This window comes from Miscanthus floridulus, chromosome 15 (genome assembly GCF_019320115.1).
Source record: "Miscanthus floridulus cultivar M001 chromosome 15, ASM1932011v1, whole genome shotgun sequence".
Taxonomy (NCBI): Eukaryota; Viridiplantae; Streptophyta; class Magnoliopsida; order Poales; family Poaceae; genus Miscanthus; species Miscanthus floridulus.
In genome coordinates this window covers 73743036-73815124 of record NC_089594.1, presented here as the reverse complement: position 1 = coordinate 73815124, position 72089 = coordinate 73743036, and the positions used below count along the sequence as shown (strand labels likewise).

At 44.3% G+C, this 72089-nt stretch overlaps 2 protein-coding genes and 1 pseudogene across 2 annotated transcripts; 2 read left to right on the top strand and 1 right to left on the bottom strand.

Moving 5' to 3' along the window:
• Window positions 1-23782: 23782 nt before the first annotated feature.
• LOC136506735 (putative disease resistance protein At5g47280) lies at window positions 23783-27811 on the bottom strand. Its single transcript, XM_066501626.1, has 4 exons — window positions 26845-27811; window positions 25263-26013; window positions 24956-25167; window positions 23783-24741 (listed from the first exon to the last, which is right to left on the bottom strand). The coding sequence occupies exons 1-4, from the start codon at window positions 27656-27658 to the stop codon at window positions 23909-23911; spliced, it is 2610 nt and encodes an 869-aa protein (XP_066357723.1). The 5' UTR covers window positions 27659-27811; the 3' UTR covers window positions 23783-23908.
• Window positions 27812-53278: 25467 nt separating this feature from the next.
• Window positions 53279-54551, top strand: LOC136506646 (uncharacterized; annotated as a pseudogene).
• Window positions 54552-54678: 127 nt separating this feature from the next.
• LOC136507900 (uncharacterized) lies at window positions 54679-56792 on the top strand. The gene is made up of 3 exons (XM_066502493.1): window positions 54679-55081; window positions 55166-55238; window positions 56272-56792. The coding sequence occupies exons 1-3, from the start codon at window positions 54767-54769 to the stop codon at window positions 56790-56792; spliced, it is 909 nt and encodes a 302-aa protein (XP_066358590.1). The 5' UTR covers window positions 54679-54766.
• The last annotated feature ends 15297 nt before the right edge of the window (window positions 56793-72089 follow it).

Here is a 72089-nt window from a genome sequence, read left to right as displayed (position 1 = left end):
TTTCTGTTTAGCATGCATCAAGAACAAAATCTATGCTTTTTTTGGGGTGAAGTTTACACATACTTATATTTGAGACCCGAACTCACCAATCATGCAGGAGTTGCTTTGCAGTTTTCTTTAATGCTAGAAAAAAGCAAAGATGTGAAGAATAGGAATGAGGCGGCTGGTAGAGTGTAGGAGTAGTACTACAAAAAACAAAAACAAAAAAAGAATCAATTTGTGTGGCGAACTAATAAAGCTCCAAATTATGCCGTCCTTGAAGATCCTGCAGGACTGATAAATTTGTATGGTTCCCCTCGGAAAAAGGCGACGAGAACAGAGGAATTGGAAGTCGGAATCTTGCGTGGCGGGAGTGGCACGCTGCTGGAGTGCTGGTGTCGGTCTCCCTCCGGCACGCTGACGTGGCCAACTGTCAGTGAGACAGAGGCATCGATTCGCCGCATAGCGGGGCCCACCACGTCGTCGGTGCCTGCCAGATGGGCCTCGCAGAATGAATAGTCCTAGCTAGCTTGCAAAAAGAAGCAGGCGTGCCCGTGCGTACATCAAGATTCCACTGAAATTTACCGAAAGATGCTCCGTATACTTGGCAGCAGCTGTGCTTTTCCTAATTGCCTTTGCATGACCAACAAACACATTCAGAGTATTCAGCTGAAACTTCAGTGTGTACGAGCATCTTCAAAAAGAGTGTCTCGACTGAATTAGTTCCAGAGCGAATTTGTCAATTCTCAGTACTATATATGTTTTTGCCAGTGGGGAGGTGACTTTGTACCAGTGTCTAGACTAGCAACTAGCATAATGACGTACTGGTATTAACGTTAGAATGCGAAGAGTTGGGCATGTTGGGACAATGACAAGAGCTGATCAACATTCAGAAAGAAAGAAGTAGAACTTGATGCGTTTCCTGCTTTGCAATCCAGTGGGTCGAGGAGAATATATATTCGAGTCGACAAAGTTGATGGGCATGGACCATCCGTCTCTTATTCTCTATAGTGGTAGTTTTCCGGAGGAGCAGGTGGTGAAATTCAGAGGAGAATCAGAGCCAGGGAATTCAGATTTCAGAATGACCAAGCCAAGCTAGCTACGATGCCGTTTCTCCACAAACTGTACCTGTACCGTAGGCTGCTGCTATCTTTACAGTCTGTGGTTGCCGTTGCTAGCACTCTCTCTCTCTCTCTCTCTCTCTCTCTCTCTCTCTCACACACACACACACACACACACACACACACACACACTACTCGATCTGTCTGCAAGTTGCATGGACCAGACTTGAGATTCCACGGTAGCAGGGCAGACTCGAGATGCATGTGGTAGGGCAGTAGCAGTGCGACCATTTCTCTGCAAACAAACGAACGAAAAGGCCGGTGGACGCATGCACTGTGTGGAATGGAGCGATGGAGCACAAAGAGGAATCTTGTGAAGTTTCATTCTCTGTTTCCTTTCCGAGGAAAACGACCCGAAAGAAGCAAAAGATATCATGTTGGGCATGCAATACGTGAGATCAGATCAGATCCGGTGGTGAGGTGAGGTGAGGTGAGAAGTGAGATCTACATTGGAGGCCACTACTACCGCTGCCGGTCCACCAGTCCACCACACCAGCTAGAGCTGATGCACCTAACAGCTTTATCTCCACATCTCTTGCACCCTAGTGGACTGTTTGAATGGAAACGTGAAAAAACTTGTCTGGTCCTGCTGGAGTGCTGGTAGCGTTCTCACAGAATCTGCAAGGGGCCGATTGTGTCGTGTGAATAGGGAATTAATACAAAGAGAATTGCAACTGCAAATATCTATATATATAGGAAGATGCAACCAACCAAATACAAGTAGTGACGGAACTAGAACTTTTGATTAAGGGGGCCAAACAATACAACGGCACCTTATAAACATAATAAATATATATGCAAAAAGTGTATGTCTAAATAGCTTTTCAATATTTTTACATATATATTTAGTATTCATTACCCAAAGAGAACACAATGTTACCATAAAAATAGGGTGAAATAATATTTTTTGTGCTATGTAATTGATTTTTTTATAGGGTATTAAAAATTTTCATTGTGTTTGGAGGGGGGGGGGGGGGGGGGGGGGGGGCACGGCCCTGCTGGCCCTTGGTTCCGCTAGTGAATACGAGTGAAGTGGCAACAAATAGCTTCCTACTGCTACATATATCAATGGTACTCAAGCAAGTATATCAATGGTACTCAAGCAAGAAGGGTAGTGATGGTTACCGACTGATCGATTTCGATTTTGTTAGAGAGTGATTGACGGCTTCGAGGACCTTGAACAGCACGGTAGCAGTGTTATAGGCTTTCATAAACCGAGTGCTGGGATTGATGGATCAATTGAATGGTTAGTTTTATATGATACATTCAAATGTGATGATGGATGGATGAATGGAGTTGACATACCGAGGACAGGAACAGGACTGAGACCCGTCTGCTGCGTTCAGAATGTCTTGAATATAATGTGTATGGTATCTTTTACAGGAGTTTATTTCTTCAACGTCACTTCTATTGAGGCTCACCATATTGTTGTCCTCAAGCTTTTGCAGCAACGCAGTTTTAAACTACACGACGCCAAAGACAGCTGGAGAAAGGGTCAAAGTCATTCGCCTCCTGGAGAGCGTGGAATTCCACAGCCTAGAGGGAATTATTTTTATTACAATATGCAGATGATGAGAATATGCAGTTATGTGATTATTTTTTTGATGTGAATATGCAAAAAGAACTTTATAAAAAATTCTCTCTACTTATGAATGAATGCTCTTAATAGATCATCCAAAAAATAAACCAGCCCACCACAGGACAACCCCGCCAAGCTTAGCTCCCAGGAAGGCAGAAAATTTACCCTTAGAGGCACATGCCCCCACGCGCACAACCGTTGAATGAGCTGCCTAGGCCAGGCAAGATTCTCATTCTCACGACATGCCCCTAATCTAGCTATACTCATGGAAGAACAAATAGTCCTAGGTAGCATGCCTCTAATTCCTTTGTATCTATCGCCGTGTCCATGGATTGATTCTGGAGATTTTTATTTTATCAGGCAGAAGAGTTGCATATCTAATTTAAAAAGGAAAGCCTAGAGAAATAAGCTATGCTGAATAAAAGGTAGTAGAAGAGGACATCCATGGAAGAAGGCGGGGATTTACTTGGCAAGCGAGATAGTCACGTCTCCAACAGTATCTTAAGAGCTAGACAACAAACTCATAGAACATTTTATTCAATAAGAAGGAGAGAGAAGCTAACACTTCATGAAGAACTATGCTCATACATGTTTTCTAGAATTTATATATTTGTGCTTATACATTTTTCTATAGTAATATACTAGGTTCCTCCATTTTAACTTTTTTTTTGAAAAAAAATCACGTAAACTGCAAGTTAGCTCCATTGTTGAGGGTATCCCTAGTGTGATGACTCCTTTCTTGTTGGCGTATAGTGGTGTCCTGTCCTTTGTATTTTATAACTATTGTTTACTTCTTTTTAATTGATAGGTATTGCACTTTTTTTCAAAAAAAATAGTTTTACACTATGGAAGAAATTTCACTTGTGCAGGGGTACGGATATTATTGTGCCTCTCAGACGGAGCATGTTTTAATAAATAACGAACACATGATAATACAGCATACTTTTGCCCAAATAGAAATTCTGGGAAGATCAATTTATAAACGAGACCTTTAATTTTGATGTAGAAACATTTCTCTGCAGTTTATGTGCGTTTGTTTTCCTCGCTGTTCTTTTCTTTAAGCAAAAAGAAGGAAAAAAACTAGAAGAAGATAATATATTCACAGGCCAGCCAGTTAGGCCCAAACTTGACCTGCTACGAGGATAGCATATAGTTTAGGCCCATTCAAAAGATATCAGGGAGGAAATAGTCCACATTACCTCCCTCAACTTTCATAAAAGTCCGTTTTTCTCTCTGAACTTCAAAACCGGACAAAACACCCCCTCAACTTTTAAAACTGTTCATCTTACCTCCCTGGCCCTGTTATAAGTGGTTTTGAAGACAGTTTTGTCTTTTTCTTTTTTATTTATTTTGGCTAAATCTTTGAAAAATCATAGTAAATCACAAAAAAATCATAAAATAGAAAATTCAATTTTGTTGGACTCCAAATGAGTAGATCTACACAGTGAATATATAATATGGTATGCTTTAGTACAAAGTTTTTGTTGTATCTTTAGATCTATGCTTTTATGTAATTATATAGAATAATTCATAGCTGCAGTTTCTATGGTCCAATTGTGGTGAACTTTTTATGGTGGGTCAAATTAATGTATGCTTAAACTGTAGTGAAAATTTCATACTCATTGAATCATGTATAACTTAGTTATAGATTTTATTTAGGTTTATGCTTGTTAAATAAATAAATCTATAACTAAGCTATACATGATCCAATGAGTATAAAATTTTTACTACAATTCAATCATACAATAAGAGTGAAATACACTGGTGGCTCTTTAATTTATTGGCCTGTGCCAGTTCAGTCCACGAACTTGCAAACGCGGAAAATGGGCCCCTGAACTTGTCAAGTTGTTCACCGTAGGCCCATTTCCCATCTAGGTGACAATATGCATCTAGGACCCTCCACCTCGTCAAATCTCCAAAATCATGTCTTCTCCTCTTCAAGTTCATCATGCTGGGGGCGAGGCGGATTGCGACGGAGGCAAAAGTCGATGACTTTGCAAGATTCTACGGAAGAGCAATGATGAGAAGTACCTAGGGAGCACCATGCCTACGACTGGAAGGGGAACCATCGCCGAACTACGGTTAGTCAATCGAAGCTCAAAACCTTCTTATTAGTGCCTTTAGGATGTGGTGGTGTGCATGTACTTGTTCCTGGTGTAGGCCAATTTCGTTTGTTTTGGTGGCTAGGGTTTAGTGTTCCTGGTGTAGCCTAAATAAATTAAGTAGTAATGAGCATCATTTGGTTCAATGTAGGCGATCTGAGAACAAGTTCACTGTTGAGGTGCACCGCTGTGGTTTCTTTGTTGGTCAGGATTCGAATAAGGCTGACATTGATGGAAAAGTGAATTGGTTTGACCATTGCGAGGCACATACCAGGTCTTCATTGTGGTTCTTGGATTTTGTTGATGAGTTGAAGTGTCCTAAAATAGATACTCTAAAGATATACTAGTTGCTTCCTAGAATGGATCTTGCTCGTGGACTTAGCGTGATTGAGTCAGATTTAGAGACATTGGTGATGACTGGCATTGTTGACAGGGTGAAGAACCTTACTGTCTATTTTGATCTTGATAACAGTATGCCTGGCATAAACTAGGATGACATAGTGGCAAACCCAATTGCTTCACTGCCTGAAGTAATCAGCCCAACCAAGGGAGGATTTGTTGGGAAGGAAGAAGGAGAAGAACTTCCACCATTTGAAATGGAGCAGGATTCAGTGCAGCAAGATTCAATGCAGCATGATGTGCATGGAGATGATTGTGACAGTGAAGATGACTCTGATTTCAATGATAGTGATTATGATTTAGAGGGAGATGATGATGATATTTTTGTGGACTATGTTGATGAAGATGTCACATAGGAGACTGGCAGCAAAGGGCAGCAGAAAGGTAAGGGCAAGAAGGCTGTTGGTAGCAAACTGAAGGGGAAAAATATTTCATCTTTGGCTATTTATGGAGAGGAGTCAATAGATGAATCTGAGCTAGAATTGCTAGAATCTGATAAAGAAGGACAAGATCTAAGGTTTAAGTCATTCAAAAGTGAAGACATAGACAATCCTATCTTCAAAGTTGGCATGATATTTGAATCAGTTGAGATGCTCAGGAAGGCTATCACACAATATAGCATGAAGCAGAGGGTAGAGATCAAGATTCCCAGGAATGAGAAAAAAAGGTTGAAGGCTCATTGTGCAGATGGGTGTCTTTGGAATTTATATGCTTCAAGTGATAGCAGGACTCAGGGGTTGATGATCAAGACTCATCATGGGCAGCACACTTGCCAAAGGAAGTGGACATTGAAGAGATGTACCTCAAAGTGGCTTGCTAATACATACTTAGAGTACTTTCGGGCTGACCAGAAGATGACACTAACTAACTTTGCAAGGACAGTTCGGAAGGAATGGAATCTGACACCCCCAAGAACTACACTTGGTAGGGCCAGAAGACTTGCTTTGAAGGTGATACTTGGTGATGAAGAAGAGCAGTACAATAAGTTGTGTGTGGGGGGGTACGACCCTGGATACCCACGGTAGACCACATGGGCTACGCCCCCAGGGGCAGCCCAGCCCACAAGACGAAGCCTTGCAGAGCACGGCGCTGCTCGGTGCATCCCACAAGACACTGGGAACATATCCTAAAGATACTATGAGAATTGTTAGGATACATATGATCCCATGATTCCTGTAATCTGTTATTACTTTCTGATTATCTCCTAGATCTAACCGACTTGTAACCCTGCCTCCCGGATTATATAAGGCGGGCAGGGACCCCCTCCAAACACACACAATATCATACGATAGCTAATATAATCCAACAGACCATAGGAGTAGAGTATTACGTCACACCGATGGCCCAAACCTGTCTAACTCTTGTCTCTCTGTTGCCTTCTTGTTCTCTATTACACGCATCTCTGCCAATCAATCTACCTTCGTGGGATACCTCTTAGAGGACTGCCAATGATATTCTATCGATAGTTGGTGCGCCAGGTAGGGGTGTGCATGTTGTTTCCATGTCGAACAAGATGGTATTTTTTGCAGGCTCTTTGTCCCTCCCATAGCTTGGCTAGATCTTCATGATCGAATTGATCTCGTGGATCATCAACGCTGATGGAGTCAGAGAGCTCATTGAGCTAGTGCAGATTAATACCACGCCGGTCACCCCAACACCTGCGACTGCAGATCCAATCTCAAAACCACCACCGAGGTCGCTTTCACTGATAATTCACCGCCCGCTCCCCTGCTAGTGTTTTCCTAAACGCTAAACGGTAAATAGTCGATCACCTACCGTTTAGCCATTATTCGGGTAAAATATCCCATTAAACGGGCTAAACGGCCAATTAAACGGGGGTAAACGGGTGATTAAACAGAAACGGTGCACCACCGTGTAGCGTTTACACGATGTTTAAACAGGCTAAACAACCGTTTAGGCGAACAGTGCCTGCTACCCAAGGAGGCAAATCAACAACAACGATCTGATCGCATCCATCGATCAGGTTAGCTAGAAGCTCGCTGATTGCCTCACCAAAGCAGAATTGGCTTTGACCACTCTGGTCCAGCGCCGACCACCCTCTGATTCAGATCTATCGGAGGCGGATCAGGAAACTCTAGGGGTTATGGCCCTATCCTTCGGGCTCACCAGCGTCGCCGCCACCTATCAAGATGCCCTAAGCGGCAAATTTGCCGACCAGGTTGGAGATATCTATCCTCTCGCCGACCAGATCACGCCGGCTGTCAACATGCTACACATCGGCTGATGCCCTAGAGCATCCCTCCAAACCATCCTAGAGGAGAATCCAGACTTTGAGTCCCAGGGCTCTACGGAGACTATCACCAAAACCACTACCGAACAACCTCCTTTCCCTCCCTTCCGTGGAGGCACGATCTTCAACGGTAGCATCGATAGCCCCCTGCGGCAAGGGGAAACCGAAGAGGACCGTGCCACCCACGTCAACAGGAACGTCAACCGTGCGTAGCGCTGAACAAACAAAGCTACCCATGTGCTAGCCGAGGCTGCTCACAACGATCAGCTCAACTCACAAGGAAGGCCACACCAACTTCAACGCAACCTCAATGATGAATTTGTCCATGTTGACGGCCATGACGTCTACAAGACCTCAAACGCCAACTTGGTCGTGGCCGCCAATGAGCTCACCTAGCTCCCACAGACATCAGAGGTTGCCAAGGTCGCCGCCATGCTTAAAACAGCGCATTGCTAGGTCAACAAGATCTGCCAGGATCAGAGACCTTCCTACTCAATGAGCTCAATTCGCCGATCAGCCGCGCCAATATCTAATCGCCACCCTAGCCAAAGTCATTTCACCGACCAACACCACAATGATGGACAAGCTCTTTAGGGGGAGCCAGGGCCAACCGCATCGACCACCCTCGCCAGCACAACCAGGAAGTCAACCAGGACGTCCGAGCACACCTCAACAATCTCCGAGATGCGCGACGATGTATCGACGAGCATTGTTTTTCTTGCCATGAAGAAGAAGTACACCGCCGTCAAGAGTACGAGCAAGAGTTTGGTAATCTAGACTCAGCCCTCTAGCCACTCAACGTCGGCAACACTGCAGATCACGACGGCGATGATCCCGAAAGGCCCAAAGCATGCACAAGGGCACTCCGAACACTCCAGTGGCCCTATGGTTACAAAATCACTAGGGTTGAGCCCTATGAAGGATGGATGAACCCCATACAGTGGCTACAAGCTTATGCCACTACTGTGCGTGCCACCAGGGGAGATACTAGCGTCATGGTGAACTATCTTCCCATCATGCTCATGCCAACTGCGATGAACTAGTTCACAAGCCTCACCCCAGACTCCATCAAATCCTAGGAAGAGCTAAAAAAGGTCTTCACTGACAACTATAGGGCCATGTGTACTCGGCCGGGCACCAAGCACGATCTGAACCGCATTTACTAGAAGCCACCCAAGCTCCTCCGTAGCTACATCAGACATTTTTCCGAGATGAGGAATTCTATTCCCAATATCATGGAAGTAGAGATCATCACTGCCTTCGTCTGAGGACTACATCACCATGACCTTCGCTCCAAGTTTAGTCACAAGCCGCCTAAGGGGATCGGTGAGATGATAACAACCGCCGATCAGTACGCCGATGCCAAAGAGGCCAAAGTGCGCTTCAACGAGGATGCGGGCATTCATCGCCCAACTCGCCACAGTGACGAGCAACCCGATGACTGGCGCCACAGTGACCACTGCTACAACAACCACAGTCATCATCGGGACAGTGGCCGTGATCGGCCAGAAGGATCCAAATCTGGTCAATATCGCCGCCGCCGACCAGACCACATCATCGATGTCATTGATGAACCTCATGCCAAGCGCAACTATGACGAGTAGTACAAGAAGATCCTCGAAGGCCTGTGCCCTCTCCACAAAAATAGCAAGCAGAAGATGAAGGACTGCCTCGGCTTGGCTAAGGAGTTCCAAGCTAAAAAGCCGGACGACGACAACAACGATAGAGCCGGAGGTCGTCGACCACCTAGGGGCAACAACGACACCTTCCAAGATCATGACAAAGTGGTCACCACCATCTTTGGGGGCCTCGCCACCACTGAGAGTAGAAGAGATCGGAAGCTCACCACCCGCCGGGTGCTCACTGTCAATGCAGAAGACGCCATCGCCAACCCTAGCTATCGCCCCTGGTCCGAGGTCCCCATCACTTTCAGTAGGGCTAACTAGTGGGTGGACATCCCTTACACAAGGCGTTTCCCCCTTGTCCTTGATGCAACCGTCCAGAAAGTGCTTTTCAGAAAAGTGCTCGTCGACGATGGGAGCGCTCTGAACCTCCTCTTCGCTGGAGCCCTAAAGGAGCTAGGGCTTAGGATAGGAGATCTCACACCCTCTGACTCCTCCTTCTAGGGTGTGGTACCTAGTAGGGCATCCAAACCGCTTGGAGAGATCACCCTACCAGTATAGTTCGACACGACTAGAAACTATCGCGTCGAGCACATCAACTTCTATGTCGCCAACTTCAACACTGCCTACCATGCCATACTTGGTCGGCTAGCTCTAGCCAAGTTCATGGCCATACCACACTATGCCTATCTGGTGCTGAGGATGCCTTCGCCTATAGGAGTCCTAGCCCTACAGGCCAACCTCTCCATCGCCTACGCCTACAAGATAGAAAGTCTCACCCTCGCCGAAGCCATCGACCTCTCCATCTAGATGGCTAGCGTGGTTACTGACGCCAAGACGGTGCTCACCGACAACCTAGAGATCCCAGCGCTGGAGCCTCTACATGCCTCTGCCAAGTCCAAGGAAACAAAGGAGGTCAGCCTCGGCCTCGACGACCCCTCCAAGACCGTGAAGATTGGGGCTCACCTTAACCCCAAATAGGAAAGCATGCTCATCTCCTTCCTTTGTGCCAACACCGACGTGTTTGCTTAGAAACCTATAGACATGCTAGGGGTACTATGGGAGAAGATCGAGCACTCATTGAATGTCTCACTGACCGCCAAACCGATCAAGCAGAAACTTCGACGATTCACGCCAGACAAGAAGGAGGCTATTAGGGTAGAAATAAAATGGCTCCTAGCTGCCGGATTTATAAAAAAGTGTATCATCCTGAGTGGTTAGCAAACCCTATTCTTGTTCAAAAAAAGAATAAAGAATGGAGAATGTGTGTTGATTACACTGATCTCAATAAACACTGCCCTAAAGACCCCTTCGGTCTGCCTCGAATAGACGAGATTGTAGACTCCATCGTCGGCTGTGAACTACTCTCCTTCCTTGACTATTACTCTGGCTACCATAGATATCCCTGAAAGAAGACGACCAGATTAAGACATCGTTCATCACACCTTTTGGTGCATATTGTTATACCACCATGTCCTTCAGACTTAAGAACACCGGGGCGACCTACCAGAGGGCCATCCAGATGTGCCTCGATCAACAAATAGGCTACAACGTCGAAGGATACATCAATGATATGGTCGTCAAGTCCAAGACCGCCGATAATCTCATCACCGACCTCGAAGAAACTTTCACCAACCTGAAAAGGTATAGATGGAAGTTGAACCCTTCAAAGTGCATCTTTGGAGTTCCATCCGGCATACTCCTAGGCTACATTGTCAGCGCCCATGGCATTGAGCCCAACCTCGACAAGGTCTCCGCCATTACCAACATGAAACGGCCAACCTATGTAGAGGACATACAGAAGCTTATAGGTTGCATGGCTACTCTTAGCCGCTTTATATCACGCCTCGGTGAAAAGGGACTACCGTTCTTCAAACTCCTCAAGGCCTCTAAGCGCTTCTCCTAGTCGAAGGAGGCAGATATAGCTTTCGAGCAGCTTAAGTTGTTTCTAACGAAGCCTCCGATCATGACGGTGCCTCGACTAGACAAAACCCTACTGATCTACATCGCTACCACTTCTCGCGTCGTTAGCATAGCTATTGTCGTCGAACGTGAGGAGGCCAGGCACGCCTATAAGGTGCAACGTCCAGTCTACTTCATCAATGAGGTCCTTAATGAGCCCAAAACTCGTTATCTTCAAGTTTAGAAACTGCTATATGCTATTCTAATCACATCACACAAGCTTCGCCATTACTTCGAGTATTACAAGATCACCGTGGTCACCGAGTTCCCTCTAGGGGACATTCTCCGCAACAAAGAGGCCAATGGCCGCATCATCAAGTGGGCTATTAAGCTCAGCAGTTACTCTGTTGAATTCAGAAGCAGGCCTACCATCAAGTCACAGGCGCTCGCTGACTTCGTTGCTGAGTGGACCGAGATCCAAGAGCCCATCCCTGCTACTTGCCCTGATGAAAGGTCCTTGTGTGGTTTTGGTAATTGAGTGACAACCTAGGTGGACTAATTATGTTTATGTGAGATACACAGGTGACTAGTCCACAGGTACATATGTGTGAGCAACATATGCCATAAAGGTGAAAATGGCTTGAAGATGTTGCAAAGCTCACACATGTGATGATGAAGGAGCTTATTGCAAATGAGACATGACATTGAGTCATGTGATCAAGGTGGAGAAGATCAAGACAAGACTTGGCTTGATGGACCGGTTGCAAGCGTGAAGGGCAAGTTGGAGGCTTAGGAGTGATGGACCATGTGGCGGATGAAGCTTAAGCAAGACTTGGCGCCGATAGACGAAGGCAACGGTGAAAAGCAAGTGAAGTCAAGATCGATGAACCAATATGATCATGTGATGATATGAAGTGGATCATATCATTGTTGATTGTGTTGGTGCCTGTGTTGCATCGGAGGAGATGGAATGGAATGCGCAAGGCAAAGGTATAACCTAGGGTATTTCATTTCACCGGTCATAGGTGTGTAGAGAAGTTTATGACCGGGTTTAGGATAGATGGCCGTACTATCAATAGGGGCAAACTTGTTTGCATATCGGTCATCTAGTGCCACTTGAGTGATCTAACTTTGCATCGTTGCTAGGATTGAGTGGCGTGGTAAGTTGAGTGGCTAATCCTTTGGAAAATGATTGTGAAAATGCTAACACACATACACATGGTGGTGTACACTTGGTGGTGTTGGCACATTTATAAAGGGGATGAAGTTGGAGTTGATGTGTATCAACTCGGTGAAGGAATGGAGGCAAGGGTTCGTAACTCCACCGGTGGAGTGTCCACCCGTAGAGTGCGGCCAGTCCAACGGTGCCACCGGTGCCCTACTGAAAAGATAGGGTCTCACAGAGTGGACCGGACGCTAGTCACATGGTGACCGGACGCTGGGGTCCTATGTCCGATCAATGGCGGCAGAGAGCGTGCAAGCGTCGGTCTTCGATCGAACGCTGGCGTTGGAAGTGACCGGACGCTGGCAGGGTGTCAGTCAGGCTGACGTATGGTGATAGGCGACACAGAAAACTTGGTGAAGGACTGGACACTATGCTACGTCTGATCATGACCGACCGGATGTCCAGTCGTGACTGGTACCTTACTAGAAATGGGACGTTGGGGTTGCTGCGTCCGGTCAGTTTGCAGCTGCTCTGGTCATCACTTGACCGTTGAGATCAAGTGACTGAGGTTGAATGGAGGCGACACATGGCGAGCATCTGTGACCGGATGCTGAGGTCCTACATCCGGTCAATATGACCGGAGCGTCTGGTCGTCCCGAGTTTTGCCTAGTGAAGGGGTAACGGCTAGTTTAGCCCATGGGGCTATAAATAGAAGGTGGCCTCGGCCATGGCTGGCTGAGCACCTCGAGGGACTTTGTGTCCATGCTTGAGAGTGCTTGGGAGCCCTCCATCTCACATATGCTTGATAGTGATCATCCGATTGTGTGAGAGAGCGATTCTAGTGCGATTGCATTGTGAGGTTGCATCGAGTGGCACTAGGTGATCGAGTTGCAAGCCAGTGGTGCTTGTTACTCTTGGAGGTTGCCACCTCCTAGACGGCTTGGTGGTGTTCTCCGTTGAAGCCCGCAAGAAGCTTGTGCGGTGCTCTGGAGAAGAGCTTTGTGAGGAGCATTGTGCTTGCCCTGCAGGAGCCATGAAGAGCAACTTTAGTAAAGCATGTCATTGAGCTACCCTCACTTTTGGGGTAGGTTCTTGCGGTGCCCGACATGTGGGCTTAGCGGGTGATGCCAATTAGTCGCCGAACCACCAAGTGAGCGGTCAACACAACGGGGACTAGCGTGTTGGCAAGCACGTGAACCTCGGAAGAAAAATCACCATGTCAACCTTGTTCTTCCCGTTGGTTTGCATCCTCGTTACAGAAGCTTAAAATTACTTTCATACACATTGTGCTTGTGTAGTTGCTCTTGTATTTAGTTAAGCTTGTGTAGCTCACTAGTTACCTTCTTGCTTGTGTAGCATAGAAGTGGCTCCCTTGCGTGGCTAATTTGGTTTGTGTAACCTTGTTAGTCATATTGCTTAGTTTGTGTAGCTAAGTATTTGCGCTCTCTAATTTGGCATTGGTTGCCTTGTTATTGAGCATTGCTAGTGAGCTTAGGTGGCCTTTGTGCTTTTGCTTACTAGCATGTGTAGGAGCTCCCTTTTTGCTTAAAGTACTAGTGGCATAGGTTTATGTGACCTTGCTTCTAGAATTAGTTAGGTGAGCATCTAGCTAGCCCAGCACCTTTGTTGCTTAATTAGTATCTTTGGAAGGTGCTAGAGAACATAGATAGATGGGGTGTAGTCTTGGCTAGACCGATAGTCTTAATTCCTGCACTTATTTTGGTTAATTTGAGAAAGGACTATTCACCCCCCTCTAGTCCAGCCATCTCGACCTTATAGGTGGTATCAGAGCTAGGTCTCTCATTTGTGGTCTTCACCGACCTAAGAGGATGGCGTCTAGTGGGCTAGATGTTTGTGAGACACATATTTTTGATGGCTCAAACTTTGCACTTTGGAAAAATCACATGCTTGATCATTTTCGTGCAAAGGGACCTAAGTTTTGGTGGATTGTCACTAGTGGTCTCACTCATGTCTTGGACCATAGAAATCTCACCAAAGCTCAAAGAATTCTCTATAAACTTGATGCACATGCTTGTTGTTTTCTAATGGATGCATTGAGTTTTGATTTGATAAACAAGTAAACTACATGGGAACCGCTCGTGAGATATGGGAGTCCATCAAGCGCACCTTCGGTGATTCCTCCACATGGGATGATGGCAAGTTCAAGAAGGAGGAGCCCAAGAAGGAGGCACATGAGGATGTTGAGCATGACCACAACTCCATGATTGTGGAAGATTGCTCCACCTCATGGTCAAGTGATGATGATGATCAATCCATCACAAGTTCACTTAGCAAGATTGATGATGCCACAAGTGTTGCAAATGATGATGCTACCCCATGCACACTTGATGGTTATGATGATGGATCATGCCCTGGATGACATTGCTACTACAAGCTCTCCTACTTCACCACATTGCTTCATGTCACAAGGTGACACCAAGGTATCAAATGATAATGTGGTTGATCATGTTGATTCATATGATGAGCTTGTTAGTAGACTTGCTAGCATGACCATGTCTTTAGAAAATGAGAAAGCTAAAACATTAAAATTGGAAAACAAAAACTCATTTCTAAAGAACTCTTGTGAAGAACATAAGAAACTACTTGATGCTTTCAAATCTTCACATGATGAGCTAAAATTGAATCATGAGACACTACTTGCATCTCATGATGAATTATTAGAATAACATGCTTCTCTAATTAAATTGTTTACAAAGAAACTTAAAAATAATGAGAGCTCATCACATGGGTCAATTGATCAATCACATATTGTTGCTAACCCTTGTGATGTAGGCAAGAAGCATGTATCCACCTCTTGTGATGATTTATTAGATATGCCATGCTCTTCACATATAGATGCTTGTTCTACTTCTATGTCTTGTGAGACTAACCTTTTGAAGGAGAACAATGAGCTAAATGAACAAGTGAAGAAATTGAGCAACAAGTTAGAGAGGTGCTACAACTCTCAAGTCACCTTTGAGCATATGTTGAAGACTCAAAGAAACTTTGGTGACAAGAGTGGAGTTGGCTTCAAGACTAGCAAAGTCAATCATCAAGAAAGCCGCAATGACATAAGTGGCATTGGCTTCAACAAGAGCAAGATCAAGGGCAAAAGATGGGGTAAGAGAAGATATGAAAGAGAGATGAAGAAGCAAGAACAAGAGAAGCTATCTCATTTCATGTGCTTCAAGTGCCATGAAGTGGGACATCTTGCAAATGGTTGCCCCAATGAAGAAAAGCTCAAGTTGAAGAAAGAAGAAGAGAGGCTAAGGCATGTGAAGTGCTTCAAGTGCCGCACTTGGGGTCATCTTACCTCAATGTGCCCAACCAAGCAACTGGTGAAGCAACTAAGTGAAGCCCCAACCAAAGCCACAAGTTGAGCAAGAGAAGACACCCCAAGAGCAAATCAAGATCAACCATGAAGATGGTGGTGATTTGATGATAAAGAAGAAGAAAACAAGAAGGGGTGGAAAGGCAAGGCATCCAATGCAAACTCAAGATGCCAAGATGATGAGCAAGAATGAAGATGAGAAGAAAGATTATGCTCACATCAAGTGCTTCAAGTGTGGAAGTATGGGACACTTTGCCTCTAAGTGTCCTACCAAGCTTGAGAAGAAGGCTCAAGCAATCCATGAGAGGCAAGGCAATGAGAAGCACCATATGAGCAAGGAAGAGAAGGCTCAATCAAAGAGAAAGTGCTACTCATGCCGGGAAAGGGGACACATGGCACATTCATGTCCCCTAGGTGACATTTCTAAGCCTATTTCAATTGATTGATAATAATGTGCTTAGAAAGGATGGTAATGGTACCTCTATGGTTGCTATTGCAAAACACTCCGCTACTCATACTAAGGCGTTGCCTAAGTATGTTGCTCCTAACTTGAGAGGACCCAAACTTGTTTGGGTACCATCAAAAAGTGGATGATTGATTGTAGGTACCATCGGCATTGGAGACTTGATTCAATTGATTTCATATTGATCATCATATGTTGAGTCAAGATATGAAGCCTAGTGCACATCCAAACCCAATGCCAAGTGAAAATTGAGTGAAGTCCAAGTGCTATCAACATACAAGTGCTATAATTCAAGTTGTTGGTGATTTATTGGATATATTTGATGACTTACAAATAATTGAGTTGAAGCTTGCTAGTTGGATGATCATGAGCTAACCAAGGTATATCTCTTGTTGATCATTTCATTTGGGTGCATATGAGTTGATTGAATTGGATAAATATGCAATGTTGCTTGCTATGAGATGATTGAATGGATAATTGATTAGTAGTCAAGTTTGGATTAATTTGTGCTGGATAAGTTCATAAGATGACATTTAGTAAGTGGATTGAATAGATTTATGTCTTGTGAAAGTATTCAAATGAGTTAGTTTCAAGTTTGATTCATATTTGATGAAGTATAGCTCAAGTGATTGAAATCTGTCCTATATTGAAAATCTAAGTGAGCTATGATCTTAGCCATGTTTGAGTAATCAAAACTTATTGGATTGGCATAAAAATTGGTGTACATGCTCTAGACTTATGGTATGAGATTCTGTAGAAATTTCATGAAAATTGGATAAGAAATGCTTCAGTTTTGGAGTGGTTCTTGTCAGCTATAGTGCAGCAGTTTTCAGCATGTAGCAGTGGTGGAAGAATTGAAATCTGGTAGCAATCTAGAAGTCAAATAAAGCTCAAATTTTTACAGCTGCTAGATAACTTAGTGAAGCACACCTCCACCAAATTTCGTGGTATTTGGATTTGTACTTTGGGAAATATGCTTATTCCTTTGAAGGGTACAAAATCCATTAGAAAAGTGACAAATATTGGATTGATCTAGAGTCACTTTGATTGAAAGGTCCTCAAGTTGGAAACATGGTTACAAGTGTTTGAGGTACCTAAGTTTGGTTTTGAGATGATCTAGAAGCATGACAAGCAAAGAGTACAAGGCTATTTGATTGTGGAGTGTACTTTGCACACTTTTGGTACTCAAGATGAAGATCAAGATCAAACTCAAGTTGAAGATGAAGTTTAAGTTCTAGATATGATTAGAGATCATTTGGTAGAAAGAAAAAGACTTAAAGAAGGAATCAATGTTACTCATCAAGTTAAGTCCATCACCTGGATCAATCAATCAAGCTATTTCAAGTGATTATTAAGAATGGTTCTTTGGAAAGAGGTCACTTCTCCCTAGTGTAGGGGCTTGCCGCCTATGTATAGAAAAACCAAGTATGGTATTTGGAAGGCTAACATGTAAGTGGTGATCCGAGGGACATTTGAGATACTTAGTTGAAGCAATCAAAAGGGTTGATCAAGAAAAGCAAGCAACACCCAAAAGAAAGCTAGTCATGATATTTCAAGTGGTATTCCAAATAGTTCTCTCATGCAAGCAAAGATCAAAAGATGAAGCAAGCCAACCACAACAAGAAAGTGCACTTGATCATAAGTGGTATTCATTTCATATGGGTGAAGAGTAGAATTCAAAATGGTATCTATTGGTCTTCACCAAGCTTATAATTGGACTTCACATTGCTATTGGAGTAATGAATTGGAATCTATGTGACTATCCTCTACTCCAACATAGCAAAGGTATCATTGTAATGTGCATGATCATTTCATCCCTTACTAGTATGTGGTTAGTGCATATAGTACATGCTTCATAGGATCATGCATAACAAATGAAATGTTTAAATTCATAGCCTACCACTATTGCTTGAATGATTACTTGATCTAGTGGTTAGTATATGAATTTGTTCATGAGCTAGTGATCCTAAGTACTTGATCTAATTTGGATTGCTAACAAGTGACAAGTACAACATTGGCAAGATAACCCTTGCAAGAGGTGTGAAGAAGCTTGTCATTGGTTCAAACCGGACTTGAAAGCTTAGGCAAATCAATTTAGTTCAAGTTAACCATAGAAGCTCATGATAGTGATAAGAGTACAAGCACAAGACAACAATGCAAATGGATATCTAGTTTGTTTGTTACAAGTGGTATCTAGACTCAAGTATTTCATCAAGAATCTACAAGTAATGTCTAGATCAACTCACAAGTGATATCCTATAAGTGGTACTCATGAAGATAGCAAATGTTCAAGAAATAGTTTTTATTGATAAATCCAACAAGTGGTTCCATACTAGAAAATTCTTTCAAGTGATATCATATCTACACATGGTATCAATCATGCAAGACTGATGGTTCCACAAGTGATCCTCAACTTTAAGTGATCATCAAATGAAGAATGCATCCTTCACCTACAAGAGCTCAAGTGTATCAAATGGATGACCCATGCTATCACATAGGGGGAGGTGTCCCACAAATTGATCTCAAGATAAAAAATCTTATGTGTGGTATCTCAAGAAGCCCTACACAAGATACAAGTGGTACAAGTTACAAGTGGTATTTACAAATGGTGTCATTCCAACAATCAAGTGATGTCCATAAAAAATGCAAGATTCAAGCCTCAACCATCTACCCCAAATGCATACCTTTGCATCAATGAGAAGCACACCTTTTATGGAAATTGATGACAAAGGGGGAGAGATTGTACAAAGATATGAAAGCTTTGAGAATTGAAGATTGTACAAGGGGGAGAGATAAGATATAAAAGCTCAAAGAAGTAGAGGTTGGACATGGACATGGACAAAGAGGGAGCAACATTGAAGAAAAGAGATGGATCAAAATTCTTGGACAAGAGAAGCACACAAGTAGGGGGAGCAAGCTCATGAACTTTGATTGATTGCATTTGATATGTGCATATTCATGTGCTTGCTTGCATTGCATAAGCTTCTCAAATTCAATATGCATGCTTGTGTGGTGTATGCTAGTTGTAGAATTTGATTGATGAAATAAAACTAGCATGCATAGGATGATAGCTAGACACTTGGTATGCTTTTCAAGTAATGATAGTACCTTGCTTTTAATGTTGATCTCACAAGGTATCTAGTGCTTTTATTTCCAAGTGATATCTAGCTAACCATGGTGCTAAGGATGAACTTAAAGGTGCAACTCCGATTGGTACACGCTTCAAAGGTTTATTCTATACACCTTAGCATCATTTAGTAGTAATTACTCTCCCACAATTTTAATCTATGCATATGTGCGAGCTTCAAAACAAACACTCTAGCACATATGTAGGGGGAGCTAATACTACCATTTAGGGTTTGTGGTACTTGTCCAAAATCATTTTCACATGGTAAAATTGCTTGGGCAAGCAACATGAATCCAAAAGAGCTTAATTTCCATATCTTTGTAGAGTTGTCATCAATTACCAAAAAGGGGGAGATTGAAAGGTCCTTGTGTGGTTTTGGTAATTGAGTGACAACCTAGGTGGACTAATTGTGTTTATGTGAGATACACAGGTGATTAGTCCACAGGTACATATGTGTGAGCAACATATGCCATGAAGGTGAAAATGGCTTGAAGATGTTGCAAAGCTCACACATGTGATGATGAAGGAGCTCATTACAAATGAGACATGACATTGAGTCATGTGATCAAGGTGGAGAAGATCAAGACAAGACTTGGCTTGATGGACCGGTTGCAAGCGTGAAGGGCAAGTTAGAGGCTTTGGAGCGATAGGACCGCGTGGCGGTGAAGCTTAAGCAAGACTTGGCGCCGATGGATGAAGGCAACGGTGAAAAGCAAGTGAAGTCAAGATCGATGAACCAATATGATCATGTGATGATATGAAGTGGATCATATCATTGTTGATTGTGTTGGTGCATGTGTTGCATCGACATTAGAGGAGATGGAATGGAATGCGCAAGGCAAAGGTATAACCTAGGGCATTTCATTTCACCGGTCATAGGTGTGTAGAGAAGTTTATGACCGGATTTAGGATAGATGGCCGTACTATCAAGAGGGGCAAACTTGTTTGCATATCGGTCATCTAGTGCCACTTGAGTGATCTAACTTTGAATCGTCGCTAGGATTGAGTGGCGTGGCAAGTTGAGTGGCTAATCCTTTGGAAAATGATTGTGAAAATGCTAACACACATACACATGGTGGTGTACACTTGGTGGTGTTAGCACGTTTATAAAGGAGATGAAGTTGGAGTTGATGTGGATCAACTCGGTGAAGGAACAGAGGCAAGGGTCCGTAACTCCACTGGCGGAGTGTCCACCCGTAGAGTGCGGCTAGTCCAACGGTGCCACCGACGCCCTACTAAAAAGACAGGGTCTCACAGAGTGGACCGGACGCTCGTCACGTGGTGACCGGACGCTGGGGTCCTACGTCCGGTCAGTGGCGACACAGAGTGTGCAAGCGTCGGTCTTCGATCGGACGCTGGCGCTGGAAGTGACCAGACGCTGGTAGGGTGCGTCCGGTTAGGCTGACGTACGGTGACATAGGCGACACAGAAAAGTTGGTGAAGGACCGGACGCTGACTCTGCGTCCGATCGTGACCGACCGGACGCGTTCGGTCGCGACTGGTACCTTACTGGAAATGACCGGATGCTGGGGTTGCTGCGTCCGGTCAGTTTGTGCAGCTGCGTCCGGTCATCACTTGACTGTTGAGATCAAGTGACTGAGGTTGAATGGAGGTGACACGTGGCGAGCATCCATTGACTGGATGCTAAGGTCCTGCGTCCGGTCAATATGACTGGAGCGTCCGGTCGTCCCGAGTTTTGCCCAGTGAAGAGGTAACGGCTAGTTTAGCTCGTGGGGCTATAAATAGAAGGTGGCCTCAGCCATGGCTGGCGCTGAGCACCTCGGGGGACTTTGTGTCCATGCTTGAGAGTGCTTGGGAGCCCTCCATCTCACATATGCTTGATAGTGATCATCCGATTGTGTGAGAGAGCGATTCTAGTGCGATTGCATCATGAGGTTGCATCGAGTGGCACTAGATGATCGAGTTGTAAGCCGGTGGTGCTTGTTACTCTTGGAGGTTGCCACCTCCTAGATAGCTTAGTGGTGGTCTCCGTTGAAGCCCGTAAGAAGCTTGTGCGGTACTCCGGAGAAGAGCTTTGTGAGGGGCATTGTGCTCGCCCCGCGGGAGCCGCGAAGAGCAACTTTAGTAAAGCGTGTCATTGAGCTACCCTCACTTTTGGGGTAGGTTCTTGCGGTACCCGATGTGAGGGCTTGGCGGGTGATGCCAATTAGCCGCCGAACCACCAAGTGAGCGGTCGACACAATGGGGACTAGCGTGTTGGCAAGCACGTGAACCTCGGGAGAAAAATCACCATGTCAACCTTGTTCTTCCCGTTGGTTTGCATCCTTATTATACAAGATTGAAATTACTTTCATATACTTTGTGCTTGTGTAGTTGCTCTTGTATTTAGTTAAGCTTGTGTAGCTCACTAGTTACCTTCTTGCTTGTGTAGCATAGAAGTGGCTCCCTTGCGTGGCTAATTTGGTTTGTGTAACCTTGTTAGTCACATTGCTTAGTTTGTGTAGCTAAGTATTTACGCTCTCTAATTTGGCATTGGTTGCCTTGTTATTGAGCATTGCTAGTGAGCTTAGGTGGCTTTGTGCTTTTGCTTAATAGCATGTGTAGGAGCTCCATTTTTGCTTAAAGTAATAGTGGCATAGGTTTGTGTGACCTTACTTCTAAAATTGGTTAGGTGAGCTCTAGGTAGTCCGACACCTTTGTTGCTTAATTAGTATCTTTGGAAGGTGCTAGAGAACATAGATAGATGGGTGGTCTTGGCTAGACTGATAGTCTTAATTCCGCACTTGTTTCGGTTAATTTTAGAAAGGACTATTCACCCCCCTCTAGTCCGCCATCTCGACCTTACACCTGAGCACTGGGTGATGTACTTCAACGACACCCTCAACATCAACGGTGCTAGTGCTAGCATTTTATTCATTGCGTAGACCAAGGACAAGCTCCTATACGTTCTCCAAATACAATTGCTAGCCTCCAACAACGCCGTCGAATACGAAGCATGTCTCCATGGACTTCGTATAACCCTCGAGCTCGGCGTGAAACGTCTCATGGTATATGGAGACTCCGCGCTGGTCATCAACCAGCTCAACAAAGACTGGTCCTGCTCCAGTGAGAAGATGGACGCATATTGCGCCAAAATCAGAAAACTCGAAGGGAAGTTCTACGGTATCGAGTACCACCATGTGGTACGAGATCAAAATCAGCTCGCTGACCACCTATCTAAGATAGGCTCTTCTTGCGCCGCGATTCCACCTAGGATTTTTGTTCAAGACCTCTTTACGTCGTCTATTAAGGAAGAGAAGTAAGTTCAAGAAATTCTCCCAGCCGAGCAGCTGGTGCTTACAGTACCTTCGTCGGCCGCCGATTGGAGGGAGCAGTTCATCAAGTACCTTATCAGCGCCGATGTACTCATCGACAAGACTGAAACCGAACACCTAATCCGTCAAAGCAAGCATTATGTGCTGGGGGACGGGAACTTGATGAGGAAAAGTGCAAAGGAAGAGATACTACATAAATGCATCATCCAAGAAGAGAGAGTGAAAGTACTTCTCAAAATTTACTCTGGTTCCTACGGCAACCACGCGGCCTCGAGAAACTTAGTTAGCAAAGCTTTCTGAGCTGGTTTTTACGTGCCCACGGCCATCGCTAATAATTTGTCACTGGATGGAGATTGCCGATGTCTGGTCATGCGGCGCGACCCTCTACGTGATGCTGGTTGGCGGGTATCCTTCTTAGGATCCTGACGACCCTAAGAATTTCAAAAGGACAATTCAGGTCCCTCTCCCCCCCCCCCCCCCCCCCCCCCCCCCCCCGCCTTTTTTTCCCCTAGCTGCAGTCATATCCATCCATACATACATTTAAACCCTGATACCAATTTGCAGAAAATACTGGGTGTTCAGTACGCGGTTCCTGACTACGTCATGTATCTCCAGAATGCCGAGACCTGATATCAAGGATTTTTGTTGCCAACCCAGCAGATGTGAGCGGCCAAATACTTATCCCCTTTGCAGCGTCAGTCACTTGATTGTTCAGAAATTCAGATCGATGTGGCATGACATATGTTGCATGGTCTTTGCAGAGGATCACGATGCCTGCGATAAAGAGCCATCCTTGGTTCGTCAGGAACCTCCCAGCTGACCTCGTGGGCGATGGCACGGTGAGCTACGAGGAGCCGGACCAGCCGATGCAGAACATGAACGACATCATGCAGATACTGGCGGAGGCAACAGTACTAGCCGATGGCGCCCGCGGAACGACCCAGTTGTTGTGCGACGACCTTGATGACTTTGACGACGACATGGACCTGGACTCGGACCTGGACCTCGACATCGAGAGTGTATGCCATGTAATCATGCCAATGATTGCTGGCCGTCCTCATTGTAAATCAGTCTGTCGAGAGTTGCTGATGCTCTGGTTGGAACTTGGAAGAGCTCCAGCTTAAGAAGCGATCACTGTTCTGTGGCATGGTGATCGTTTGACGCCCTGAATCTAACCGTTGATCCATACTGTACCGCTGTCTATTGTGTAGCATACTAGCATGCAGAACTTTATCATGTACATTTTGAGAACCGCTGCTTGGTCTCGCTTTGCTGAAACTGAAAAATGGAAATGCTGTTTATGTTGTTAAATCTTTAGCCCATTTATATAGTTGTGTTTTGTGCGAAGAGAATAGAATACTACAGTACTGTTTTCTGCGGTTATTTTGTTAGTGCATTTGTATTTTGGAACGAGGAGTTGAAGCTTTGCCACCGAAGAGTGAAGAGTGGATGCATGAACACTTGACTGAACATGTCAAAATTGGCCGGTGGATTGATGACTCTCCCTGCACTACACAGGGGGAAGCAACATATAAACATCATCATATATGTACACGGTCAGTTTGGAAGCCACAGCATCCAGAGACGTGACATCAGTCCGCTAGCCAGTCCAGGTTGTAGCACTCTTCGGCCACCTGCACCCGGAGGTCAGGGATGACCTGCTCGGCCTCCCTCCACAGCAACGCCGTCTCCTCGTCGCACACGACGTGGCCGAGGGACTTGAGCGACGACGACGATCGCGGGAGGCTCCTCAGGCGCGAGCACTCCCGCATGTCGATCTTCTCCAGGCTCGTCAGGTGGCCGAGCTCCTCCGGGAGGTCGGTCAGGTTGATGCACTGCGATATGTCGAGGTACTTCAGCCTCTTCAGGCTGCACACCGACGCTGGGAGCCGCCACAGCGCCGGGCAGGCGTACACCCGGAGGATGCTCAGGCAGTGCAGCTTGCCCAGCTCGTAGGGAAGCTCGGTGAGGTCGTGGCAGTTCGAGATGGAGATGGTCTCGAGCGAGCTGATCTCGCAGATACTTGATGGCAGCTCCTTCAGGTCTATGCAGTGGTCGATTGTGAGGTTGGAGAGGCGCGGAAAAGTCATCGACAGGTCCATCGTCGATCCTGTTAGGCTGCTGTTCAGCTCGCAGAGGACGAGGGAGATCTTGTGCAGGTTCTTCAGCGGGATGGTGGTCTTTGGCAGCGGCGGGAGCCTGATCTTCTCCAGCCAGAGACTCCTCAGGCCGTTGAGCGTGGTGAAGGCCGTTAGGTTGTCAAGGGCTGCACTGCTGGTGCCGTAGTTGATCAGCACCAGGGCTTTCAGGTTCTGCATCGTCGCGATGAACGGTGGGAGGTAGTACAAGCTCGAGGCGAAGTTGAGGATCAGCACTTCTGCCTTGGGGAAGCTCATCTGGAACCAGTCAGATTCTTTCATTTCACCTGGAGTTTTGGAAATAGTTTGTCAGATCATTCTGTCCCAAGGAAGAAAGCACATGCATGAAATAAACTACGAGTACTGTATGAAGGAAACGTTTCAGAACAAAGCTACAAAATCACGTTCCTCTAATACTGGTGTTAAACAGGAATTTTTGGCACTGAATATGCTGGATGACAATTTTTTGGCACTGAATATGTTGGATGACTAATTCTGTACCTGTATGAATGGAAACTATCTGAGCTTCAAACGGAGTATCCTTATTCCTCTGCCAATCCCTCGGAAGTGTTTCTTCCCTTCTTGGCATCACCAACCGCCTCCGCTTGTTCAGAGGGTCACGCCCACTCATGTGAAGAGCAAGATCTCTCAACACATCATGTTGTGTCACCGAGTAGTCATGGTAGCTACTGTACAAATCTCCAGCCTTGTTCCTGCAAGCAGAGCAGCAAAGGGTTAAAAACCCTGTTATTTGGGACATCTCAATTCCAGAATATTTTGAAGCACATAGATGGCTGATGATACATACTGTGCATCATTGACGAGGGTAAGAAGGTTCTTGTTTGAAAGCTCAACCAAGATGGCAAAAGCATCTGGTTCATCAAGGTCATGAATCTCCATCCAGATGTTGATCAAGACATCAAGGGGGATCTTCTTATCTTCTGGGAAGCAGCCCAGATCAAGGAAACAATCTCTAACCTTCTCTGACAAGCACTCAACGCTTGCCGCCATTCTCTCTAGAAGCTTGGTCTCATGGGAGTCAGAAATAGCCTCTCCTCGAGACAACCGGTTCTTGGCGCTGAGCCATATCTTAGGAGGCTGATCGCGCAACGATGCACCAATGACTTTAAGAGCCAGAGGAAGACCTCTGCACTCTGCAGAGACCTGCCTGACCAATTTCTTGTCAGCAGTCTGCGGAACAGACTCCTGATCGAAAGCAGCACGGCAGAAGACAGACAAAGCCGCTGCCTCATCTAGCAACTGCATTTCATATGTCTGCTTTACCAACGTGGGGAACTTGAATCTTGATACAACTAGAGTCTTGCACCCAGGGAACTTGAAGATGAGCTCCTCAAGCTGTGGGAAAGACCAAACATCATCAAGGATTACAAGGACAGGTCCTCGGTCCCTTGGTCCTAACTTGAGCTGCCATTCTGGGATCTGGTTGTATGCACCAAGCACGATGTTGCCGCTGATCTGCTCCCACAGCTTCATCTTGATGGTCTCCAAATTTGCGGATTGTGAGATCGTCTCAAAGAAGATCCTATCATTGAAGTAGGCTGTAGAAACAAAGAAAGTATGTCAGAGTCATGAAGGGGGAAAAAGGCTTGCAATAAGGGATCAGATATGTATACACAAGCTTTCGATGAGATCCAAAATCATGAAGCTTAGATGAACTAAGGTTTGGGATAGCAGTCACTTCAAATCGGCCATTAGATATTGTTGTGGCAATTGAATTTAAGTTTAGTATGATCTTTTTTATGGAAAACAGAGATGATGGAGTTATGAACACAGGAAGCTCAAATTAGGGCTCTCTTATTACTGCTAAATCAACATAGCCAATCCCAAATCCTTGCACTAAAAGAAGACCCTACCTCCAGATTTTTTTTCGAAGCAGCAGATTACTTGGATCTGAATTGGGTTTATTCTTTGTGAAATAGATTTGGTTAGTCTCATGTGCCGTTCATTAAGCAGGTATCTATCTTGATTTAAGATCAAGTAGCCACCATGGTCCATGAACACGATAAGGCTACTCAAGTCCAAGCAGAGTTTCAGAGTAGCTGAGTTGTGAGAGTTCAGACGCAATCTAACCTCATCGCAATAGTACAGTTGCCACTAGCTGGTCAAAGCGCCAAATTTGACCAAGCACGTGGTGTGGGGAAAAAAAAGCATCAACCTCGCCTTTACCTAATTGCACGATAGGCACCCAAACCAACCACCGAAGATGCCATGCCCCCCAATTTGGAGAATTTTGCACCCAATAATTCATGGGAAGATGCAATTTTTGCACGAAAGGACAGGACGATTCCGAGAAAGATGCGACCTTTGCACACGATTTGGAAAAGGATTGAAGGTAAAGATGGTTAGGATCTGGTCCCTGTTCTCCTTACCTCGGACCTTGTGATCCCTGAAGATCTCCATGGCGAGCGTGGTCTTGCCGCTGCCGCCCATGCCGGAGATACCGACCACCTCCCAGCCGCCGCCGCCGCTCATAACCATCTCCTTCACCTTTTCCTTGGCCACCTTGACGCCGGCGCCAACCATCCCCTCGTCTTCATGTTCCTCGGTGAGGTTCATGTCCATGGCCATGACCCCGGCCTTGGCGGGCGCCGCCTTTATCGGCACCGACATAGACACAGCCATGCCCTTGTGCGGCGGCACCTCCATCGGCACAGCGGCGAAGGCGGGCTTGGCGAGCGGCGCCTCCATCAGCATGGGCACGCCCTTGTGCGGCGGCGCGACGGGGACGGAGAGGGCGGGGGGCGCCGGCGGCTGCGCGGCGGCGGCGATCTCCTCGACGCGGCGCTCGAGGCGGCCGATGCGGGCGTCGGCCTCGTCGCGGAGCCTGCGCACGCCGCCGATGACGTGGGCGGGGGCGTGGCGCTCGAGCCAGCGCGCGATGCCGCGGTCGGCGGCCTCCATCCGGCGCGACAGCTGCGCGGCGCGGTAGACGTTCCAGCGCGGGGACGCGGCGGCGCGGCGGGCCAGGTCGAGCGCCTCCCGGACCCGCGCCGCGAGCTCGCCGAGCTCCCCGGCCGAGCGCTGGCCGGCGTGCGGACCCAGGCCCTGGACGAGCGGCAGCAGCGGCTCGACGCTCCGGCGCAGGCGCTCGGCGGTGGAGCGGCAGAACAGGGTGCCCTGCACCGCGTGCAGCAGCTCCCGCAGGGCCTCGCCGGCCAGCTGGTCGAGCAGCAGCCGGTCCATGGTTGGTCGCCTTCCTCTATCTCTATCGCCGCCCTCGGCTCTGCTTCTGCTCCTTCTCCTGCTTGCGTTGCGTGTGCTCGGTGGAGTTGTTCAGCTGGGTGAGTGAGAGGTCGCCATCGGCGTGGTGGAGGCGGCCGTCGCGTGTGGTATGGCGGGGCGGGGAGTGGAAAGGAGGAGACTAGTTATAGGGAGGCGGGAGAGTGGGAAAGGGCGGTTGGGGGGTCAACCGCCGCGGTGAGGGGTCGCCGGCCACTGGAGCTCAGATCTGAGGGGCTCTCGGTCACTGACACCGCGGCCGCCCACGTGGGCCCATCCCGCCGTGTCCACACCGCTAGTGGTCACCAAGGTAGACCAGACCACCACCATTCACCACAAAGAAAGCTCACTTAACCAGTAGACCTGAGCTAGCTTGGTTTACTTCTGGAGTTTGGCCTGTCTAGCTTGTGTCTAGGTTAATTAGTGGGAAAGAATGAAACAAAGGGCAGTAGTGCTTTCATGTTTTAAAAAAAAAAATAATATATGTGACTTGAATTAACATGTCAAACACCCTTTATTAAACTGTGATAGTACACTTAGGCCGTCATCCCTCTCATGTCTCTCACATGCATATTCAGTTGTCAGAGATGTGGCAAAGCCACCGGTTATACTCTAGATTAGTAATTAGTATAGAGGCCACATGCATGTTCCCCTCCCTCTCTCAATCTCCCTTAACCTTAATCACATGAGAAATAAGACTCATGTGAATATGTGATTAAAGATTTCAAAGACTTGAGAGTCTTGGAGATGGATCTGAGTCTTGTTTGGTTAATGAGTTGTGGAGAGTACATTTGACACTTGACAGCCAAATAGTCTAAGGCCCCGTTCGCTTCGCTGAAAAAATAAGCCAAAACACTGTTCCGGCTGATTTGTTGTGAGAGGAAAATACTGTTTTGGTTAAAAAAAACAAGCTGAAAAAGACGAATTATAAGAGAAGCGAACAGGGCTAAGGTAACGTACATGCATGTAGCCGATGGTACAAGGTGATATTAACTTGTAATATTAGATTGCCGGTGGCCACCTTGTTATAGCCACCCAACATGGTCCTTTGCATCTTGCTCACTATTAGGTTGACCACTCATTATGAAAATTGCTAGTGACACTGTACTTGTAAGATCAGTGTCATGTTCGTTTGACTGATAAGCCATGACTAAAAGTACTGTTGGTTGATTTGTTGTGAGAGAAAAATACTATTCGTTGGCTAAAAAAGTACGGCTTATAAGCCAAGCGAGCAGGGCGCAGATCACCATAGGTTCAAAAAAAAAAGATCAGATCACCATAGGTTAAAAAAAAAGATCAGATCACCATAGTTTGCATACTCCGAACTCCGTAGTTAAAAGAGATTGGCATTCAAGTTTTGTCTAAGCCTATATAAAAATACATATATTTATATTACCAAATAAATATCATTAGATTATCATAGAACAATATTTTCATAGTATACTATTTGGCGTAAAAATGTGGACAATCTTTTGTATAAATTTATTAGTCAAGCTTACGATAATCTATAATCTAGCCACTTACCTAAAAGGTCCTTATAATTGATTGAAAGCTCATACAATCTTTTCATGAATGACAGCATACTCGCCAATTATTAATCTTCAGAAAATTAAATAAATTTGGAGTTGTTGAGAAGATGATGCATATGCATGATTTGCTGCACCAACTTTCTATGGGCTTTGACCAAGCAACAATCCAACACAGCGGCTAGTGGAGACCTCATTATTCATCACATCCACGGACTATGATCATATTATTACGAGATATTCAAAACTCGGGGCCGGCCCCTTTTTGTCAAATCTGTACATTTTGTATTTCAGTATATATTCAACAAACTACGGAAGCAGCTTTGAAGCCAAATGAGTACACATAGATGTACACCTCCCTCTATTGGTGAAGAGTTTTCATGTGGTCAAACATGCTCACGTGATTTGAGTTTTCGACTTAGCATCGATTCTCATATTTTTAGCTAACTATCATTAGCTAACTATCATTACTGTATTGAGATCATCGGCGACGAGACGTACATGGTAACTTTATCAACCTCAACATCTTCTGATTCAATCTCAACGTACACGCGTCTATTGAAAAACAATGAGCAAGCTAGTCTTACAAATCAAACAAGTTTCTCTATGAGTCCAGGATATATAGTGTCATTTCATTTTCTCAATCAGTTACTAATTATAAAATGTTATTTATTTTAGTCTCCTATTTAATAAGGTACTCTACCCATTCTCACTTTAGCTTCGTTCTAAGTCAAACTTGTCTGACTTTGATCAAATTTGTACAAAAAAAATGTATTAACATCTATAACTTCAAATAAACGCAGTGTCAAAACATGTTTTATAGAGAATTTAATAAAACTAATGTGATATTGTAGATGGTGTATTTTTATATAAACTTAGTCAATTAGAGAAGCTTGACTTCGGAAGAAGCTAAAACGCATGATCGATAATTTAGAACAAAGGGAGTGTAGGAACTAAGAAACAAAATTATTCTCTGTGGCTTACAAGTGTGGATCTAAAGCGGATGGTCCCTGTCGAGCATTACTACCTTAAAAACTGAAACTCAATTTATAAGCGTTAGGTAAGTGAACTAGGGTTTTGTAGGATTATTATAGGAGAATCATTCCCTCAAATGAGTAAAAGGATGGTTTTATTGTCGAGTGTGATTCTCGAAGATAGAGGATCAGGTGCATCACACTATTACAGAACACATCACCCTGTATATATATATAGTAGCGCTCTCTCTCTCTCTCTCTCTCTCTCTCTATATATATATATATATATATATATATATATATATATATATATATATATAGGGAGAGGCTATTCAGTAGCCAGCTACAGAATAAGTTATTCTGTAGCCACCTTCATTTACCATAATTTTATATACTAATTTACGATAATATCAATATATATTTACTATAGTTGGGTTACTATAACACATAGGGATATTTACCATAACGTTATAGTAAACCACTTAGTAAGGAGTTACTATAATCTCATAAATTAACATAGTAATTATAGTAACTCAAGGTGGCTACAGAATAGGTTATTTTGTAGCCAGCTATAGAGTAGTTGTTCTATATATATATATATATATATATATATATATATATATATATATATATATATATATATATATATATATATATATATATATATATATATATATATATATATATATACTATCCTATAGCTGGCTACAAAATAACTTATTCTGTAGCCACTTTGAGGTACGATAATTACTATGTTAATTTACGAGATTATAGTAACTCCTTACTAAGTGGTTTACTATAACGTTATGGTAAATATCCCCATGTGTTATAGTAACCCAACTATCATAAATTAGTATATAAAATTATCGTAAATGGAGGTGGCTACAGAATAACTTATTTTGTAGCTGGCTACTGAATATACTCTCTCTCTCTCTCTATATATATATATATAGCTAAACCGAAAATATATAATACACGCACTGATAACGTTTTCTACATCTTATGGACTATCCCCAGTACAAAAATGTCATACATCTATTGCTACTTGTCGTTGAAAATGAAATATTATATATGTTCACTTTCCTTGATAATAAAATATCGATAATAATTCTATGAGCACGTCCGTCCCCAAACTCACGGACGCGGCCCGTGATCCCCCACTCCCAACCCGTGAGCCCCTCTCTCCCCCATGCCACTTAATGCTGCTCCGCCCGCGCCTCGCCGCACTCCGAGCCTGCTAGCGTCCCAGGACGGACACCGCGCCCACGCCCAGCTCGCTCCCGCCCCGTCCGCTCATGCTCCCTCCCTCCCTCCTCCGTGACCTTCATTGCAACCCCACGCTCCCTAGCGACTCGGCTCTCGCTCCCCCCACAGGAGGCGAGGATGACGGCGGTGACTCCGATGAGGTAGGTCATTTACTAGTACAGAAATGATTTTTAGAGGTGCATTCCTTTTCTAACAGAAGCGGTTGTCTTAGCACGCCATCACTAACCTTCGCGGAGGCACTGTAGCTATACAACCGTTGCTAGAAATAAATTTTTAGAGCCGGTTCCATTAAGAAATCCGCCTCTAAAAATGTATCCACTTTTAGGGACGGTTCCATTAAGAGAACCACCTCTGAAAATACTATTTTTAAGGATGGTTGCTTATGTCAACTGTTTCTGAAAATGAGTGATTTTCAGAGGCGGTTCTTTTAAGACAACTGCCTCTGAAAATCAATTTTCAGAGGTGGTTGACTAAGTCAACCATTCTTAAAAATAGCTGCAGCCCAAATAAATTCATATATTTTTTAAATAAAGTCAGATGAAGATAAACTTTATATCAAAATTGTAGAGCTCGACGAGATCTAAAACTTTGTAGTTGATAAATTTTTTGTTTGAGATCATTAGGGTTCCAAATATATAAAGTGAGCCTCAGATTTTGAATTTCAAATTTTTGAATTTTTCAAATGACCTTGGATGGAGAAATGTTCTATATCAAAGTTGTAGTGCTCGACGAGATCTAAAACTTTGTAGTTGATAAAATTTTTGTTTAAGATCATTTATGGTTCCAAATATATAAATTGAGTCTTAGATTTTGAATTTCAAATTTTTAAATTTTTCAAATGACCTGAGATGGAGAAATATTTTATATCAAAGTTGCAGTGCTCGATAAGATTTAAAACTTTATAGTTGAAAGTTTTCGCATTGAAGATTGTTTATGAGTTAAAATATTAATTACAAGATTCCTACATATTAGTACAAATACATAGCATCGTAGAACTAGACACAAGTGACTGTATGCTGCAGTGGTAGGGGAGGTATCGCACGAGGGATCGGTTGTGGGTTCGAATCCTAGATGTCGGCACATATTCAAAACAAGTGAAAAATAAATCTGGTGAGCTGTGGCCGGTCCTCAGCCCTTCGGGCTACATTAGAACTATTTTTTTTCTTATTTTTATTAGACTCTAAATGATTTTAAAAAAATTGAAAATTATTTTTAGGGACGGTTGACTTGAGTCAACCACCTTTGAAAACCAATTTTCAGAGGTGGTTGTATTAAGAGAACCGTCTCTGAAAATCGATTTTAGAGGTGGTTTTAAAACCACCGCTCAAAATCACTCATTTTTACAATCGCCAGCATAGTAGCGGTTTTAAAGCCGTCTCTGAAGATCATTTTTTACCGTCTCTAAAAATGTTTTCTGTACTTGTGATTCCTCCTCTGGATTTGAGCCCTCCTCCTCTGGATCTGAGCCCTTCTCCTCCTCCTCCACCTCTAGATCTGAGGGATGCGGCGGAGGCTAGGTGTGGCAAAACCGCCTGAAATAGCATGCTTCCGGAGGCGCTCATCTTCCGCTAGACACAAAGCACTCCGAAAGTTGGCTACATCAGACGGTTCTATCGAGGACACCATAAGGGAGAACTCGAAAAATCCACGTTTTCATCTAGGATCCAATAATGAGAACAAGCTTACAATACTTAGTCTATTTCATACAACTAGGGTTCTCGGAAATACATTATTACAATACCAAGTTCAGAGTGCGGAATTTAAACAGCGGAATTGAAATAAACATCTAACGATAAGATACAAGGATCCGTCTATGCCTACCAGAAGAATCCTCCACACAACAACCACTCCTCAAGCTGCACCTACAACAGGGGTAAATAAACCCTGAGTACATAATGTACTCGCAAGACTTACCCGACTAGTGGGAATAATTTCTCGACTCCAAAGGATATGATAAGTTTTATGGTTTGCTGGATTTTTTTACGAAAAGTAATACTAGTAGTGAATCCTTATGTAGGTGTTTTATTAGCAGTCATGATTAGTTCATTAGCTAACCATTCTATGTAAGCATATGTTCTACTTTCAAGCAAGAGTTGAGCAATTATATCTATTTCACCATCTTTCATCTTCTAGTTATTACTATGGTGCTAGATCATAGCCAAGCCGTACCGTATCACAAGGCGATTCATAAACCAATGTATCTTAGCTGGGTACCCCAAAACACATGCCCCACTGAAAGCATCTAGGCCCCTAGTTGGGTTTCGGTGATTAATGACAATACGTGATTACTATGACTAACGTGTGTTTTGTAGAGGCAATTAAGTTAGGTCATGGTAATGGAGATCGATTGAGAAATCAATGTGGTCATGCCCCTACGATGGAAATCATTTCGGTTTTCAAAGGATGAATGACAAGGTTAAGGATGGACTAGTTCTAAGTGTCGTTTGGAGTTGAAGAGACACTTAGAGTAGTTTAGGACTTTGTTTTTCCTTTGGCCATACTATTATGGGGGTATGGACGGGTAGCTTAACCTAGGTGAGTCTAGTGGGTTAGGTGTGGTGCACACTTGCTAAAACTAGCACTAGGTATCTCCAAAATAGCCCTTAGATCTAATGGAGCAAATTTCATTCACATATGATCGAGAGTTGGAAGTGAATGGAGGGTCAAATACTGACCGGATGCTGGCTCCAGTGTGACCGGATGCTAACTCAGGGTCCGGTCAGTTCATTTGATCAAGGTGATTTTGTCTGGTGTGACCGGACGCTGAGAGGTGAAGTGACCGGACGCTGAGGGCAAGCGTCCGGTCGACTCCAGTAAGGTTCTAGAGAGGGAAAATCACGATCGAACGTGTCCAGTTAGTGCTGACCAGACGCTGGCCAACGTCCGGTCACACTTTGATCACTAGAGTTCGGGGTGAATTGATCGGAGCATCAGGTCAACATGACCGGAGCATCCGGTCACCCCATAGAGGCACATAACGGTTCGTTTTTTAGCCCATGTTATAAATACCACCTCCATTCATGTGTGGGGGTACTTTTGCTTATTCCAACAGCTGAGAAACACCTTTGAGAGTGATAAGAAGAGCAAGGTCCTAGTGAGGTGATTGAGATTTGAGAATCCCAAAGAGAGCCCTCATTAGTGAGATCAAGAGTAGCAAAGTGTGCATCCACCCTTCTCATTAGGCTTGTCATGGTCAAGTGAGAGTCCGTGCTTGTTACTCTTGGTGATCGCCATCACCTAGATGGCTTGGTGGTGATTAGGAGCTTGGTGATCATCTGGAGAGCTTGTGGATGACCCAACTCAAGTTGTGAGCAGTTATGGGTGATTCACCGCGATGGAGTGTCGAAGAATCAACCCATAGAGAGCACTTGATCCTTGCGCAGATCAAGGGGGAGCTACACCCTTGCGCGGGTGTTCCAACGAGGACTAGTGGAGAGTGGCGACTCTCCGATACCTCGGCAAAACATTGTCGCGTTCCTCCTTCTCTCTTTACTTTGAGCATTTACTTTGAGCAATTCAATTCTTGTTGTTTACATTCCTAGAATTACCATGCTAGAGTAGGATTGAAACTTTAGGTGCTAAACTTTTGTGTGTTAGATCAATAGAAACACTTTCTAGGCACAAGGGGTTAATTGGGCTAACCGTAGAGTTTATTTATTGCAAAGAAATTTAGAATTAGCCCAATTCACCCCCCTCTTGGGCATCTTGATCCTTTCACCCACTTATACCTTAGGCACAAGCAAGATCAATCCACCACTCTCCTATCAAGGGGTCCAGGTCCCCGTCCAAACTTAGACTCCAAGCCCCCACTCCTAAGTCTCGGACTTAGTGTGGTGCTTAGACCTCCACCATCCCCACCTCAGACCAGTCAGTCAAAAAGAGTCGGAACCCATGACAAGAGAGCAACGAGCCTTCCCGCTCCCATAAGCAAGTAAGTGATCAAGATAATAAGTCTATGACCTAACTATAAGCCACAACAATGGACGATTCTTAACCGACACAGACAAAGAAAAAAGTATAACCAAGCCATGCCCTATTGGCTACAGGACACAACCTATTACACCCACCAATACCCATACCATATCCCTACCCGGTCTTCATTTCCTTTCACCATTTTATCATGAGAGTAATAATAATCACCTATTGTGAGCAATGATAGGTTACGCTACTGATAACCTTAGCATAGCAGCTACTCAACCTATGCTAGTAGGACTTGTAGGTAGGTTATTTATGCATGTAGTTTCAATATAAATCCTATAACGTAAATGCACATCATATATATATATATATCCAGTAATCATTCAAAATAAGGGTTATGCATTGGAGTTTGCCTTGGGCAGGCGGGGTGTCAGCAAAGTCAGTCACTGGTGGCTCTAAGGCTCCCTCCTATATAAGAACGTCCTCCTCATCCTCCTCGATCACCTCCTCATGCTCCTGTTCTCCGGCGGTCATGAACTCCACCAATTCGTTCTCTACATGCATGCAATGATGATGCAACACTTAGTATTACGACAACAATAACTCTTAAAATAACAATGCATCTACCAAGCTACTAAGCTAACTCTAATGACTAAGATGCTAAGATACCCATCCTTTCCACAAAATAGGTATGAAACATTCAAGTATTATCTTAGCAACTAAAATGCATTTCTTCTTTTATTAACAATTTAATGTATATTAAAACAAGGAGCACCTAACTACCTTTCCACACAGGACCCACGCTGACCTATCTACAAGGCTGACGCTCACCTAGGGTTTGACACGAAGCGATGGGTGGCGGCTGCATGAACTGAGGCGCAATAGAAGGGCCTCTCCACGATGACAGGCACCCTATGGCAATGGCAACGGCATTCCGGTGAGCCACAATATTAACAAGGCAATAGGGATAGCAGGTGAGCAACAGGGACTCACCACTAACCTAGCGGAGGTGATGGTTCAGCCGAAGATGCCCCGTGCAAGCCTGACCATGTGCACATGGCGAGCTCGACGGCAAACCACAGCAACACGGCTGTGCCAGCGGTGAGGAGGCAATAGTAGAGGTGCTGCTTAGGTGCACATGATGAGGAGGGGTTCTAGGCGGGGCTAGTGGTACAGCTAATTCGGCTCCAGATGTTGAGGAGGGGGCTCACCACGGTGAGGGCGGTGATGGGTCTTAACGGTGCGGTGGCGGGGCGAAGCTCCAAATTGGAGCTTGGCCTTGCACGGTTCAAGTCTGGGTGGGGGCAGGTAGTGAGAGGATGTGAGAGCATAGGCACAAGCATGTGAATAGATGGGCGATGGCTTCTTGCATGCAAGCGGGCTGGTGCGGCTCGGCGGCGACAGCAAAGAAGGGGACAGGGGAGGGGCGGGAGACGGTGGGGACGCAGTCAAGGCTCGGCCTATGCTTGCCTGGTGGGACATAGTTGATGTGACTAGAGCGACCATGTCCGGCACTAGCTGACGACACGCGCTCAAGGTCGGCGTGACCCACGTGCCGTAGTGCCATAAATGGCATGGCAACGGCGGTTTGGTCTCGTGCGTGCAGCGTCCAGGTGGTCTAGTGGTGCAATGGTAGCGATGTTGTCATGGCATGGCATGGAGGGCAGCAGCAACACACGGTAATGGCAGTAGGTGGGGACATCGCGACATGGTGAGTCGGGCAGCCACGGCTTCGCACGACGGTAGCCCGAGGCACCCAGTGATGCGGCCAGAGGGCGGGAAGCTCTGGCCGGCCAGCGCGGGGCCATGTGTGCGCTTGCGCACACCAAGCACCACGACATCAAGGCCGCTTGGCATGGTGATCGCGTCCAGCCAGGAAAAACAACCCAAGAACACACTGTGCACAGATTTTAAAGCGTTCGAAACAACTACACAGTTGATCCAATCCCCAAACCACCTTCACTACTCTAAAGAGGGCACCTTAGGCTATCAACAAGAGGGAAAGAATGACACCACTCCTAAACTCAATTTTTACAGAATAAATTACCAAACATAGCTCTGTCAATATGTTTTTAGACAAGAAATTGACTAAGCCTTGAGTTGGATTTGCTTCAAATTTGATTTCCATGCTATTAGAAATGTTAGCTAGCATTATTATCTTGTTAAAACAAAAGTTGTACTATCTTCTACAAAATGTGTACTTCAAACTTTATTAAGGTGTCACATATTTGTTTTATAGCGTTTTTGTTCAATAAAAATTAGTTAACATCTCTACTTGCTAACTTTATAAATCGTGAATTAACTTTTCATTTTATGTTTTTATGACTTGTTTAAGTTACAATGCTTTACCTATCCATCACACCACATGCAATATCACTTAAACATGATGCTCATGACATATTTTAGCAAGTGATTCATTGTGTAACACCGAGGGTGTTACAGCTCTGCCCCCCTTAAACTAAATATCATTCCGAGATTTCATGTGCCTAGTGTGGGAAAAAGAGATAAGAAATAAATTTCAATTTAAACAATTACCTCGATGAACTAGAAAGAAGGTGGGCATAATGCTTCAAGATATAGCTTTCTTGCTTCCACGTCGCTTCGTCCTCCGAGTGATTTTGCCACTGAACTTTATAAAACTTCACCACATTGTTTCTAGTCACTTTTTCTTTTTCATCTAAGATCTTGACAAAATGCTCAATATAAGAGAGATCCAGTTGAAGAGGAAGGTCTTCAATGTCCACCACTTCATCGAAGACTCACAAACACTTTTTTAACTGGGAAACATGGAAGACATTATGTACTGCTGACAAAATATCTGGAAGCTGGAGACGAGAAGCAACATGACCACATTGCTCCAAAACCTTATAAGGCCCAACATAACGAGGAGCTAACTTCCCATGGACACCAAATCGATGCACCCCTCTCATGGGAGATACCTTCAAATATAGATGGTCACCAACTTCAAATTGCAAGGACCTTCTTCTCTTATCCGCATAAGTTTTCTGATGACTTTGAGCTGCCTTCAAATGGCTCTGAATAATACTGACTTGCTCTCGAGCTTATTTGATAAAATTAGGCCCAAAATATCCATGGTCACCTACTTCAACCCAGTTAAGTGGTGTCCTACATTTATTTCCATACAGAGCTTCAAAGGGTGCCATACGAATGCTTTCTTGATAGCTATTATTGTAAGAAAACTCAGCTAAGTTCAAGCATTCGTCCCACTTCTTAGGAAAAGAGATGACACAATCCCTCAACATATCTTCAAGTACCTGATTTACCCTTTCTATTTGCCCATCCGTCTGCGGATGATAAGCTAAACTTCAGAGAAGACGGGTACCAAGGCATTTCTGGAGTTGCTCCTAGAAATGAGAGACAAAGACTGACCCTCTATCAGAGACGATCTAGTTAAAATACAACTTGGCATACTTCTTGGCTGAATATCTAGTATCCACCGAAAGAAAATAAGCGGACTTAGTGAGATGGTCCATAATGACCCAAATAGAGTCATAGCCCTTAGACATGTGGGGTAAACCCACAATGAAATGCAAGGAAATCTCCTCCCATTTCTAAACTGGGATAGGCAAGGGCTGCAAAAATTCTAGTGTACGCATATGGTCTACCTTAACTCTTCCACAAGTGTCGCATTCCATGACATACTTGGTGATATCCTGCTTCATATTTGACCACCAATACAAGTGGCACAAATCATGGTATATCTTGTTACTTTCTGGATGAATGGATAACTTGGAGTTATGAGCTTCATCCAAAATCTTCCACCTAAGCTCATCACTTGATAGAACAACCAATCTGTTCTTGAACCTCACTACACCTTGATTATCAACACTGAAATGAGGACCACGCCCTTCGGCAATTAACTTCTTGATACTTGGAAATTTTGAAACATCTTGCCTTTGCTCTATAATAATTTGCTCAAGTAAATCCGAGACTAGAGCAATATAGGCTAACACCTCAAAATGGTTGAGAGACAGATTCTTCTTCAACTTGATGCGACTTCTGACTTAAGGCATCAGCCACCACATTAACTCTTCTAGGATGGTAATGAACCTCCAAATTATAATCGTTGATTAGCTCCAGCCATCTCCGTTGCCTCATGTTTAGCTCGGGCTGAGTGAAAATATATATGAAGCTCTTGTGATCTGTATAAATATGCACTTTATTTCCCAATAAATAATGCCTCCAAATTTTTAGAGCGTGCACCACAATAGTCAGCTCTAAATCATGGGTGGGATAATTCACCTCGTGCTTTTTCAGCTAGCGTGAAGCATAAGCCATCACACGTTCATTCTACATAAGTACACATCCCACTCTAGTCCTTAAGGCATCACAATACATATCAAATGGCCTATCAATATCTGGTTGGGCAAGAACAGGAGCAGTAGTAAGAAAATACTTCAGAGCTTGGAAAGCTTCTTCACAAGTCAGACTCCATACAAACTTGACATCTTTCTGGAGCAACTTGGTCATTGGTTGGGCTATTTTGGAGAAGTTAGGAATGAAGCATCGATAATAACCAGCAAGACCAAGGAACTGATGGATCTGATGCACTGACTTTGGAGACTTCCAATTTAACACATCTTGCACCTTGCTTGGATCTATCGAGATGCCTTCAGGTGTTAGGACATGCCCCAAAAACTACACTCGATCTAATCAAAACTCACACTTGCTAAATTTGGCATACAACTTGTGTTCTCTCAATCGAGTCAGTACTATTTGGAGATGTTAGGCATGCTCTTCCTTATTCTTGGAGTATATCAAAATATCATCCATAAACACCACTACAAACTTGTCCAACTCCGACATGAAGACTGAATTCATGAGATACATGAAGAATGCAGGAGCATTGGTGAGACCAAAAGACATGACTAGGTATTCATATAGCCTATACATAGTAGAGAAAGCTGTCTTTGGTACATCTTGTAGTCTGATCTTAATTTGATGATAACCCAAACGAAGATCAATCTTAGAAAACACTTTTGCACCAGCCAACTGATCGAACAAAGTATCAATACGAGGTAAAGGATACTTATTCTTAATGGTTACCGCATTAAGAGGGTGGTAAACCACACACATCCACAGAGTATTGTCCTTCTTCTTCACAAAAATAACTAGGCAACCCCAGGGTGAAGAACTAGGACGGATAAAGCCCTTCTCCAATAATTCCTCTAACTGCTTCTTCATTTTTGCTAGTACTCTAGGAGCCAAGTGGTAAGGACATCATGAAATAGGAGCAGTGCCAGGTTCTAACTCAATGGTAAACTCCACCTCTCTATCTGGTGGTAACCCGGGTAGATCTTCCAGGAAGACACCTAGAAAAACACAGACCAAAGGAATAGAGGCAAGAGCAGGAGAAGCTTCAGCATGAGCAACGATTGGTAAAGCTAGATCTGAGGGCATAAGAAGAGACATCCTATGCTCGGAAGAAGGAAGCTTTAACTCAACAACTCTCTACTTAAGGTTCAAGACTACCACATAAACTTGCAACCAGTTCATGCTTAGAATTACATCTATGCCTTGCCCAGGCAGCACCATGAACTAAAGGCAATAAGTGTGAGTGGCTAGCACTAATCTAACTATGTCCATCCGAGTATTAATGCACAACTGCACACCCGGAGTACTGAGTCTATAGGTAATAGGAATAGCCATAAGAGATATATTGTGCCTCTGTGCAAACCCCATGCTCATAAATAAATGTGATGCACCAGAATCAAACAACACATATGTTGGGTGAGAATCAATGGTAAACATACCAGCCATTATAGGTTCATTCCACAAAATCTCCTCAGCCTTAGTGAAGTTGACTTGTCTAGAGCGGCTTATGGGCACCTTCTTCATGATAATCGTCCTCTTGACCTAATGGGAGTTGGCTGAAGGCTGGGAAGACTGCGCAGGCTGGTTCTATGGACACTATCGAGTATAGTGGCCCTCCTTGCCACACTTAAAACAAGCACAGACGTGTGCCCCTGTCCCTAACAAGGCAGAACCTGCTGTCCTTGAGGCTACTGTTGCACCTACAGAGTACTACAGAGTAGGCGCACGATACTGGGTGGGAGGTGTCTGGTAAGTCTACTGAGACTAACAGGATGGATGTCCACCCAGAGGGTGATAGGACATCCTCCTGACAACCTATACCTTCTGAGCCTATGGGTGACTAGAAGATCTAGTGATCACCCGCTTGTGCTTCCACTTAGCCTGAGAGTCACGCTGAAGTCCTTCCATGGCAATAGCAGCATTCATCATAGCACCAAAAGTCTAGTAGTTCCCTGTGTATAGCTCCTTCTATAGACAACAAGAGAGGCCACGATAGAATCGGTCCCTCTTCTTCTCATCAGTATAGACGTGGATCCCAGCATACTATGCCAGATGGTTGAACTTGTTCAATACTCCATCATAGACATGCTCCATTGCTTCAGGTCTAGGAACTCCGTCAACTTCCTATTAAGCACACCAACAGGAATGTAGTACTCTCTTGAAGTAGCGGTAAACTCCTACCAAGTCACACGGTGGTCCACAAGCTGCATGGTGTTGAAAGTATCCCATCATGCACTGGCAGACCCTAGAAGCTACTGTACAGCAAAGCGCACCTTCTGCTCTTCAGTCATAGTGAGCATCTGAAAGTTCTGCTCTAGAATATGAAGCCAATGCTCCATATCCAGAGGCTCAATAGTTGGCATGAACATAGGTGGGTGCGTCTCTAGGAAGTCTTGGTAAGAATAGGGCCCCTTGGGACCATGGGCACCACCCCCATTCCCGCCATTGCCTATGTGGCCCCCATGGGTGACCCACCAATAGCCTGGGCAAGCATCTCCAAGGCACAGGTGGACTCACACCAAGCAGCCAACATCTTCGCCATCATCTTCGCATGGGTCATCGGAGGTGGTGGTGGTGGTGGAGGAGGAGGAGCCAGAAGTGGGGCCTCATGGCTGTCCCCATTGGTGTTGCCATTGTCCTCACCGCAACCATTATCACCCTGGTCTGGCCCAGTGTTGGTACTCCCCCAACCAGACCTTAGGTTCATCTATAATAGATAAGAACCAACCATTAGGGACAACCTTCTAGATTAGGAACAAGAAACTTAGAGAAATGATAGGGCTTTTAGACGAATCATTCTTTTTTAGTTATTAGATTAATTCACTAACCAAAATTATACGTGCGGGGGAGGATCAATTAACAAGATTCCCCTATCATGATCATGCATCGACCTATACGTTCACTCAAGCCGGAATATATCAGCATTCGCAAAAAATTTTGGCACATCGTACACTCATTACCGCATTCTAGTCAATTCTTATGCAACGTAAGTTAGTGTACCTACAGAAACTTTGGTTAGATAAAACCAGTGCCACTATCCTAGATAAACCATATTGCTAGGGCTTATACTTATTTACATAATTTTATCGAATCATACTTTTCGTAAAACTTTTGTTGGTCAAATTTTAGGTTTTGAAAAGAGTTATGAAACTCATAAACTCATTATTGGCTCTGATACCACCTATGGCAGAATCGCCCAAAATAGCACACTTTCAAAGGCGCTCGTCTTCCACTAGACACTAAGCACCCCAAAAGTTGGCTACATCGGACGGTTCCGTCGAGCACACCCTAAGGGAGAACTCAAAAAATCCATATTTTTCATCTAGGATCCAATAATGAGAACGAGCTTACAATACTTAGTCCATTTCATACAACCAGGGTTCTTAGAAATACATTATTATAATACCAAGTTTAGAGTGTGAAATTTAAATAGCGAAATTGAAATAAACATCTAATGATAAGATACAAGGATCCGTCTATGTCCACCAGAAGAATCCTCCACACAACAGCCACTCCTCAAGCTACACCTACAACAGGGGTAAATAAACCCTGAGTACACAATGTACTCGCAAGACTTACCCGACTAGTGGGAATAATTTCCTGACTCCATAGGATATGATAATCTTTATGGTTTGCTAGGTTTCCTTTTTGCGAAAAGCAATACTAGTAGTGAATCCTTATGTAGGTGTTTTATTAGCAGTCATGATTAGTTCATTAGCTAACCATTCTATGTAAGCACTTGTTCTACTTTCAAGCAAGAGTACAGCAATCAGATCCATTTCACCATCTTTCATCTTATAGTTATTACTACGGTGCTAGATCATAGCCAAGCCAAATCGTATCACACGGTGATTCACGAACTAATGTATCCCAGCTGGGTACCCCAAACTTGGACTCCAAGTCCCGGACTCAGTGTGGTGCTTAGACCTCCATCATCCCCGCCTCCAATCAGTCAGTCCGAAAAGAGCTAGAACCCACGACAAGAGAGCAACGAGCCTTCCTACTCCCATAAGCAAGTATGTGCTTAGAATAATAAGTCTGTGACCTAACTAGAATCCATAGCATCGGACGGTCCTTAAACAAAACAGATAAGGAAAATAGTGTAACCAAGCTATGCCCCGTTGGCCACAGGATACAACCTATTACACCCATCAATACCTGTATCATATCCCTGCCCGGTCTCTATTTCCTTTCATGATTTTATCATCAGAGTAATAAAAATCACCTATTATGAGTTACGATAGGTTACTCACGCTACCGATAGCCCAAGCATAGCAGCTACTCGACCTATGCTAGTAGGACTCATCGGTAGGTTATCTATGCAAGTAGTTTCAATATAAATCCTATAACATAAATGCACATCATATATATATATATCTAGTAATCTTTCAAAATAAGGGTTATGCACCAGAGCTTGCCTTGGGCAGGCGGGGTGTCAGCAAAGTTAGTCACTGGTGGCTCTAGGGCTCCCTCCTGTATAAGAATCTTCTACTTGTACTCTTCGATCACCTCATCGTACTCCTATTCTCCGGCGGTCACAAACTCCACCAACTCATTCTCTTCATGCATGCAATGATGATGCAACACTTAGTATTACGACAACAACAACTCTTAAAATAACAATACTCTACCAAGCTACTAAGCTAACTCTAATGACTAAGATGCTAAGATACCCATCCTTTCCACAAAATAGGTATGAAACATTCAAGTATTATCTTAGCAACTAAAATACATTTCTTCTTTTATTAATGATTTAATGTATATTAAAACAAGGAGCACCTAACTACCTTATTTCTCAGTCTATTCTAGGGCCACAAAAATTACAGTGAGCACACAATAATATAATGAACCTATTGTAAAAAAATTCATGAACAAAACTATTACCAATTTGCCACAAAAATTCCTACAAATATTAACCTAAATAATGTTAAACACTCTCAAATGATTTAATAAGCCTTAGCATCAACTCAGACCTGCATAGTCTAGTCATACCATCAGATAGACAACATTTTTAAGAACACAACAAAATTTATTTCACAATTTTTGGATACCTATGCGAATTGATATTAATTTTCAAAGTTTAGTTTAGAAATTAAAACATAAAGCTATTTCTAATTCCTTAAGAAAAGAAAAAATGAATTCACCAGCGCCGCCCACAACCACGCGGTCTCGACCCACTTGCACGTAGTGCGCGCGCAGGCGCGGCCCACGCACACTGGCCAGCCCACGGTGGGAGATAACCCGCATGCTGGCGTTGTTCGCACTATTCCTATAGACAACAACTTTGCAAGAACACCCTCGTAATCTCCCTCCTTTACCATAATATGGTCCTCGACCATCCCCTCGCGCGTCGGTGTGGCAAGCGGTGGCACTGGCGCTTGCGCTGGCTACATGGGACCCATGCTGACCTATCTATGAGGCCGACGCTCACCTAGGGTTTGACGTGAAGCGATGGGTGGTGGCTACACGAACTAAGATGTAGTAAAAGGGCCTCTCCATGACGGCAGGCACCCTATGACAATGGCGACAATGTTCCGGTGAGCCACAGTATTAACAAGGCAGTAGGGATAGCGGGTGAGCAATAGGGACTCACCATTGACCTAGCAGAGGTGATGGTTCAGTGTAGCACCTAATTTTAAGGACAAAACCAGGTACACACCATATATGAGCCTAGGAAGTCAAATCTCACATATAGCTATAAATTAAGGTAATATCAATAGACAATGCTTAATATATAACATACTTAGTATAAAGCATATAACCTTAGACATTAAACAACAGAAAGACAACTCCGATCTTCGGGTGAAGACTCTAATTCTATAGGGACAACTGACTGATTGATCACAAGCATAATTCCTCCAAACTCTAGCAATCTGGTACCCATCCGGGATCTTTTCAAAGATTTAAAAAGTAAACCAAGCGTAAGTATATGTCGTACTCAACAAATATAACATGGGATTCATGAGGCTCAAAAGGCTAACACTGGTTTTACTGCGATTAGCTTTTAAATGTCATAATTTTAGCAAAGGGGTAGCAACAAGTTTATCACAAGCCCATATAATCACATGATCAGGTAAACATGAATAATGAATAGCATAAACAATTAAATATTAATGAGCATCTTTATCATCAGTGTTCATCATCTATTCTATAAGGGTTCCAAGGCCGCTCGTGACCATGAGCACGGCTAATATACCAGTTTTACACACTACAGAGGTTGTACACTTTCACTATAAATCATGATTTACCCTTTCGCCCGAGGTACCTAGCCTCTTAACCCATAACCTAGGAAGGTCGATAGGGTTCACTATGAAGCCTTTCAAAGGTTCGTCTAACAAGTTAGCGCCGCTAAGGTTTCCCTATTAATAAGCATGAACCCCCCTCCAAGGAGTGACTAACAAAATACAAAGAAACCAAAGTGCACCCTCTTGGTAGGCCGAGATCAGACAAATCGGAGCCCCTCTTGCGCCATAAAGGTAACCACTAACAAGCTAGAAAAGGTCCTCATACTAAGCTAAAGCCAGAGCCATATAGCCCTCACAGCTGTACTATAAGTCCTAGATAATCACTTACAGATAAGTCCTTATGGAGAGGAATCTAGAGCACCATAAATAGCCCAATGCTCTAGCCCCCTGATTCCATGTTGCTAAAAAGCATCTTTTAATGTTTATTACATATACCATTAGTTAAGTTACAAGATCATGGCTTTAGTTTGAGCACTAGCATCATATTACCTAATGCAAAACCCCATAGGTATCAAGGTACAAGTACAAAAGACTAGAAAATCCTTAGTGGTAATCAAGGTAGACACATGCAGCATGAATTAAATGATTAAAGGTGTATAGGAGAACAAGGAAGATCACATGCTATACTTGCCTTATAACTCTGATCCTTCTTCAAGTCCAAAACTTTAAAGATCTGCTTCTAGATTCACCACGTATAGCTCACCGACTGGACAAGATCATAAAGCACCACACAAACATCCATTCAATCATACATGAAGCAAACAATAGGACTAAATTAGAATAATACACCAAACATAAAAAATAAGTAAAAGAGTTTAAAATACGATTTTACGCATTGCTACGAACACACAGACGCGAGGGACACACTAATCGAAGCTACGGTTTAAAAGAAACGGCTACCGAAAGATCTACTCATAAGAGAAAATATAAAACTCTAAGCTTCATGTGTTTTAACTATATAAAAGCTTATATAAATTGAATTAAGTCAAATTTAGATTTGAATTATAAAACTAAAGTAAAACAAATCATATTTTATTTATAAAATCCAGTTGCATAATTATTATTCATGTTAGAGCTTAAACCCTAAAATTCCAGAGTAAATAACAGAGTAAAAATTATTACTAACGCATAGATTATGTCGTTACAAATCCAACGCAACTTAAACGGGTCAAAACGGGGCTAAAACGTAGAAGATATGAATTAAACAAGATTTTCTATAATAAAATAATAGATTAAATCTAACCTCAAATTTTAAAAGTTTAAAACATATATAACAGTAGTTTGAACACATAGACAATATAAATACGAACCTAACGTAAGTTGAACGGATCAAATCGGAGTTAAAACGGAAATTTTATGGCTAAAACAAGATTAGTGGCAAAACTGTAAATAAGTGAAAACGTATTTTGGATCTAAACTGAAGAAACTACGCTTTCCAAAGAAGAAAACGTAATATGTGATTGTGCTTTGGACCGTGGGTTTGAAAACAGAAAACTAGAGGGGCTCTTTGTTAAAAATACCAGCGAAAGGGTATCTTTTAATCTGGGCCACATATCTCAGATCGGACGACTAAAATTGATTGGGAGGGGAAGAAGTGACCGGCACTATAGCCGACGTCGGCGATTCAACTGGCATGGAGGATTTCTCGTCGGAGATTTTGGGGAAAACAACTAGGGGCTAAATTGGACTCGGAGTTTGGCACAAGGAGCAAGATTGGGAGGCGCCAAACTCAATTCGGCCACTTACAGCAGCTATAAATGAGCAAAGCAAGCTGGCGACGATCTATGGCGGCGGTAGAGCAACTGCTACACGGAACAAGTTAGCATAGAGGGAAACAGAGGGAGCAAAGGGGTTGTACGGGTTAGAGAGCTTGGCTAGAAGCTCTAGGACGTGCTTACCGTGACGAAGGGACGGCATGATGACCCAGTGGTGATGGCTTCTTCTCGGCAGAATGGGGGGCGGCGCTAGGGCATAGACGGCATGGCTGGTGGTCCTAGGCCTCGGTGGGGGACGACAGGGCCATGGGGAGGCTGCAATTTAAGGGCTCGGTACTGCTAAGGGCGAGAGGGGGCGTGGACGGGGCGGACACGGCCTCTGCACGAGTCTGTTTCAACGATGAGCCGAGGTAGGAGGCAGAGCTAATGGGTGGACCCAGTTCGTCAGCAGCTCAAGGGCGGGGTCAAGGTGCCAGAGAGAGGAGAGGAAAGGGGAGCGAGCACTCTGCTGGTGACGGGGCTGGGCCGATGGGCATACTAGGCCACGTCGTAGCGGGGAAGAGGGGAAGAGAGCGGATGGGCCACCGGGAGCGGGAGTAGCTGGGCCGGGAGAGGGAGAACAGGCCAGCTAACAGGTTGGATTACAGCCCAAGAGAGAGAGAGGGAAGGAGGAAAATTCCTTTTCTTTTATTTCAAAACCTATTTCAAATTTGAATAGAGTTTCAAATACACTTTTCAACTTAATTAAGAATAAGAAATTTTGGTAAGTTCTCCAAAAATAAAATTTTTCACCTTTTTAAATTTTTTTATTTTCCAATTCCCTTTTTCCTCTTTTCTTTTACTTCAAAGCCATTTTCAAATTTATTTTTCAAAAGCATTTTGAATGTTTTCAATTTGAATCAAATCCACACAATTTAAAGAAACAAATGCACATTCATGTATGCACAAATATGTTGCTACCTTATGATGAGTTTTAATTTAATGAAAAATTGGTATTTCCCACATTGTCATGAGCACAAAATTCATAAATAAATTATTTTAAACCTATTTTCAAAAGAGGCAAATTTTAGGGTGTTACATTTGGCCGGAGATGCCCCAAGCGAGCCTGACTGTGTGCACGCGGTGAGCTCGATGGCGAACTGCAGCGACACGGCCATACCAGCGGCAAGGAGGCAACGCTAGATGTGCGGCTTAGGTGCGCACGATGAGGAGGGGTTCTAGGCGGGGCTAGTGGTGCAGCTAATTTGGCTCGAGACGTTGAGGAGGGGGCTGGCCATGGTGAGGGCGGTGATGGGTCTTAACGGCATGGTGGCGGGGCGAAGCTCCAAATTGGACTTTGGCCTTACATGGTTCAAGTCTAGGTGGGGCGGACAGCGAGAGGACGTGAGAGCGCAGGTGCAGGCACGTGGAATTGATGGGGGATGGCTTCTCGCATGCAGGCGGGCTGGCGTGGCTCGGCGGCGGCGGCAAAGAAAAGGACAGGGGAGGGGCAGGAGACGGTGGGGACGTAGTCAAGGATCGGTCTATGCTTGCTTTGTGGGACACGGTCGACACGACCGGAGCGACCATGGTCGGCACTAGCCAATGACACACGCTCGAGGTCAGCGTGGCCCGCGCGCCACAGTGCCATAAATGGCATGGCGACGGCGGTTCGGCCTCGTGCGTGTAGCATCCAGGCGAGCCAGCGGCGCAGCGCAGCGCAGCGATGCGACGGCACCAATAGCGGCATTATTGTGGCATGGCACAGAGGGCTGTAGCAACGCGCCGCAACAGCAGTAGGCGGGGGCAGCGTGACGTGGCGAGTCAGGCAGCCATGGCTCCACGAGGTGATAGCCTAAGGTGGCCAGTGATGCGGCCAGAGCGCGGGCAGCTCCGACCGGCCAGCGTACAGCCACGCGCGTGCTTGCGCGCACCGAGCACCACGATGTCGAGGCCGCTCTGCATGGTGATCGCATCCACCTGGGAAAAACAGCACGAGAACACGTTGTGCACGGAATTTAAAGCATTCAAAACAACTACACAATTGATCCAATCCCTAAACCACCTTTGCTACTCTAAAGAGGGCACCTTAGGCTATCAACAAGAGCTAAAGAACGACGCACTCCTAAACTCAATTTTTACAGAATAAATTACCAAAAATAGCTTTGTCAATTTATTTTCAAACTTAAGAAATTGACGAAGTCTTGAGTTGGATTTGCTTCAAATTCGATTTCCATTCTATTAGAAATGTTAGCTAGCACTATTAGCTTGTTAAAATAAAAGGTGCACTATCTTCTACAAAATGTGTACTTCAAACTTTATTAAGGTGTCACATATATGTTTTATAATATTTTTTGTTCAATAAAAATTAGTTAACATCTCTACTTGCAAACTTTATAAATCGTGAATTAGCTTTTTGTTTTATGTTTTACGGCTCGTTTTAGTTACAGTGCTTTACCTATTCATCTCACCACATGCAATATCACTTTAGCATGATGCTCATGATATATTTTAGCAAGTGATTCACTATGTGACACCGATGGTGTTACACTAGGGTTCCAGCAACCTCTGTGGAGCAGCCTGCACCTCGAACCCATCCCCTTGCTGTTTGTATGCCTTTTTGCTATTTCTCCATGTTACAAGGAGGATTTTTGGGATGTTGCAACAGATGATTTTTTAAAGTTGCAACAGGTGATTTCATGTGTTGCAGAAAGGAAGTTCTAATGATGGAATTGTTGCAACAGGGGATCTTAATTGTTGAAATTACCCTTTTCAAATGTTGCAGCAATGAAAGGTAATTTTGAGATGTTTTCATTTTCATGTTTCATGGTTGATTTTGTGACGTTGCAGTACTAACGTTTGAGATGTTGTAGTACAAATTTTTCAATGTTGCATCACATAATTTGTGATGTTGCAGTACATAATTTTTGATGTTGCACTAAATAGTTTGCGATGTTGCAGTATTTATATCCCGATGTTGCACTATATAGTTTACATATTTTTGTGATGTTGCGCTTGAAAGTGTTTTGTGCTTTTGAGACAGGAGCGTGGTGGGGAACAGGGCGCGGTGGGGGAACTGGGCATGGTGGAGGACAGGGGGTGCGGTGTGGCGGGGGACGGGCCGCGCGTGAGACATGAGAGGTGGGATTTTTTGTGCTTAAGCTCCCCACCCGTCGGCCTTTTTTTTGCGCTTAAGCCCTCTCACCCTATCAATTGGATCAGCATCTAGTGGTTCTAATCGGTAGTTTTTAAGTTTACACAGGTTGATTAATTTGTACATGATATGTTGCATTCTTCGACTCCAATTATTCAGGTGTTTCCCTTTCAGTTTTTTTTGACAAAAGTTTTTCCCGCTAGGGCCTACTTTGGAAGCAGCTTTCCCCACGGGGGTCTCATCATTTTTCCAGGGCTGGAAACCCACGCGGTAATTTCCCACGTGTCACGGCTTGAGTCCATTTGGAAGCTCTCCACACGGGTGTTTTGGCCCCGCGGGAGCCGGGTTTTGACGGGGAAACCTACCTGGCCTCCAGACATGGGGCATCGTTCCCTTCCCTTTCCCTCTCGTGACCCTTCACCTCGACTCAACTCTCCGTCATCGCCTCAGCTCCTCCAGCCTCACCTCGACTCTCCGTCATCGCCTCGGCTCCTCCGGCCTCGACTTCTCCTCCGTCGCCATCACCTTGCGGCACTAGCATCTATGTCTCCGCAGGTGAGCTCGCTTCCACTTGCATCTCCCTGCACCGCATCTAGGGTTCTTGATCCGACCGCTGCACGATTCTTTGCTGTGCAAGATTTGCCGCTCAGTAGCGGGTGGTCGGTAGTTGTCCGTGGCTCGGCCAGCCATGGGTTCCTAAAATGGGTCATTGATGCTAGCTGTGGGTGCCCACGGTCTCCTGCCGCCATGTGGAAGCAGTTTCTTGGCAAGATCTCACAGAAGTCCCCCAAATCTGGCAGGGGCGGGGGCTCGCCGCTGGCAAAGTCCCCGTTGTCCCATGGCGCCGCCAATGGGGCGGAGGTGGAGCTGAGCGCTTCGTCGGCGGCGGCCTTCCCCGCACCGTCCGGGGCGGAGACCAGGGAGGACGTGTTCCTCTGCAAGCTCAATGTCTACTGCGTGGTGTTCGACTTCGCCGCCGAGCAGGGGAGGGACTCGCCGGAGGTGGAGAGGAAGCGGTAGGTGCTCGTGTCCCTCGTCGACTGCGTCTCTACGGTTGAGGAGCCCCTCACGGAGGCGATGCTCTCGGCCTGCGTCTGCATGTTCGCCATCAACCTCTTCAGGGTCTTCCCTTCTTTGCCAATGTATCTCCTCATCAGCCAAGATTTGTTGTAATGATTTCTCTATTTCATACCTCTCAATCCATTCTATTTGTGCCAAAGTTCTTGAGTTACTCTATTCATCTAATATAGTTATTCTCTTCATAATATCTTTCTTGAGTTTCTTTTGATAACTGTCATAGTTCTACCCCCAACCCTTGATAGCTCTTCTAAGTTTGCTTGAGGTAGGTTGCTATAATGTCATTCTGTCCAGCAAAACGATCTAACCATCACATTTCATTTTATAACACAATTGGTATAATAGATATGTGTCCGTATCTAGATATGATAAACTTATCAATTACATAGCTATATATTTTTCTATTCACATCACATATAGTTTTGTTCTTTGCATGGCATCTCTGTGATTCTTCATTATGCATTTAGTTGAAACCTTGGCTTAAACTATAGTAGCTCTTCTTGCAGCCATATCTTATGACACAATGAATCTAAGTTCTGACTTTGATATTTTAATCTTACTGGTTGCTATAATTTTATCCCTAAGTTAAATTGAAAATCTTGTGCTTACTATATCTCAACTCATGCAAAACCTCTTGCAAAATCACCACACCTTCTAAGATGTTCCTTCCTGGTATAAATGCTGTTTGGAAAGGACTAATCACTTTGTCAATTACAACAGTCAACCTTAGGGTTAGAGTCTTCGACTAATGAGGGCATGATGCTTTTGTAGGAGTGATTTTCTGCTGCGTCTTGGGACGGGGTGACACTGGTGTCAGGTTAGTTCCCCCCACTGTTGTTTTTTCCTAATTTGGCTGTCGTTTTTGTTGTTAGTCATGTTCTAAAAAAATTGAATGCATGCATGCCTGGATGAGTAGGTGCTGCCTGGATGATTAAGTGCTGCTGGATGATTAGATGTTTTCTCCACTTTTTTAGACTTTTAATACTTCTTGATGCTACTATGTGAGTTGTTCGTGATTTTGTACAAAGAACTTTGTGGTATGGATGAGATGATGCATGTAGCCTTATGATTAGTTATCCAAAGGTACAGTAATTAGCTAGTTGCTGGGCAAAGTTAGTTAGGGTCCATGTAGACTTGAGATGCTGCATGTAGCCTTGTAAATGTTTTTCGCCCACTAGTTAATCATGGAGCTGCTGAAGGGACTGGCTTCTGGTTCTAGGTTTCAGACTTGAGCAGCTCGTCACTCAGCTAGGGCAGTGATAGTTGAAGTTTATTTTCTGTGATGTGCTTGAGTTTATTACATATGACACTTATGACTTGCTGTGCTTGAGTATTGGCCTTGTGCCTTTTATTTTATATATATGTAATAATATAATTTCATATATGTAACACTAGATGGCTTCTTGGGAAGAGCTTGCTAGAAATTTTTTGTTGGAAGAGGAAGAAGAAGATAAGGAGCTATTCTTTATTCTTCTCCCTGCTGTAATGCCCTTTCTCGATGAAGAGAAAACACCTGAGCATACCTCTTCTCTTCCTGGTGCTAAAAAGGTTAAAGAGATTCTCGAAGGACATGAGAATTGGTGCAAGGAAGAATTTAGGATGGAGGCTGAAATATTTAGAGCTATAGCAAACTTTCTCAGGGCCGAGAACTTGCTGCGTGACACACGTGGTATGAAGATTGAGGAGCAACTTGGTCTTTTTATGTTCATGCTCTCTCATAATGCAAGCACAGAGAGGCTAAAGAAGGAGTTTCAACATAGTGGTGAGACAGTGCATAGGAAAATATATGATGTCTTCAATATCATTCCAACATTAACCCAAAAAATCATTAGACTTCTGAATCCAAGCCACACACACATGAAGATTACATGTGACCCTAGATTTATGCCATTCTTTTAGGTCAGTTAATACATACAGTACACTTTTCTTAATACCATTCCTAAATACAATCCAAATTTTTAGTAAATTTTCTTACCTACAGAACTGCATCGGCGCTATTGATGGTACGCATGTCCCAATCACAATTGGACAAGACAAGGCCAGTCCCTATAGAAATAGGAAGGGGACACTATCGCAGAATGTTATGTTTGCCTATGACTTCGACTTGAAGTTCACTTTCATCTCATCTGGTTGGGAAGGATCCGCATCTGATGCAGGAGTGTTGCGGTCTGCTCTTGGCAAGGGATTTACTGTGCCAGTAGGCAAATTCTATCTTGTAGAGGGTGGATATGCAAACACACCATCATTCCTTGCTCCCTATCGAGGAGTTAAGTATCATCTCAGTGAGTTCAGGAGACGTGGCCAGAGGGGAAATGCATATGCCAACTACAAGGAATTGTTCAATCATCGGCATGCAATTCTTCGAAATCACATTGAGAGGGCCTTTGGGGTTCTCAAAAAGCGGTTTCCAATTCTGAAAGTGGGGACACATTACCCAATTGAATCTCAAGTTATGATTCCAGCAGCTGCTGCTGTGTTTCACAACATCATTAGAGGGTTGAATGGAAGTGAAGAGTGGCTAGACATCCTACCTGATAATATCAACCCATCAAATTATGTCGACATGCCAGAGGGAGACACTAACTACCCAAGTGAAATGGAATCAAACCATGGAAATACCCTACGAGACCAGATAGCCCATCAGATGTGGGCTGCCTACAATGTGTAGGATAGTAGTGTTTGGAATGTAATTTATGAGTTATGAGTTATGTATTTCTGCAATACATTATGTGATGCAACATTCTGTAATAAATTCTCCAATACATTCTATAATATGTTATGAGTTATGCATTTTCTGTGTGATGCAACATTCTGTAATAAATTCTCCAATACATTCTATAATATTTTATGAGCTATGTATTTCTGTAATTATTTCTTGCAGCAATGTCGAAGGCAAGGGCTACATGGAACTCTAGATATGAGAAAGGGCTTGTTGACATTATGAGGGACCATGTGAACATCCCCTTGTTCAAGGGTCAGAATGGATGGAGTGGAGAGGGTTGGAGAAGTATCTCAGAGAAGTTTACCCAAATGTATCCTTTAGCATGCTTCACAAAGCAACAGCTACAAGAGAAGGAAAAGGAGCTAAAGGGCAGCTGGAAGGCGATACATGTAGCGTTAAAGGATAGTGGTGTTGGTTGGAATGGCTCATTGACCATGGTCATTGAGGAACCAGAAAAATGGAAGAAACTGATCAATGTAAGATTTTTTCACTGAACCAAAAAATTGTTGCCATATTCTGGTTGCAAGTACTAACTATGTTGTTGTCTTGGTATTAAATAGGATAATGGAAAAATGGCTAGGTTCCAGAAGAAGCTGTTTCCTTTATATGAAGACTGTACGTCATTGTATGCTGGTATGTTATTTGAAACTTCTCTCTAAGGTTATGTAGCCTTATTGTTCTACTTGAGAGTAAAGCACCATCTAACTTGATAGTATGACTGTGCACTGCTTTCAGTTTAAGTTATAGTATGCCTGCACTTGAACAGGAAGAGTTAGTTTTTATTAGTCACTCTCACAGCCTCACTCGCCCACTCTCTAAACGCAGCGAGCGATCTCTCTCTGCTTTTTTTCTCGCCTTTGCTTTGCTTTCCTATATGCTGCAAAGGCGCACCGTTAAAAAAAAGGAAGAAAGAAATAAGGAGATCTATAGTTCACATCAACTGAGCACTATAGTGTTAGATCAGCATTTGCATAACCAGTATATCTATAGCGTCTCTTGGTTGGCCGCTCTATAGTTCCCTCACCATCATTATCAGTCCCTCCAGTTGAAGGCAGTGCCAGCCTCTGCTTTTGATTCTTTATCTTAGGATAAGAGCCCAAGGTGATGTGCCTCTTGCGATGACTAGTCCCAGCAATCTTTGAACCAGAGCTGTAAGCAAAGGTTTGCTTGCAGAGCTTGCAGCAAGCCCTTGTGGCCCTGCCCACGACGGCTTCAATAGTGAAGTGCTCCCATACCAAGGACTTCTTTCTCCTTCGTCTGGTTCCAGTAGTAGGAGGGGTTGTTACCTCAGAAACAACCAACTCATTTCCTTGAACCAAATCATCACCTTGGGAATGGTAAAATCAGAACAATGTCGAAGTGCAAAAATGGCAGGGGTTCAATTCTTGAGCATAACAGAACCGACAAATACATCATAATTTCATGATAGAAAGTCCTAGTAATCAAAGGAACTAGAGCACAACTCCAAAAATAAGTTGTATTAACAACTACACACTAAGTTCCTTCCTCAACAGCTCAGATTCTTGCACAGGCTCATACAAATCAACAAATCCTATACTTTATTTTTCTTGTTTAGACAAGATTTAAACCATAGGAAGTGTTCCTATTTTTCGCCCACCCATCAGTTTCTAGTAAAAGTAGTAAATCTTCCTTTTTTTTTGCATAGGAAGTGTTGCTACAGGAGATCTAAACTTCACATCAACTGAGCACTTGCAGCCTGCTCCTCTTGTTCCTATTGCTGCTCCAGCTGCTCCGGCTGCTCTGGCTGCTCCAGCTGCTCCAGTTGCTCCTATTGCAGTGTCTGATAGCACAAGTCCAGGTGCTACTTTTGATGGGCTAGACGTCTCAAGTGCACGCAATGAAGCTCAGTCTGCACCTTCCAATCAAGATTCTGTGCAAGGAACGAGTGGTGGGAGAAAGCGTAAGCAAAGTCACATTGATGCTGCTATTGATGGTTTTGTGCAGTTTAAGAAGATGCAAACAAGTAAAACAATGGAAGCACTCAATGAAAAGAAGAAACAAGACGAAGCATTTTCAGTCGACAAGTGTCTCGATGAAGTTGATGCAATGGAACTTACTGATGTGGAGAAGGCGTATGCTATGAATATCTTCAAATCTGAGATAGATAGGGAGGTATTCATGAAAATAAAAAACAAAAATGTTCGCTTGATTTGGCTCAAACAGTAGATTAGGTAATAATGCTTAGCTGCCACTAGATTAGTTTACTTTGGTATGCCTTAGCTTCTAATGCTTTTCCTTGTGCTTACTTGCAGTGCTATCTATAGAGGCAATATTGGTGGAGGCAATGTTTGAATTGAGAAGAAAAATGCAGCTGCAGTCATTGTATGCAGGTATTTCCATCGTTGTGAGCACAATATATTGCACTGGTTAGGTCAAAAATTTTTTATTAGTGTGAGCCTAGAATTTGTCATTTGTCCTTGCTTATATTCTCTACAGAACTTGGATTGTTGTTGTCAGGTTAGCTATGTGTTGCTAAATTGAGATTCTATTTTCCTGCTATGAAAGCATAGCTCAGTCCTTGTTAGGTTGTCATGATGATAGCTTTCCTGAGACCTTTCCTACAGGGAGGGTTGAGCACACATTGGTAGATTGGTCAGTGTCTGAGCTGTGTTTCTGATTTTATTTGCAAGTAGCCTCTTTTGTTTATAAAAATAATGTTATCACGGCCCTGCTGGCCCTTGGTTCGCCAGTGAATACGAGTGAAGTGGCAACAAATAGCTACTACTGCTACATATATCAATGGTACTCAAGCAAGTATATCAATGGTACTCAAGCAAGAAGGGTAGTGATGGTTACCGACTGATCGATTTCGATTTTGTTAGAGAGTGATTGACGGCTTCGAGGACCTTGAACAGCACGGTAGCAGTGTTATAGGCTTTCATAAACCGAGTGCTGGGATTGATGGATCAATTGAATGGTTAGTTTTATATGATACATTCAAATGTGATGATGGATGGATGAATGGAGTTGACATACCGAGGACAGGAACAGGACTGAGACCCGTCTGCTGCGTTCAGAATGTCTTGAATATAATGTGTATGGTATCTTTTACAGGAGTTTATTTCTTCAACGTCGCTTCTATTGAGGCTCACCATATTGTTGTCCTCAAGCTTTTGCAGCAACGCAGTTTTAAACTACACGACGCCAAAGACAGCTGGAGAAAGGGTCAAAGTCATTCGCCTCCTGGAGAGCGTGGAATTCCACAGCCTAGGAATTTTTTATTACAATATGCAGATGATGAGAATATGCAGTTATGTGATTATTTTTTTGATGTGAATATGCAAAAAGAACTTTATAAAAAATTCTCTCTACTTATGAATGAATGCTCTTAATAGATCATCCAAAAATAAACCAGCCCACCACGGGACAACCCCGCCAAGCTTAGCTCCCAGGAAGGTAGAAAATTTACCCTTAGAGGCACATGCCCCCACGCGCACAACCGTTGAATGAGCTGCCTAGGCCAGGCAAGATCTCATTCTCACGACATGCCCCTATCTAGCTATACTCATGGAAAGAACAAATAGTCCCTAGGTAGCATGCCTCTAATTCCTTGTATCTATCGCCGTGTCCATGGATTGATTCTGGAGATTTTTATTTTATCAGGCAAAAGAGTTGCATATCCAATTTAAAAAGGAAAGCCTAGAGAAATAAGCTATGCTGAATAAAAGGTAGTAGAAGAGGACATCCATGGAAGAAGGCGGGGATTTACTTGGCAAGCGAGAAAGTCACGTCTCCAACAGTATCTTAAGAGCTAGACAACAAACTCATAGAACATTTTATTCAATAAGAAGGAGAGAGAAGCTAACACTTCATGAAGAACTAAGCTCATACATGTTTTCTAGAATTTATATATCTGTGCTTATACATTTTCTATAGTAATATACTAGGTTCCTCCATTTTAAACTTTTTTTGAAAAAAAAATCACGTAAACTGCAAGTTAGCTCCATTGTTGAGGGTATCCCTAGTGTGATGACTCCTTTCTTGTTGGCGTATAGTGGTGTCCTGTCCTTGTATTTTATAACTATTGTTTACTTCTTTTTAATTGATAGGTATTGCTCTTTTTTTCCAAAAAAAAAAAAGTTTTACACTATGGAAGAAATTTCACTTGTGCAGGGGTACGGATATTATTGTGCCTCTCAGACGGAGCATGTTTTAATAAATAACGAACACATGATAATACAGCATACTTTTGCCCAAATAGAAATTCTGGGAAGATCAATTTATAAACGAGACCTTTAATTTTTGATGTAGAAACATTTCTCTGCAGTTTATGTGCGTTTGTTTTCCTCGCTGTTCTTTTCTTTAAGCAAAAAGAAGGAAAAAACTAGAAGAAGATAATATATTCACAGGCCAGCCAGTTAGGCCCAAACTTGACCTGCTACGAGGATAGCATATAGTTTAGGCCCATTCAAAAGATATCAGGGAGGAAATAGTCCACATTACCTCCCTCAACTTTCATAAAAGTCCATTTTCCTCTCTGAACTTCAAAACCAGACAAAACACCCCCTCAACTTTTAAAACTGTTTATCTTACCTCCCTGGCCCTGTTATAAGTGGTTTTGAAGACGGTTTTGTCTTTTTCTTTTTATTTATTTTGGCTAAATCTTTGAAAAATCATAGTAAATCATAAAAAAATCATAAAATGGAAAATCCAATTTTGTTGGACTCCAAATGAGTAGATCTACACAGTGAATATATAATATGGTATGCTTTAGTACAAAGTTTTTGTTGTATCTTAAATCTATGCTTTTATGTAATTAAATAGAATAATTCATAGCTGTAGTTTCTATGGTCCAATTATGGTGAACTTTTTATGGTGGGTCAAATTAATGTATGCTTAAACTGTAGTAAAAATTTCATACTCATTGGATCATGTATAACTTAGTTATAGATTTTATTTAGGTTTATGCTTGTTAAATAAATAAATCTATAACTAAGCTATACATGATCCAATGAGTATGAAATTTTTACTACAAGTCAATCATACAATAAGAGTGAAATACACTGGTGGCTCTTTAATTTATTGGCATGTGCCAGTTCAGTCCACGAACTTGCAAACGCGGAAAATAGGGCCCCTGAACTTGTCAAGTTGTTCACCGCAGGCCTATTTCCCATCCGGCGTGGCCTCCAGGCAATGTGGTAGCGTCAGCGTGGCGGACGAAACACGTGAGCCGCACGTTTCGATACCGAACGCAGGTGACAATATGCATCTAGGACCCTCCACCTCGTCAAATCTCCAAAATCATGTCTTCTCCTCTTCAAGTTCATCGTGCTAGGGGCGAGGCGGATTGCGACGGAGGCAAAAGTCGACGACTTTGCAAGATTCTACGGAAGAGCAACGACGAGAAGTACCTGGGGAGCGCCATGCCTATGACTGGAAGGGGAACCACCGCCGAACTACGGTTAGTCAATCGAAGCTCAAAACCTTCTTATTAGTGCCTTTAGGATGTGGTGGTGTGCATGTACTTGTTCCTGGTGTAGGCCAATTTCGTTTGTTTTGGTGGCTAGGGTTTAGTGTTCCTGGTGTAGCCTAAATAAATCAAGTAGTAATGGGCATTATTTGGTTCAATGTAGGCGATCTGAGAACAAGTTAACTGTTGAGGTGCACCACTGTGGTTTCTTTGTTGGTCAGGATTCAAATAAGGCTGACATTGATGGAAAAGTGAACTGGTTTGACCATTGCGAGGCACATACCAGGTCTTCATTGTGGTTCTTGGATTTTGTTGATGAGTTGAAGTGTCCTAAAATAGATACTCTGAAGATATACTAGTTGCTTCCTAGAATGGATCTTGCTCATGGACTTAGCGTGATTGAGTCAGATTCAGAGACATTGGTGATGACTGGCATTGTTGACAGGGTGAAGAACCTTATTGTCTATTTTGATCTTGATAACAGTATGCCTGGCATAAACTGGGATGACATAGTGGCAAACCCAATTGCTTCACTGCCCGAAGTAATCAGCCCAACCAAGGGAAGATTTGTTGGGAAGGAAGAAGGAGAAGAACTTCCACCATTTGAAATGGAGCAGGATTCAGTGCAGCAAGATTCAGTGTAGCATGATGTGCATGGAGATGATGGTGACAGTGAAGATGACTCTGATTTTAGTGATAGTGATTATGATTTAGAGGGAGATGATGATGATATTTTGTGGACTATGTTGATGAAGATGTCACAGAGGAGACTGGCAGCAAAGGGCAGCAGAAAGGTAAGGGTAAGAAGGCTGTTGGTAGCAAACTGAAGGGGAAAAGGTTTCATCTTTGGATGTTTATGGAGAGGAGTCAATAGATGAATCTGAGCTAGAATTGCTAGAATCTGATAAAGAAGGACAAGGTCTAAGGTTTAAGTCATTCAAAAGTGAAGACATAGACAATCCTATCTTCAAAGTTGGCATGATATTTGAATCAGTTGAGATGCTCAGGAATGCTATCACACAATATAGCATGAAGTAGAGGGTAGAGATCAAGATGCCCAGGAATGAGAAGAAAAGGTTGAAGGCTCATTGTGCAGATGGGTGTCTTTGGAATTTATATGCTTCAAGTGATAGCAGGACTCAGGGGTTGATGATCAAGACTCATCATGGGCAGCACACTTGCCAAAGGAAGTGGACATTGAAGAGATGTACCTCAAAGTGGCTTGCTAATACATACTTAGAGTACTTTTGGGCTGACCAGAAGATGACACTAACTAACTTTGCAAGGATAGTTCGGAAGGAATGGAATCTGACACCCCCAAGAACTACACTTGGTAGGGCCAGGAGACTTGCTTTGAAGGTGATACTTGGTGATGAAGAAGAGCAGTACAATAAGTTGTGTGGGGGGGGGTACAACCCTGGATACCCACGGTAGACCACATGGGCTACGCCCCCAGGGGTGGCCCAGCCCACAAGACGAAGCCTTGCGGAGCACAGCGCTGCTCGATGCGTCCCGCAAGACACTGGGAACATATCCTAAAGATACTATGAGAATTGTTAGGATACATATGATCCCATGATTCATGTAATCTGTTATTACTTTCTGATTATCTCCTAGATATAACCGACTTGTAACCCTACCCTCGGGATTATATAAGGCGGGTAGGGATCCCCTCCAAACACACACAATATCATACGATAGCCAATACAATCCAACAGACCATAGGAGTAGGGTATTACGTCACGCCGATGGCCCAAACCTGTCTAACTCTTGTCTCTCTGTTGCCTTCTTGTTCTCTATTACACGCATCTCTGCCAATCAATCTACCTTCATGGGATACCCCTCAGAGGACTGCCAATGATATTCTATCGATAGTTGGTGCGCCAGGTAGGGGTGTGCGTGTTGTTTCCATATCGAACAAGATGATATTTTTTGCAGGCTCTTCGTCCCTCCCATAGCCTGGCTAGATCTTCACGGTCGGATTGATCTCATGGATCATCAACGCTGATGGAGTCAGAGAGCTCATTGAGCTAGTGCAGATTAATACCACGTCGGTCACCCCAACACCTACGACTGCAGATCTAATCTCAGAACCACCACCAAGGTCGCTTTCGCTGATAATTCGCTACCCACTCCCCTACTAGTGTTTTCCTAAATGCTAAACGGTAAACAGTCGGTCACCTACCGTTTAGCCATTATTCGGGCAAAATGTCCCATTAAATAGGCTAAACGGCCAATTAAACGGGGTAAACGGGTGATTAAACGGAAACGGTGCACCACCGTGTAGCATTTACATGGTGTTTAAACAGGCTAAACAACCATTTAGGTGAACAGTGCTGCTACCCAAGGAGGCAAATCAACAACAACAATCTGATCGCATCCATCGATCAGGTTAGCTAGAAGCTCACTGATTGCCTCACCATCGTAGAATCAACTCTAACCACTCTGGTCCAGCGCCAACCACCCTCCGATTCAGATCTATTGGAGGCAGATCAAGAAACTCTAGGGGTTACGGCCCTACCCTTTGGGCTCACCAGCATCGCCGCCACCTATCAAGATACCCTAAGCGGCAAATTCACCGACCAGGTTGGAGATATCTATCCTCTCGCTGACCAGATCATGTCGGCTATCAACATGCTACACGTCGGCCGACGCCCCAGAGCATCCCTCCAAACCATCCTGGAGGAGAATCTAGACTCCGAGTCCCAGGGCTCTACGGAGACTATCACCGAAACCACTGCCGAATAACCTCCTTTCCCTCCCTTCCATGGAGGCATGATCTTCAATGTTTGCGTCGATAGCCCCCCGTGGGAAGGGGAAACCAAGGAGGACCGTGCCACCCGCGTCAACAGGAATGTCAACTGTGCGTAGCACTGAACAAACAAAGCTGCCCATTTGCTAGCCGAGGCTGCTCGCAACGATCAGCTCAACTCACAAGGAAGGCCACACCAACTTCAACACAACCTCAATGACGAATTTGTCTATGTTGACGGCCATGATGTCTACAAGACCCCAAGCGCCAACTTGGCCATGGCCACTAATGAGCTCGCCTGGCTCCCATAGACACCGAAGGTTGCCAAGGTCACCGCCATGCTTAAAGCGGCGCACTGCCAGGTCAACAAGATCTGCTAGGATCAGAGACCTTCCTACTCAATGAGCTCAATTCGCCGATCAGCCGCGCCAAGATCTAATCGCCACCCCAGCTAAAGTCATTTCACCGACCAACACCACGATGATGGATAACCTCTTTAGGGGGAGCCAGGGCCAACCACGTCGACCACCCTCGCCAGCACGACCAGGAAGTCAACCAGGACGTCCGAGCACACCTCAACAATCTTTGAGATGCGTGATGATGTATCGACGAGCGCCGTTTTTCTTGCCATGAAGAAGAAGTACACTGCCATCAAGAGTACGAGCAAGAGTTTTGTAATCTGGACTCAGCCCTCTAGGCACTCAACGTTGGCAATGCCGCAGATCACGACGACGACGATCCCGAAAGGCCCAAAGCATTCACAAGGGCACTCCAAACACTCCAGTGGCCCTATGGTTACAAAATCAATAGGGTTGAGCCCTACGAAGGATGGATGAACCCCATACAGTGGCTACAAGCTTATGCCACTGATGTGCATGCCACCAGGGGAGATACTAGCATCATGGTGAACTATCTTCCCGTTATGCTCATGCCAACTACGATGAACTAGTTCACAAGCCTCACCCCAGACTCCATCAGATCCTAGGAGGACCTGAAGAAGGTCTTCACTGACAACTACAGGGCCACGTGTACTCGCCCGGGCACCAAGCACGATCTGAACCGCATTTACTAGAAGCCACCCAAGCTCCTCCGTAGCTACATCAAACGCTTTTCCGAGATGAGGAATTCTATTCCCAACATCATGGAAGCAGAGATCATCACTGCCTTTGTTCAAGGACTACATCACCATGACCTTCGCTCCAAGTTCAGTCACAAGCCACCTAAGGGGATCGGTGAGATGATAACAACCGCCGATCAGTACGTCGACGCCAAAGAGGCCAAAGTGCGCTTCAACGAGGATGCGGGCATTCATCACCCAACTCGCCACAGCAATGAGCAACCCGACGACTGGCGCCACAGCGACCACCACTACAACAACCATAGTCACCATCGGGACAGTGGCCGTGATCGGCCAGAAGGATCCAAATCTGGTCAATATCGTCGCTGCCGACCAGACCACATCGTCGACACCGTTGATGAACCTCATGCCAAGCACAACTATGATGAGTAGTACAAGAAGATCCTCAAAGGCCCGTGCCCTCTCCACAAAAACAGCAAGTAGAAGATGAAGGACTGCCTCGGCTTGGCTAAGGAGTTCCAAGCTAAAAAGCCAGACGACGACAACAACGACAGAGCCGGAGGCCGTCGACCACCTAGGGGCAACAACAATGCCTTCTGGGATCATGACAAAGTGGTCACCACCATCTTCAGGGTCCTCGCCACCACCGAGAGTAGAAGAGATCGGAAGCTCACCGCCCGCCGGGTGCTCGCCGTCAATGCGGAAGACGCCGTCGCCAACCCTAGCTATCACCCCTGGTCTGAGGTCCCCATCACCTTCAGTAGGGCTAACTAGTGGGCGAACATCCCTTACACAAGGCATTTCCCCCTCGTCCTTGATGCAACCGTCCAGAAAGTGCTTTTCAGAAAAGTGCTCGTCGACAGTGGGAGCGCTCTGAACCTCCTCTTCGCCGGAGCCCTAAAGGAGCTAGGGCTTAGGATAGGAGATCTCACACCCTCTGACTCCTCCTTCTAGGGTGTGGTACCTGGTAGGGCATCCAAACCGCTTGGAGAGATCACCCTACCAGTACAGTTCGACATGACTAGAAACTACCGCGTCGAGCACATCAACTTCTATGTCGTCGACTTCAACACCGCCTACCATGCCATACTTGGTCGGCTAGCTCTGGCCAAGTTCATGGCCGTACCACACTATGCCTATCTGGTGCTGAGGATGCCTTCGCCTGTAGGAGTCCTGGCCCTATGGGACAACCTCTCCATCGCCTACGCCTACAAGATAGAAAGTCTCACCCTCGCCGAAGCCATCGACCTCTCCATCTAGATGGCTAGCGTGGTTATCGACGCCAAGACGGTGCTCACTAACAACCTAGAGATCCCAGCGCTGGAGCCTCCGCGTGCCTCTGCCAAGTCCAAGGAAACAAAGGAGGTTGGCCTCGACCTCAACAACCCCTCCAAGACCATGAAGATTGGGGCTCACCTTAGGAAAACGTGCTCGTCTCCTTCCTTTGTGCCAACACCGACATGTTTGCTTAGAAACCTATAGACATGCCAGGGGTACCATAGGAGAAGATCGAGCACTCATTGAATGTCTCACTGACCACCAAACCGATCAAGCAGAAACTTCGACAATTCACGCCAGACAAGGAGGCTATTAGGGTAGAAATAAAATGGCTCCTAGCTGTCGAATTTATAAAAGAAGTGTATCATCTTGAGTGGTTAGCAAACCCTATTCTTATTCAAAAAAAGAATAAAGAATAGAGAATGTGTGTTGATTACACTGATCTCAACAAACACTGCCCTAAAGACCCCTTTGGTCTGCCTCGAATAGATGAGGTTGTAGACTCCACCGTCGGCTATGAACTACTCTCCTTCCTTGACTGTTACTCTGGCTACCACAGATATCCCTGAAAGAAGATGACCAGATCAAGACGTCATTCATCACACCTTTTGGTGCGTATTGTTATACCACCATGTCCTTCAGACTCAAGAACACCGGGGTGACCTACCAGAGGGCCATCCAGATGTGCCTCGATCAACAAATAGGCTGCAACGTCGAAGGATACATCGACGATGTGGTCGTCAAGTCCAAGACCGCCGATAATCTCATCGCCGACCTCGAAGAAACTTTCGCCAACCTAAAAAGGTATAGATGGAAGTTGAACCCTTCAAAGTGCATCTTTGGAGTTCCATCCGGCATACTCCTAGGCTACATCGTCAGCGCCCATGGCATCGAGCCCAACCTCGACAAGGTCTTCGCCATTACCAACATGAAACGGCCAACCTACGTAGAGGACATACAGAAGCTTATAGGTTGCATGGCTACTCTCAGCCTCTTTATATCACGCCTCAGTGAAAAGGGACTACCGTTCTTCAAACTCCTCAAGGCCTCTGAGCGCTTCTCCTAGTTGGAGGAGGCAGATACAGCTTTCGAGTAGCTTAAGTTGTTTCTAATGAAGCCTCCAATCATGATGGTGCCTCGACTAGATGAAACCCTACTGATCTACATCGCTGCCACTTCTCGCGTCATTATCATAGCTATTGTCATCGAACGTGAGGAGGCCAGGCACACCTATAAGGTGCAACGTCTGGTGTACTTCATCGGCGAGGTCCTTAATGAGCCCAAAACTCGTTATCTTCAAGTTCAGAAACTGCTATACGCTATTCTGATCACGTCATGCAAGCTCCGCCATTACTTCGAGTATTACAAGATAGCCGTGGTCACCGAGTTCCCTCTAGGGGACATTCTCCGCAACAAAGAGGCCAATGGCCGCATCATCAAGTGGGCTATTGAGCTTAGCAGTTACTCCATTGAATTCAGAAGCAGGCCTACCATCAAGTCACAGGCGCTCGTTGACTTTGTTGCTGAGTGGACCGAGATCCAAGAGCCCATCCCTGCTACTTGCCCTGATGAAAGGTCCTTGTGTGGTTTTGGTAATTGAGTGACAACCTAGGTGGACTAATTGTGTTTATGTGAGATACACAGGTGACTAGTCCACATGTACATATGTGTGAGCAACATATGCCATGAAGGTGAAAATAGCTTGAAGATGTTGCAAAGCTCACACATGTGATGATGAAGGAGCTCATTGCAAATGAGACATGACATTGAGTCATGTGATCAAGGTGGAGAAGATCAAGACAAGACTTGGCTTGATGGACCGGTTGCAAGCGTGAAGGGCAAGTTGGAGGCTTTGGAGCGATGGACTGTGTGGCGGTGAAGCTTAAGCAAGACTTGGCACCGATGGACGAAGGCAATGGTGAAAAGCAAGTGAAGTCAAGATCGATGAACCAATATGATCATGTGATGATATGAAGTGGATCATATCATTGTTGATTGTGTCGGTGCATGTGTTGCATCGACATTGGAGGAGATGGAATGGAATGCGCAAGGTAAAGGTATAACCTAGGGCATTTCATTTCATCGGTCATAGGTGTGTAGAGAAGTTTATGACTGGGTTTATGATAGATGGCCGTACTATCAATAGGGGCAAACTTGTTTGCATATCGATCATCTAGTGCCACTTGAGTGATCTAACTTTGCATCGTTGCTAGGATTGAGTGGCATGGTAAGTTGAGTGGCTAATCCTTTGGAAAAATAATTGTGAAAATGCTAACACACATACACATGGTGGTGTACACTTGGTGGTGTTGGCACATTTATAAAGGGGATGAAGTTGGAGTTGATGTGGATCAACTTGGTGAAGGAACAGAGGCAAGGGTTCATAACTCTACCGGCGGAGTGTCCACCCATAGAGTGTGGCCAGTCTGACGATGCCACTAGTGCCCTACTGAAAAGACAGGGTCTCACAGAGTGGACCGGACGCTAGTCACAAGGTGACCGGACACTGGGGTCCTGTGTCCGGTCAGTGGCGACAGAGAGCGTGCACGCGTCGGTCTTCGATCGAACACTGGCGTTGGAAGTGACCGGATGCTGGCAGGGTGCATCTGGTTAGGCTGACGTATGGTGACATAGGCGACACAGAAAACTTGGTGAAGGACTGGACGCTGATGCTACGTCCGATCGTGACCGACCGGACACGTTCGGTCGCGACTGGTACCTTACTGGAAATGACCGGACGCTAGGGTTGCTGCGTCCGGTCATCACTTGACCGTTGAGATCAAGTGACTGAGGTTGAATGGAGGCGACACATGGCGAGCATCCATTGACCGGATGCTGAGGTCCTGCATCCGGTCAATATGACCGGAGCGTCCGGTTGTCCCAAGTTTTGCCCAGTGAAGGGGTAACGGCTAGTTTAGCCCATGGGGCTATAAATAGAAGGTGGCCTCGGCCATGGCTGGCATTGAGCACCTCGGGGGACTTTGTGTCCATGCTTGAGAGTGCTTGGGAGCCCTCCATCTCACATATGCTTGATAGTGATCATCCGATTATGTGAGAGAGCGATTCTAGTGCGATTGCATCGTGAGGTTGCATCGAGTGGCACTAGGTGATCGAGTTGCAAGCCGGTGGTGCTTGTTACTCTTGGAGGTTGCCACCTCCTAGATGGCTTGGTGGTGGTCTCCGTTAAAGCCCGCAAGAAGCTTGTGCGGTGCTCCGGAGAAGAGCTTTGTGAGGGGCATTGTGATTGCCCCGCAGGAGCCACGAAGAGCAACTTTAGTAAAGCGTGTCATTGAGCTACCCTCACTTTTGGGGTAGGTTCTTGCGGTGCCTGATGTGTGGGCTTGGCGGGTGATGCCAATTAGCCGCCGAACCACCAAGTGAGCGGTCGACACAATGAGGACTAGCGTGTTGGCAAGCACGTGAACCTCGGGATAAAAATCACCATGTCAACCTTGTTCTTCCTGTTGGTTTGCATCCTCATTACACAAGCTTAAAATTACTTCCATACACATTGTTCTTGTGTAGTTGCTCTTGTATTTAGTTAAGCTTATGTAGCTCACTAGTTACCTTCTTGCTTGTGTAGCATAGAAGTGGCTCCCTTGCGTGGCTAATTTGGTTTGTGTAACCTTGTTAGTCGCATTGCTTAGTTTGTGTAGCTAAGTATTTGCGCTCTCTAATTTGACATTGGTTGCGTTGTTATTGAGCATTGCTAGTGAGTTTAGGTGGCTTTGTGCTTTTGCTTACTAGCATGTGTAGGAGCTCCCTTTTTGCTTAAAGTACTAGTGGCATAGGTTTGTGTGACCTTGCTTCTAGAATTGGTTAGGTGAGCTCTAGCTAGCCCGGCACCTTTGTTGCTTAATTAGTATCTTTTGAAGGTGCTAGAGAACATAGATAGATGGGTGTAGTCTTGGCTAGACTGATAGTCTTAATTCCGCACTTATTTCGGTTAATTTTAGAAAGGACTATTCACCCCCCCTTTAGTCCGCCATGTTGACCTTACAAGTGGTATCAGAGCTAGGTCTCTCATTTGTGGTCTTCACCGACCCGAGAGGATGGTGTCTAGTGGGCTAGATGTTTGTGAGACACATATTTTTGATGGCTCAAACTTTGCACTTTGGAACAATCACATGCTTGATCATTTTTGTGCAAAGGGACCTAAATTTTGGTGGATTGTCACTAGTGGTCTCACTCATGTCTTGGACCATAGAAATCTCACCAAAGCTCAAAGAATTCTCTATAAACTTGATGCACATGCTTGTTGTTTTCTAATGGATGCATTGAGTTTTGATTTGATAAACAAGTAAACTACACGGGAACCGCTCGTGAGATATGGGAGTCCATCAAGCGCACCTTCGATGATTCCTCCACATGGGATGATGGCAAGTTCAAGAAGGAGGAGCCCAAGAAGGAGGCACATGAGGATGTTGAGCATGACCACAACTCCGTGATTGTGGAAGATTGCTCCACCTCATGGTCAAGTGATGATGATGATCAATCCACTACAAGTTCACTTAGCAAGATTGATGATGCCACAAGTGTTGCAAATGATGATGCTACCCCATGCACACTTGATGGTTATGATGATGGATCATGCCCGGATGACATTGCTACTACAAGCTCTCCTACTTCACCACATTGCTTCATGTCACAAGGTGACACCAAGGTATCAAATGATAATGTGGTTGATCATGTTGATTCATATGATGAGCTTGTTAGTAGACTTGCTAGCATGACCATGTCTTTAGAAAATGAGAAAGCTAAAACATTAAAATTGGAAAATGAAAACTCATTTCTAAAGAACTCTTGTGAAGAACATAAGAAACTACTTGATGCTTTCAAATCTTCACATGATGAGCTAAAATTGAATCATGAGACACTACTTGCATCTCATAATGAAATATTAGAATAACATGCTTCTCTAATTAAATTATTTACAAAGAAACTTAAAAATAATGAGAGCTCATCACATGGGTCAATTGATCAATCACATATTGTTGCTAACCCTTGTGATGTAGGCAAGAAGAATGTATCCACCTCTTGTGATGATTTATTAGATATGCCATGCTCTTCACATATAGATGCTTGTTCTACTTCTATGTCTTGTGAGACTAACCTTTTGAAGGAGAACAATGAGCTAAATGAACAAGTGAAGAAATTGAGCAACAAGTTAGAGAGGTGCTACAACTCTCAAGTCACCTTTGAGCATATGTTGAAGACTCAAAGAAACTTTGGTGACAAGAGTGAAGTTGGCTTCAAGACTAGCAAAGTCAATCATCAAGAAAACCGCAATGACATAAGTGGCATTGGCTTCAACAAGAGCAAGATCAAGGGCAAAAGATGGGGTAAGAGAAGATATGAAAGAGAGATGAAGAAGCAAGACCAAGAGAAGCTATCTCATTTCATGTGCTTCAAGTGCCATGAAGTGGGACATCTTGCAAATGGTTGCCCCAATGAAGAAAAGCTCAAGTTGAAGAAAGAAGAAGAGAGGCTAAGGCATGTGAAGTGCTTCAAGTGCCACACTTGGGGTCATCTTATCTCAATGTGCCCAACCAAGCAACTGGTGAAGCAACAAGTGAAGCCCCAACCAAAGCCATAAGTTGAGCAAGAGAAGACACCCCAAGAGTAAATCAAGATCAACCATGAAGATGGTGGTGATTTGATGATAAAGAAGAAGAAAACAAGAAGGGGTGGAAAGGCAAGGCATCCAATGCAAACTCAAGATGCTAAGATGATGAGCAAGAATGAAGATGAGAAGAAAGATTATGCTCACATCAAGTGCTTCAAGTGTGGAAGTACGGTACACTTTGCCTCTAAGTGTCCTACCAAGCTTGAGAAGAAGGCTCAAGCAATCTATGAGAGGCAAGGCAATGAGAAGCACCATATGAGCAAGGAAGAGAAGGCTCAATCAAAGAAAAAGTGATACTCATGCCGGGAAAGGGGACACATGGCACATTCATGTCCCCTTGGTGACATTTCTAAGCCTATTTCAATTGTTGATAATAATGTGCTTAGAAAGGATGGTAATGGTACCTCTATGGTTGCTATTGCAAAACAACCCGCTACTCATACTAAGGCGTTGCCTAAGTATGTTGCTCCTAACTTGAGAGGACCCAAACTTGTTTGGGTACCATCAAAAAGTGGATGATTGATTGTAGGTACCATCGGCATTGGAGACTTGATTCAATTGATTTTTTATTGATCATCATATGTTAAGTCAAGATATGAAGCCTAGTGCACATCCAAACCCAATGCCAAGTGAAAATTGAGTGAAGTCCAAGTGCTATCAACATACAAGTGTTATAATTCAAGTTGTTGGTGATTTATTGGATATATTTGATGACTTGCAAATAATTGAGTTGAAGCTTGCTAGTTGGATGATCATGAGCTAACCAAGGTATATCTCTTGTTGATCATTTCATTTGGGTACATATGAGTTGATTGAATTGGATAAATATGCAATGTTGCTTGCTATGAGATGATTGAATGGATAATTGATTAGTAGTCAAGTTTGGATTAATTTGTGCTGCATAAGTTCATAAGATGACATTTAGTAAGTGGATTGAATGGATTTATGTCTTGTGAAAGTATTCAAATGAGTTAGTTTCAAGTTTGATTCATATTTGATGAAGTGTAGCTCAAGTGATTGAAATCTGTCTTATATTGAAAATCTGAGTGAGCTGTGATCTTAGCCATGTTTGAGTAATCAAAACTTATTGGATTGGTATGAAAATTGGTGTACATGCTTTAGACTTATGGTATGAGATTCTGTAGAAATTTCATGAAAATTGGATAAGAAATGCTTCGGTTTTGGAGTGGTTCTTGTCAGCTACAGTGCAACAGTTTTCAGCATATAGCAGTGGTGGAAGAATTAAAATCTGGTAGCAATCTGGAAGTCAAATAAAGCTTAAATTTTTACAGCTGCTCGATAACTTAGTGAAGCACACC

Bases quoted from the DNA above. Each gene is read 5' to 3' on its own strand.
- LOC136506735 (XM_066501626.1), bottom strand. From the start codon at position 27,658: ATGGACCGGCTGCTGCTCGACCAGCTGGCCGGCGAGGCCCTGCGGGAG. The intron at 25,168-25,262 runs GTATGTATCATC...CTCTGCTTGCAG, and splicing joins ACCCTCGTCAATGATGCACA to GAACAAGGCTGGAGATTTGT. The intron at 24,742-24,955 runs GTACAGAATTAG...CCAAAACTCCAG, and splicing joins GATAGTTTCCATTCATACAG to GTGAAATGAAAGAATCTGAC.
- LOC136507900 (XM_066502493.1), top strand. From the start codon at position 54,767: ATGTCGAAGGCAAGGGCTACATGGAACTCTAGATATGAGAAAGGGCTT. The intron at 55,082-55,165 runs GTAAGATTTTTT...GGTATTAAATAG, and splicing joins AATGGAAGAAACTGATCAAT to GATAATGGAAAAATGGCTAG. The intron at 55,239-56,271 runs GTATGTTATTTG...TTTTTTGCATAG, and splicing joins CTGTACGTCATTGTATGCTG to GAAGTGTTGCTACAGGAGAT.